This window comes from Eulemur rufifrons, chromosome 19 (genome assembly GCF_041146395.1).
Source record: "Eulemur rufifrons isolate Redbay chromosome 19, OSU_ERuf_1, whole genome shotgun sequence".
Classification (NCBI taxonomy): domain Eukaryota; kingdom Metazoa; phylum Chordata; class Mammalia; order Primates; family Lemuridae; genus Eulemur; species Eulemur rufifrons.
Window position 1 is genome coordinate 59945371 of NC_091001.1, and position 64396 is coordinate 60009766.

General features: G+C 51.5%; 3 protein-coding genes across 3 annotated transcripts; 1 reads left to right on the top strand and 2 right to left on the bottom strand.

The window, feature by feature from the left end:
• The first annotated feature begins 16581 nt into the window (after window positions 1-16581).
• On the top strand, window positions 16582-24906 carry TEX261 (testis expressed 261). Its single transcript, XM_069494339.1, has 6 exons — window positions 16582-16744; window positions 17658-17737; window positions 18882-19035; window positions 21031-21098; window positions 21834-21936; window positions 22130-24906. The coding sequence occupies exons 1-6, from the start codon at window positions 16675-16677 to the stop codon at window positions 22243-22245; spliced, it is 591 nt and encodes a 196-aa protein (XP_069350440.1). The 5' UTR covers window positions 16582-16674; the 3' UTR covers window positions 22246-24906.
• Window positions 24907-25647: 741 nt separating this feature from the next.
• On the bottom strand, window positions 25648-31749 carry ANKRD53 (ankyrin repeat domain 53). The gene is made up of 6 exons (XM_069493872.1): window positions 31585-31749; window positions 31140-31292; window positions 30593-30792; window positions 29205-29369; window positions 28670-28790; window positions 25648-26364 (listed from the first exon to the last, which is right to left on the bottom strand). The coding sequence occupies exons 1-6, from the start codon at window positions 31747-31749 to the stop codon at window positions 25648-25650; spliced, it is 1521 nt and encodes a 506-aa protein (XP_069349973.1).
• A 6585-nt stretch (window positions 31750-38334) lies between these two features.
• Window positions 38335-62182, bottom strand: ATP6V1B1 (ATPase H+ transporting V1 subunit B1). Its single transcript, XM_069494514.1, has 14 exons — window positions 62014-62182; window positions 55243-55298; window positions 45066-45164; window positions 44783-44876; window positions 44110-44187; window positions 43131-43270; window positions 42167-42268; window positions 41972-42069; window positions 40868-40991; window positions 40465-40615; window positions 40149-40231; window positions 38957-39061; window positions 38643-38772; window positions 38335-38554 (listed from the first exon to the last, which is right to left on the bottom strand). Exons 1-14 carry the CDS (start codon window positions 62129-62131, stop codon window positions 38391-38393), a joined length of 1542 nt encoding a protein of 513 aa, XP_069350615.1. The 5' UTR covers window positions 62132-62182; the 3' UTR covers window positions 38335-38390.
• Between the last annotated feature and the right edge of the window lie 2214 nt (window positions 62183-64396).

Sequence of the window (64396 nt, forward strand, 5' to 3'; positions counted from 1 at the left end):
GGCAAGAGCTAAGACAAGGAAGTGATAGAGCACAGGACAGAACAGGAGTCACAGGGAGGGATCCACATGGGGGTCATGCTGACATCTCGTGTTGTTGATCTGGGATGAGAAAGGGGAGAGAGGCTGGAGTTCACCTTCCGGCAATGAAAGAGGGGCTGCCTTACCAAGGGTGGAGGTAGGACGCTGGGGCTGGTAGCTGCAAGGCAAAGGAAAAGCTCTTTCAGACCTGCAGGACTGCCAGGACCAACCCAGAAGGGTTGGGGTGCTGGAGCCTCCAGAGCGCAGAAGCAGCTGTAGACAGCTGGCATAAACATTCTGCCCTTCCAATTTATTCAGCCGTGGGAAGGAAGAGAAGGAAAAGAGGGACCTTATCTGCCTTGTTCTGAAGGGGGTAGGGCCTCAGGCCCAGGCAGCAACCTGATCAAATCTGGTTGGTTTATTCTTTCCTCTTGCCTGAGCATGTGGGTGTCTATGTGTGAGCTTATATGCTTGTCTTGGCCTGTGTCAATCCATATGTAGGTCTGCACATATTTATTTATATATTTGAACTTGTTTTTATATATGTTTCTAAGTGACTGGATGTGTCTACAGATACATATACTTGGTATAATGTTCTTATGTGTTTTTCTGTACTAATGTGTCTATAGAATTAGCATTTCAATTCTCAAACTGCATATCTGGGCACCTTTGGGTGGATGCATAAATGTGCACGTGTAGCTCATGCTGGAGCTCCAATGTTGTGCTGGAGGCGGCTCATACAGCTCTCAAAGACCCAATTTTGTGCATGACTCTCCAGTGAGGAGGGGCATCCACTGGCATCGGCTGAGATGTGCATTTTTCCCATTTGAGACCTTTGGTCATTGGCATCCAGTCTCCTGACATCTCCTGAGATTCCCCAGGTCCCACCAGTTGCCCAGTCTGCACTGACATTTTTGGAACCTGTCCCCTTGTCAGATGGCAGGAGTGTTTAAGTCTCCCTCCTCCTTCTGGGCTCTCCCTCCAGTCTGCCTGCTCCGGGAATCAGTAAAAAGAGAAGCAGCATTGTATCACCTAACTGCAGAACACCCTGTAAGATCAAACATATGCCCATTTTATAGAGGCAGAAATGCTCAGAGTTTAAGAGCCTCACTTAACTCTAAAACCTATACCTCTTCCACTCTACCAGACTACCATAACTCCCTGTGAATTACGGGCACTTAGCACATGCTTTTGGTCATGATGAGTTAGGACATTGGTGCTCGAATAACAATAGAATCCCCAATTCCATCATTGGATTCTGCACCCACCATTACCTCTCCTACTCTGTGGTATAGCAGGAAACCCAAAAATAAGTATTCATGGAAAGAGGGAATAAATATTCATGGAGAGAAGGCTGTGAGGTTGAACCAATATAAATTCTATGCAATGTCAAGTCAGTGGGATAAATTTCACAGACCTCCACTCCCCAGGCCATCCTAGTCCTTTATCAGGATTTCATTCTCTGGCTCCTAGCTGGAGCCCTGGATCCAGAACATTCTGAACTACCATCATTGTGTGTCTCAGGATGGTGGGGCAGAGAACTCAGGGCAGTGGCATAGATTCTTTGGTTCCCCCAATGGTAACATCTTGCACAACTATAGTACAATATCGCAACCCAGATACTGGCATAGATACAATCAATCTTTCCGATTGCTCCAGTTTTACCTGTACACGTTGTTATGAGTGTGTGTGTGTGTGCTTTACACAGTTTTCTTGCGTGTGTGGGTTCGTGTATCCACCACCACATCAAGACACAGAACTTGAATCCATCCCTACCAGCATTCCTCCAGTTGTCCTTTTATACACATACTCCCTCCCCTCCCCAGACCCCTGCCAACCACTACTTTGTTCTCCATTTGCAAAATTTTGTTACTTTATGAATGCTACATAAATGGAATCATTCAGTATGTAACCTTTTTTTTGCCCAGCATAATTCTCTGGAGATTAATCCAAGTTGTCACATGTATCAGCAGTCATTCCTTTTCATTGCTGAGTAGCATTCCATGGAATGGATGTAGTGTATGTCTTCTTAGTGAAATATTCACATACACAAAACTCTGTACACTGTGTGTGAAGGTTATAAAGTTGTGGCTCAGATCTTGGATGGGGAATGGACGGCTGCTGGGCATCCGTCCGGGGGGCTGGGCAGAGACACCCTTCTCAGAGAAGGTCACCACCCCATCAAGCGCTGGCAACAGCTGCTGTCCAGGGATGGAGGCAAGTGCCAGGGGAGTTGCGGAATCAGACAGGCCTCTGCCAAGGGGGTGGGAATGCAGGGCAAAGATACCTCTTGGGCTTTCTCCTCAGCTCCTGGAGCAGAGCCTGGCTGGGAGCCCCTAGCAGACACTGTGCCTTTGGGCATATGCTGAGCAGCCCAAGCTTGAGACTGAGTCAGGGCTTCTGGGAGAGCTCATGCTGAGAGAAAGGACAGTCCTAGCCAGGGTGGAGGACAGGGTTGAGGAATGAGGGAAGCAGAGTTTGGGAGACTTGCTCCAGAGTGGCAGCTGTCCTGACTGGCTTTGCCACTCCTTACCAGGTTCCCAAATGACTCACCTTCCAGCCTGGGCTCCCTCCTCCCAGAACCCCGAGGGTTCTCAGCCTGCCTCTGCAAGAGTTGCATGTGTTTGTGAGAGAGAGAGCCTGCTCCCAACTCACCTGGTTCTCTCAGGACCCTTCTAAGGAGGGGCCTCTTACTGACACTCTGGAGTGGGGGAGTGAGGAAGGGCAGCTGGGAGCACCGGGAAGCTGGAGGGAAAAGGGGTTAGAATGGCCTGGAGCAGCCAGGAAGGCTTCCTGGAGGCAGGGGGTGTTACCTGGGTGTTGAAAGACTGGTAAGAACTGGATGGGCAGAGAGAAGGGGCAGGAAGAGCACTCGGAGTGAAGTAAGGGTGGGGTAGAGGAGGGGATCGTGCAGGAGGAAGGGGGATAGGATGGGCAGGGCTCTCTAGGGTTTCAGGGCCACGACCCAGAGCGTTGTGTGTAGGTGGTGGCTAGGGCTAGGGCCAGGCAGCTTTCCTTCCCTCCTCCACCCGCCAAGGAGACCTAGACAGTGTGACCTGCAGGCAAGAGGCTGGGCAGAAGGAAGAAGAAGGGCTGGCCAGTGACTTAATTAGTGAAAACAGTCCCCCTTCACGGTGCCCTGCAGGTCTCAGAGTTCCATGGGCTACCTGGAGCCAATCTGGACTGTTCCAATACCTGCTGAGGATAATGAGACCAATCCTGAGGTTTGCTCAGGATGCAGGGGGGTGGGGGTCTGGGACATGGGACTTTCAGTTTTAAAAATGGCATGAGTCGGTCACCCTATGAAGAAATCCCTTCTGGAGGGGTCCCAGAGTAAGTCTGAGGGAGTGACCCCAGTGATCCGAGCTAGTGGTGATACGACTTGAGGGTTTTTAGGAGTTTTATAAAATTATCCCCCCATAATTGAGGAGGGCAGGATTTATATGTTACTGCAAGTAATAAAGTGAGGTATTCCTCCATAGATAATTTAGCAGTGTTTCTCTAACAGTGTTCTCTGAAGAGATGTTACTTGGTGCTTCCAGAGCAAAGGGTTCTTGTGATCCTTGGGCACATTGGGTCTTCCATAATCCACCTGCCCCGCCTCACCCTGGAGAGTCACAGCGCCCATCAGTACACTGACGCTCAGAGAAGCCACAAAGGAGAGAACCCCATTTAGTCCCATTTAATGGCTAAATAAGCAAGGTTATTTGCTCAGATGGAGTCCAGCAGTATTAAGTCCCCAATACATTCCTCCCCACACACACTACAAGTTTTCTCTTAATTCCAGTTTAGAAAATTCTGGAAGAGAAGATAGATCTACGGGGTCACCTACTTTATGGCTGTGGAGTCCTTATACCAACTGAATAGTCCCATAGGCAGATTTTAAGCTAGAAGTATAATTTCTATTCTTGTTCAATTGTTTTTATTAATAATCCGCTGGCTTGTAAATGCTGGATCCTCCTCAAAGACCACAAAACTTTTCAACTCCCCAGGTGCCTCGCACGGAGGCCCTAGGCCTGGGCTTTGTTTCCTCTGGGCTGGAACCACGGGCAGCTGGGGTTCCATTCCCTGGAACCGCTCATCCGTGCCGAAGACCCAAGCCCTGAGGCAGGTGGACAAGGCTGAGCCCTGGCTGGGTGGGAGAGTGGGGCTGGCAGCCTCCACTCCTCCTTCCTCTCCCCTTTCCCCTAGCGCAGCCCAGAATCTTCCCCCAGGTTCTGTTTCAGTAAGACCTTGGCCTGCCCCAGCTTTTTCTGGCCCCTAAGGAGAAGGAGTAGGTGGCTTTCAGCTCTCCAGACCCAGAGCAGGGGCCAGACCAGGCCCAGGCCTCTCGTGGGTCCTCCCCCGCACCCTGCCTCTGTCTGTGTGAGGGACTCTATGAAGGGAGGCCATTAATGTTGTTGACCTGATGGGGCTTTTTTGCTGTGGTGAACCTTCAGCTGGGGGACTGGGGGGAGAAAGGCAGGAGAGCTGTGCCACAGCCCAAGTCTACCCTGAGCTCTGCAGTCCCCTGATGGGGGCAGATGGAATAAGAATGTAGCCATAGGTTATAAGAGCAGGGAAGAGCAGCAGTAGGGGAGACTTCCTGGAGGAGGCAGGATTTGAGGGTGGCTTGGAGAGTGAGAGGTATTCTAGTCCCAAACTGGGAGGAGATTTGAGCCCTGGAAAACTTGTGAAGGGGCACGAATTGGGCTCTGGAGTGGAGTGGGCACCCCCCCCAGGAACCCCAGTCTGGAGCTTTCTTGTGGCCTGGGCTGTAGCTTCCTCTCCTTCCTCAAACTCCACTGCGAGGAAAGTCAGACACACTAGCACCCACTGAGGGTCCCAGCCTCAGCTGAGGAAAAGCCACTTTGCCTTCCCCAGAGGGCTATGATGGCAGGTAAGCTGGAGTAGCCGCTTCTACCCCCACAGGAGTCCCCTGAAATCCCCAGCAGCGGGGTCAAGAAGCAGGACAGCATCCAGCTTAGGGACCTGACAGATGGATACTAGGAGGGATGGATTGCGTATTCCAGTTAGCCGAGAGCTTCCTCCCCCTACCCTTCTGGACCCTGCCCCTCCCCCACCCCCAATTAAGGATGTGCACTCTAAGAGAAGCCCTGAAAGACAGCAGGGATTGCCCTAGAGAAGTGTCCTTGTAAGGGTGGCATTTCAGGCACTGTGATAGGTTATCATAGATTCCTGGGCTTGGGCCCTTCCTTACACCCTTGTTATCACACTATGCCCCTGGCCAACCGCCCACCTGGAGGCCAGTCCTGTTGCTGAGCCATCTCTGCCTTCTCCCAGGAATGAGCAGGGAGGGGCCGCCATCAGCAAGGCTCGCTGGCCCGGTTGGTCCCATGTGGCCAGGCATGTGCGGTTCAGTGGCCTGCTGAGGACTAAGCAGAGGGGACAGCAGCGCCTTTGCTGAGACAAGTGGGAAGAAGGTATCAGCCATGGCTGACCGAGCGGTGACCCAAGGCCCAACACAGAGCCAATTAGCGGCCACCACAGTGGTGGTGGGCTTGCTGCGGCTTCCACAGGAGGTCCCATGTGCAATTGGCGTGTCAGGCCGAGTTAGCACCAGGAGGGCTGAGTGGACTCTGACTGAAGGCTGCCTGGATGGGAGAATGTGGGTGATAACACTTTCCCCGGGCTCTGGGGAGCTGAGCCGAGTGAGACATGCCAGTATGCACGCCCCCGCCCACAGCGTGTGTGTGCTGTGTGCATGTTCGTGCACATGTTTGCCACACAGGACTTGTGTGTCAGTGGCATGTGCGTGCCTGCTCAGGTTCATTGGGCATATTTAATGCATGCCTACTTTGTGTGCACTGGGAATTCTGGGACTAAACTAGCCAAAGTCTTTGCCCTCATGGAGCTTACGTTCTAGTGGAACAAAAAAAATAAACAAACATCTACTATGTTGTTGGGTTGTGATAAGTGCTATGAGGAGGCGAAACAGGGAATGGGGTGGGAGTTGCTATTTAGCAAGGATCAGGGAGGGCTTCTCTGAGGAGGTGGCCTTGTCCTGAACAATCAGGGGGCAGCCAGTTGGATAACCGGAAGAGGAGGGCTGTAGACGGAGGGTGGAGAGCAGAGCCAGTGTGAGAGGAGCTGGAATGCTATTCTGCTGCCTGTGTGTGTGGTGTAGACAGGAAGAAAAGGGAGATATTACGGCTAGGGTGGCATCTGAAAGCCCAGACAGGGGACAGCCCCCAGTAAGAACCCACCTGCCCAGCTCAGCTCTAAATCTAATCCCACCACCGAGCACACAGGGGCCTCCCCCACTTGTGTGGACAGCACCTGGGACTGTACACAGTGGGCACCCTGGCTCTGCTGCTCCAGCTGTGTCCACATGGTGCCCAGCTCCTAGGGATGCCCACGAAGAGCAACCAGGGCTCACACAGTCAGGCTTGACCCTGGGACCAGAGCGTGAACCTGGCCTTGAAGCTGTATTTTAGCGGCCAGAGACACAGCTGCAGTGGATGCCCTGACACATAGGACCCACTGGCAGGTAGTGGGATGGGCCTGCCCAGAGGACTGAAGGGACACTAGAGACTCCTGGCCATCCCTCTCAGCCCTGACTTTCCCCTGGGGGTCAGAGGCCTGACGTGGCACTCAATTTCAGGCAAGTGCAGCAACCAGAGCTGGGCCCTGGGAAAGCTGGGAGGCCTTTCCTGCGCTCGCTGCCCCAGCCACCTTCTCTCATGGAAGGGGCAGACTCTAGACCCCAGCAAAGGTGTGGAAAGCCAGCTTCCAACTTTGACTTCCGTCTCCCAAACCCCACAGCCCTGGGACAGAGGAGCCTCTTAAGCCCAGGGGAGGGCAAGGTGAGCAGCCCCACTTTAGGTGACCTCAAGGAAAGGTGGGATGTGTGCAAAAAACTGTTGTCACCACTGCAAATCAGCCAAAGGCTGCCTTTGACTGGGGAAGATTGATTTGGGTGTCTCAGGAGGATGTCAGGTATGAAGCCCATGTTTGTGGGTCTGCCTGGAAATATGTGTATTTGGGGCCTAGGTCTGTGGGGTGCCTTCCTGCTTGCTTACATGTCTGTGAGTGACTCGTGTGCCTCTGTGCCCATATGTCACCCTGTGCACCCCATGGGGCTCCTGCACTGCCAGCTGTGGGTGGGGGCTCTCTGTGTATGTGCCTTTCTGGGTGTGAGTGTGAGGTGTCTCGAGGTTTGTCGCCTGTCAGCCTCTGCAGTCTATAACACCCTGTTCCCTAGCCTCACCCTGAGGCTCTCAGGGGAGAAGCTGCCTGCTCGACTCTTGTCAATGCTGCAGATGGGGGCGGCAAGGAGACTCAAGCCGCTCTTGGGAGATGCAACTCTGCTGCTGTTGGTTGGCAAACGTTTGCACTTAGCTTTTTCTTTCCTGTCATCACACACCCCCCCCCCCCCATATAGCCAGCCAGGCCAGCGGCCCTAAAATTAGTCACACATTGATTCTGGCCTCTTACTGATCTCTGGCTGTGGTTTCAGACTCACACCACTGCTGTTGCTCCCCAAAGTTGCACGGAGGGTGGTGGTGAGCAAAGGCAGGCGGGTTGGCTGGGACAGGCAGCTCATCTGCTGTGTGGGGCTCAGAAAGTTCAGATTTGGGATGAAATTAAGAGGCATTCTACCCCCCACAAACTGATAAGTTCCGTCAGCTACAGCTGCATGACTCTGTGAGAGAGGGCCTGTGCCCCTCTAACCCGATTCTTCTAAGGATGGGCCCCTTACTGACACACTGGAGTCGGGGAGCGAGAGAGGGGGGCTGGGAGCGTCCACCGGTGCGCGGACTTCTGAGCCTCTCCCTCGTGCCTAGCTCGATGTTTGGCCAGGGCTGAGCAGACATGGGGGCTCACAGACTAGCTGGGGAGGCAAGGTGCAAACTCCTGGAAAGTTAAATAAGGAGCAAAAGAAGTCACAAGGAGGCAGTGAGTGGGTCTGATGAGGACCATGGATGCCGGGGCAGACAGAAAGCTAGAGAAGAAAAGGGTTAGAATGGACTGGAGCAGTCAGGAAGGCTTCTTGGAGGCAGGAGTGTTGAAAGACTGGTAAGAACTGGATAGGCGGACAGAAGGAGCAGGAAGGGCACTCGGAGTGAAGCAAGCGAGGGTGGGGTGGAGGAGGGGATTGTGCAGGAGGCAGGGTCAGAGCCATGACCAGAGTGTTGTGCATGTGGGTGGGAGGTAGGGCTGGGAGGAAGAGGAGCCCCTCCACTGGCATCATCTCCGCAGCTCTACGAGAAGGGAAGAGGTGGGTGTTGGCTCAGGACGTTAGTGACCTGGTGCTCTCCTGAGCTCTCTTTCCTAGGGCAGTGGTGCCCAGCCTGGTTGCCCCATGGAAATGGGGGCTTGTCCTGTAGAAACAGAGGGAGTTGAAAAACTGCTGACGCTGGATCCCATCCGAGAGAGTCTGATTCAGTTGGTCTACTATGCGCAGCCAGGGCTGAGAACCACCAGACTTGGAGCTGGACGATGAGGGGCAGTGGATGGAGCTGGCTGTGGGACAGGTAGAGGCCAAACTCTGGGTCAGCATCTGTTGAGCTCTGGGAACCTCCTTCCTGGGGTACTCAGGACTCTTGAGTCACAGGGAACAGAAACTCAATCATAGTGCCTCACAGACCCTAAAGGTGGGGAGGCAGCTGGAATGGGAAGGGCCTGGAAGGCCTAGGCCACAGCTCACTGACCATACCCTACTCACACACATCAGCTCGGGCCCTCTGCCATACACTGGCTTTCTCTGTTGCCATAAGACCTGCCACTGGGCCCACAAGCTGCCACCGAGATGGCTCAGTGCCATACATTGCACATGGGTGATTGGCTTCTCTCAGGCCCCCTTTGCAGGTGGGGGAAAGAACCTGTCTGCCTAGCTTGGGTCAAGCAAGGATCCACCCTCCGAGGGGTGTAGTGTCACCCTGCCAAAATAGGGCTGCAGGCAGGATGGCTCTTGCCCACCTGACACACCTGTTTGTGCCAGGCCCTGTGTGCTGGGCACCAGGGACACAGAGATGAGCACACTCCCATGGCCTTCTCAGGAAACATTGGGGCTGGATTTGGGAAAATGAATAGGAGGTTGCCAGGTGGAGAGGGGGGCAGGGTGTAAATGGGTCGGCTGGGAGTGTGTCTGAGGCAGGCACCCCACAGAAAGGGAAGACACTTCCCTGCCTTCTCCTCACTGTATGCATGGAGAGGGCGCATGCCAAGGCATGGAGGGACCCCAAGGGGGACCATCCTAATGTGCCGTTTGGACTGGATATGCCTCATGCTTCCTTTTCCTCCTGCCACCACCCACTGCCCCTACATTGGATTTTCCTCCTTCAGTGGTTGTGCTGAGGCTAATAGTGGAGAGTTGTTCTGGTTTTGTTTTGTTTTTTTTTTTTCTTTTTTTCACATGGCACACTTCTTTCTGCTCTAAACAAAATGGAGGTTCTGTTAGGAAGGAAAAGAGGAGATTGGGCAGCAAAACTTCAGTCTACACATACATGTTCTCCTTTATGGTAAGTGGCTGACTCTGATCTGGCCCAGGGTACACCTGGCAGGTGCTACACAGAGATGTGATGGATACGCTGACCAGGGCAGTTTGCAAGAGAGGGAGGAGGCTGGCAAAGGGATGTGGGAGTGTGTTGTATAAGGGATGTCTGTGAAAAGGTGAGATGTGGTCTGCAAGCAGAAGACTTCAGGGGAGCACGAGTGTGTGTGTGAGAAACATTTGAAGAGGGGATATTCTCAGGCAGTGTATCTCGGTGGTTAAGCGTGTGGGTGCTAGTGTCAGGAAGACTGGGGCCTGGGGTGACCAACTTGTCCCCGTTTGCTGGTGGCTTTCCTGGTGTTAGCACTGAAAGTCCAGTGTCCTGGGTATACCAGTGTTGTTGGTCACCCTACCTGAGACCTTCTAGCTGTTACCCAACTTCTCTGTGCCTCAGATTCCTCCTCTGTAAAATGGGTATAAAAATAAAAGCTACTTTGTAGAATTGTGAGCTTTAAACAAGAGAGTCTGTATAAAAGACCTAACCCAGTGGCTGGCACAAAGGCAAGTTCAACAAATATTAGCTATTTACCATACTCTTAGATTAGATATATAGACTTTCTCTGAATAGTCCCAACGGGAAAAGCTGGACCAATCTGCTCAGTATAAGGAAAGATTTCCTCATAAATCATGGGGTAGTGAGTTGCCAGGGTGTTCAAATACAGGCTGATGTTGGGTCTGGTTCGTAAAGTGGAAGACAGAACTAGCTTCCTCTTGGTCTGGAAATTTCTTAGTCCTCTCATATATTCAATCTCACCCTCTTTTTTTCCCCCTGAGGAGGAGAGCTGTACCTTTTCTTCTCATCAGGAATTCTTGTCATGAGAGACCACCCAGAGCTGCTTGAATAAAGACAGGGAGGTCTCCAGGCATGGTTCCAGTGAGCTGCATTATGCTAATGACGGAAGTGAACATGAATGACTCTCTGCTGTCCTGGCTAATGGGGCTGCCTTGGGAGAGGAACACCAAGCCCAGGCTGGCTGGACCTCTGTCAGCCAGCTGCTCCACCCCTCCTCCAGGCTGCAGAACTAGAACAACCCTGCTCAGGGGCTCTGCTGTGTGTGCGTGTGTGTGTGTGTGTGTGTGTGTGTGCGTGTGACAGAGAGAGAGAGAGAGAGAGAGAGAAAGAGAGAGAGAGATAGAGGGAGAGAGAGAGATGCAAGGGCCTTAACGTGATGTGTGCATTCAAAGTCCCACACTGCTTCCCTCCCCCCACCCTGCTCCTTCTTGGCATTCCCCAGCCACCCCCTCACCCCGCCCCACTCCCTACACACAGTCCTCTCAGCCCGAGCAGTTTAGTCGAAGACAATGCTGAGGCAATTAATGGAGCCCTTTGAGAACTTGTCACTAGAAAGCTCTTTAACTCAGCCACCTGAGTTGGGGCCCCAGGCATGTGACAGGGAGGGGGAGGGGTGCCAGGCCATGCTGCAGCTGTGGGGTGGGGCACAGGCATAGTATAGAGGAGGGTCGGGAAGCCTAGACCACCTGGACATACAGACTGAGTGGATGTAACAGCATTGTGTTTCATTGTTTCTGGTTTGTCTCTCAACTAGAACTTCAGTCTGGCCATCTGTGGCAGACCTGAGAAGTGGGATGCCAAACAGCAAAACTGCTGACCACATGGACCACCACAGGAAAAATCCCCCAGCATGTGGGGACCTTAGGGAGGGGACATCTGGTGGTGACACAGTGGTGCTAGGGATGTGGGGTGCGGTAACACATCCCAAATCTGACTGCCCCAACACTGCTTCTGTGAGTCGTGCGTGGGGAGCTGGTGGGGAAGGGGCGTCAGGTCGAAGAGAGAACCAGACAGGGGAAGAGCAGGTTACGAGAGAGGACCCTGGGTCTCCACGTCTGTCTCTGCCCGTGTCTGGCTTCATGGTGTGTTTCACACAACAGCCATTGTTTGTAGCCAGGCCAGGCAGTGGCCGCAACGGCCCAGATGCCGAGGTCCGGAACTGTGTGCAGTGTGTGTGTTGTGGGTGTGGTGCGGTGTTTGGCGCGTGTGCTCTCAGGGCCTGCCCACCTGGCGCTCGCTCTGACCCTGCCAGAGGCTCCAGTGGTCTCTCAGGACCCTTGAGGGCGGATGGACGGCTTTGGTCCTCGCCAGCTCCTCTGCTCGCCAGTAGAGGGCAGCAGCCAGCACAGTCAGGCACTGGGAGCTTCTGCAGCCTCCTGGCGCTCCGGCCTCCTCATCCCGCTTGTCCCCGACCTTCCCAGCCCCCAGGGACGTGCAGGACCCCGCAGTGTGGGCCACTGAGACCACAGATCCAACTAAGTGCCTGTCCTCGGCCTTGGGCACAGTGAATGTGCATGTCTGTGAGAGTGAGAAGGTGAGTTAGTGAAGAAGATGGAGGGGACCAGAGGTGACCAGAGGAGGCCACAGCCAGAATCCTGGGGTCATATTCATTAGCTCCTGCAAGGATAAAAGGTCGAGGGGGAAGAGGAAAAGCTGAGGGTCCCAGGCAGCCTGCAGAGAGAGAAGGCAGGACCCAACCCCTGGCCAAATGGCCAGTGATGACTAGGCAGGCAAGTCACCCTGCCTGCAAAGGCAGGTGACTTGAGGAGACCACAGAAAACCACGTGGGTTCCGGAGGCAGACTGCCCAGGTTCAAACTCCAGCTCCTCCATGTATTAGCTGTGTGACTTTGGGGAAGGTATTGAACCTCTCTGTGCCTTGGTTTCTTATCTGGGAGACAGAGACAGTAACACTACTATCTTCTACACTAAACATGAGCAGTAAATAGGTTAATATTAATACATACAAATCACTTAGAACAGTGTCTGGCACACTGATAAGAACACTATAGGCCGGGCGCGGTGGCTCACGCCTGTAATCCTAGCACTCTGGGAGGCCGAGGCAGGCAGATTGTTTGAGCTCAGGAGTTCGAAACCAGCCTGAGCAAGAGCAAGACCCCGCCTCTACTAAAAAATAGAAGGAAATTAGCTGGACAACCACAAATATGTAGAAAAATTAGCTGGGCATGGTGACGCATGCCTGTAGTCCCAGCTACTCGGGAGGCTGAGACAGGAGGATCTCTTGAGCCCAGGAGTTTGAGGTTACTGTGAGCTAGGCTGATGCCATGGCACTCTAGCCAGGGAGACAGAGTGGGACTCTGCCTCAAAATAAATTAATTAATTAATTAATTAAAAAATAAAAAAGAACACTATAAATGCTAGCAGGTATTGTTTTCTGCATTTCATCTTAGCCAAAGGCCAAAAAGCGATTCAGTTATTGTTTTCTGAAGCAGACATTGGTGTGATGTTAAAATAGCTAGTTTCTGCTGGAAGCCCCCCATGCGATATATGGGAATTGGTCACACGCAGGCACTAAATGGAGACATGTGAACGTGTGTATTAGTAAGTTATAAGAGTATGTGTAACACTGGAATGAGTACCTGTAGTCATCAAGGCCTGTCATTATTTAAATCAACAAAATGGTCAGTCACCTTTAAATCTACACACACTTTTACCCTTTAAATGTGTCCCTTGAATTGAGTGTGGGGCCCTCCTGCTCCCCTCCATCCCTCCTTCAAGCAAGGCCTGGGTTTGCACCCACTCTGGGCCGCCCTGCCTAGCATGGTCCTAAGAAGCCTCCTGAGCCCTGCCCTGCCCTGTTGGGCCCATGGCACAGACCTGGGACTGGCTTCTCATGGCTCTCAGGAAATGGTGGCTTCCCTCTTCCTGCTGTTGGAGGAAATTTGGATCCTCAGCCCTCTCTCCCTGGGGCCAGTCTTGGCTCTAAAACTGTGGGGAAGTGAAAGTGCCCAGCCCTGGAAAGACAATGCTGGCTCAGCCAAAGGTGAATGCGCTTAATCTTTTGGGGCCTCAAGTTTCCATTATCCACAGTTCTGGAGAGAGGTGGTGGATACTTTTACATTTTCCTCTCTCCCTGGGAGGATATTTAGGGAAAAGATCAATTGAGTTTACTGTGCCTCTATTCCCTCATGCTCTGTGTCTCAAATACAGACTCCCCAGTAAAACAGATCTGAGCATAAAGCCCCCCTATTGGGCCAATCAGGGATGACCAGGTCACATGACCCAAGGTTAGCCAACTTATCAGTCAGGCCCTGAAGTGGCATTTCTCTCAAAGGGACTGGGTAATGACAGGAAATTCGAGGCATCCTAGCAGATCCAGCATACTATGAACATTTTAATTTTAAATTTTATTTGTGAATAGGTAATGCATTTCCACGTATTTACATAGTTCAATGTTTTAAGGATATAAAAACACATACAGTTGGAACACTCTCTCCTACTTTTGAACCCCATCTATTCTCTTCCTAGGAAGCAAGCAGTGTTAGCATTTTCTAATATATCCCTCCAGAGAGGTTGTATATAAAGAAATACATATATAGGCTCTTTCTCCCCATTCTTTTGCTTTTTCCAAAAGGAGTCCTATATGGGTACATAAAGAGCACCTCGTTTTTTTTTTGTTTTTTTTTTTTTGAGACAAAGTCTCACTTTGTTGCCTGGACTAGAGTGCTGTGGCATCAGCCTAGCTCACAGCAACCTCAAACCTGTGGGCTCAAGCAATCCTTCTGCCTCAGTCTCCCAAGTAGCTGGGACCATAGGCATACACCACCAAGCCCGGCTAATTTTTTCTATATATTTTTAGTTGTTCAGCTAATTTTCTATTTTTAGTAGAGACGGGGTCTCGCTCTTGCTCAGGCTGGTCTTGAACTCCTGAGCTCAAACCATCTGCCCGTCTCAGCCTTCCAGAGTGCTAGGATTACAGGCATGAGCCACCTCACCCAGCCCTCGTTTTTTTTTTTTTTGTTTTTTTTTTTTTATGGCTCTGCTTCATGATGTATCAAAATATACTTAATCAGTTTCCTATTAATGAACATTTAGGTTGTTTTCAGTCTCTTACAGTGCTGCAATGAAAAGCCTTATAGACCCTCGAAAACCCCACTGCCCCTTATACATATCCCTTAGAAATTCTTCACTGGGGGTCCAGGGGCCCTTAGCAGTCAGCAGATATAGAATTCAGGGAGACAAATTCAAGGAGCCTGGAAACTTAGAAGGGAAAAAGTTTCTATCTTTGTTTGTACTAACCTCTAACTAAAATTTAACATTTCCTTCCCTTATGAATATAGGCAACAAACTCACAGTAGTTAGCAGTATCTGTGACTCTCTCGTTTTATATGATTGAAGATATCTTGAAATATCATTTACACTTATGCCTACTTTGTCATTGTGGTAGGGAGTTATTAGATTTTTCATTAGGTCTGGGTATGTTATATATTAATAAAGAAGAACATATATTACTATGGCACACATTTGGTTTTCTAAAAGAAATATTTTAATATCTGCATTTCAGTGTAATTGCTTTGCTTTGTAATCTTATGTTGTTTATTTTGGTAAATTATGCTTAATATAAAACTTACCATTTTAGCCATTTTTGAGTATACAATTCAGTGGCATTAAGCACATTCACATTATTGTGAAGCCATCAACACTATCCATCTCCAGAACTGTTTCATCTTCCCAAACTGAAGCTCTGTACACATTAAACCAGCGGTCCCCAACCTTTTTGGCACCAGGGAAAAATTGTCCACAGACTGGGGTGGAGGACGGAGCTCAATCGGTGATGCAAGCGATGGGGAGCCGCTGTAAATACAGATGAAGCTTCTCTCGCTAGCCCGCTGCTCACCTCCTGCCCTGTGACCCACTTCCTAAGTTTCATGGAAGACAAATTTTCCACGGAAGCGGGAAGAGGGGGAGGTGGAGCGTAGGCTGTGATGCACAGTCCGGTTCCTAACAGACCGTGGCCTCGGGGCTGGGGACCGCATCATTAAACAATGACTCCCTCATTTCCCCACCTTCAGCTCATGGCAAGCACCATTCTACTTTCCATCTCTATAATTTCACTATTCTAGATACCGCATATGGCTGAAATCATACAGTATTTGTCCTTTCATATTTGGCTTATTTCACTTAGCATACTGTCTGTCTTCAAGTTTCATCCATGTTGTAACATGTGTCAGAATTTCATGTCTCTTTAAGACTAAATAATATTCCATTGTATGTATACACCACATTTTGTTTATCTTTTCATCCATCGATGGACATTTGGGTTGTTTTCATCTTTTGACTATTGTGAATAATGCTATTAGGAACATTGGTGTACACATATTTCTGCTTTCTCAATTCTTTCGGATATATACCCAGAAGTGGAATTGCTGAATGAAATGGTAAGTCTATGTTTTATTTTTTGAGGAATATGTATTTATTTTTATGCATGAAAAACATGATTCTGAAATAAGCAGCATACCAGACTCCTGATATGCATACTTTACTTTGCATGCCTGTTACGGCCACTAGATGGGGGACTTCTTGGCAAGGACTGTCCCGTTCCCTGTGCCTTCTTCAGTAACTCTCCCAAAGGTGTATTTATAAACGCATTCAGCTCCTAGGGGGCGCCTTGCGCGCCCAGCACGGGGCGAGATGTAGGCGATACACAGGTGCAGAACGTACCCCCAAAGAACTCAGCCTAGAGGGAGAATTAGGCCTGAGTATGGCCAATTAAAGGCACCCCAACTCCTGACCTTATTGCTTCCTAGGTGTATGACCTGGGGCAAGGTAACTGCCCATGGCCCCAGCTTCCCGATTGACATCATCTGCTCAAATTTCTGTCATGTACACAGCCTGGCCTTTAGCACAGTGCCTGGCACGTGTTAGGAACTCAATGATTTTGTCCCCGTCGCCTGCAACAGCAAGAGAAAGCCCTGTGGGCAACCCGCCAGAGGCTTCTGGAGAGGTTGCCGGGGAGGGGTCAGGCGGCTCTCTCCGGCCCTGGATTCCCTCCAGGCTGGCGCAGGAGGCTCAGGGAGGGGCCAGAGGCTGCACTCGGAGCCTCTGCATGAGCGCCTCGTCCCACCCCAGGGGACTGCGTCCTCCGCGGAGCCGTAGTAGTCTGGCGGTCCGCGAGCGCAGCGCCGCACGGGACAGCCGCCGTTGGTCCTCCGCGCCGGCGGGCGGCGCTACTGCGGGCCTGGCCCCGGGCGGCGCTCGGGCCGGTCTCCTCTCGGCGGTGGCGCACGGCCGTCCGGCCGTCCGTGGGGCGGGGACGCGGTGGCGGCAGCGGTGGCGGCTCCGTGTCGCCGGAGCCGAAGCGCGCAGGCCCGTCCCGGCGGCCGTGGGGCGCGCTGGGTCGGAGCGCCATGTGGTTCATGTACGTGCTGAGCTGGCTGTCGCTCTTCATCCAGGTGGCCTTCATCACGCTGGCCGTCGGTGAGAGTGTGCGACCCCGGCCCGCGCGGGCTCCCGCCCGGGCATCGTATCGCGGGGGTTCTGGAGCCACTGGGAGGCCCCTGCCCGGCTCTCCCGGCCTTCATCGCTCCCCTCCCATCCCGCCTGGTCCTGCCCCTCTTGCTGAGCCCAGCAGCCCCGCCTGACCGCGGGTCCTTCCAGGTGTCACAAAATGCGCCCCAGCAGTCCCCGGGAAAGGCTGACTTAAGTGCCCCTGCCCACGCCTGCGAACCGCCAACCGCTGCCTCTCCCACTCTCGTGGGCTGACCGCGCCGAACTGTTCCCCGACACCTCCCGCCGCCCTTTCACCTCTGGCCTTTCGTACTTGCTGCTCTTGCCGCCTTTGACACTTCCGCCTCCTGACTTTTTCCTACTCGACCTGAGCTGAGATCTCACTTCTTCTGGGAAGCCCTCCTTAGGATTTCGATGGTCCAGCAGTGCCTTCTACTTTCCCTTAAGTAGTATTTCTCACACTGGGATCATCTGACTCCCTCCCCTTCCAAGCTGGGTCAGAAAAGGGATCTTGTCTGTTTTGTTCTGCTGTATTCTCAGCACTCAGCCCAGCACCTGGCTCATACTAAGTGCCCAACGGGTATTTTTAATTGAATCAATGAAATTCCACTTTTCTGGGCCAGAGGTTAGCATTGTGCTGAGGCATCAAATGCAGGCTTCCACTGAATTTTATGGAAATTTTTTCCATATATTTTTATGAAATTTGTCCTAAGTTTTACGTCTCCAGATTTGGAAGGGCAACACATGGGTTTGGTTTGTTCCTGACTTTCTGCAGTCCATGAAGGGTTGATGGGGACTGGGCTGCAGAGAGAGGGGTGACAGGGATGGCGGGGGATGACCCTGGCTGATGATTTCCCTGCTTGCTCCTCTCCCCATCCCCCAGCGGCTGGACTTTATTACCTGGCAGAACTGATAGAAGAATACACAGTGGCCACCAGCAGGATCATAAAATACATGATCTGGGTAAGTGGCAGCTTTCTCCATGATTCCCCCTCACTCCTTTGCCCTGCCTTAAAAGCAGGAAGTGGGGAAAGTTTGGCATGGATGATGAGACCTCTCTCTCTGCCATTTCCTGAGGGTAGCACTCCTACCTCCTCGCCCTGAACCCTGTCTTTTGAGTCTGTTCTTCTGGGTCCAGATCTTCCCTGGCCTCCTTCCCCGAGTAGCATTGCTTCACTGCAGACCTTGTTTTCCGTTCTTTAAAGTGACAGCCAAGTGCACATTTTCTGTTGACAGGACCATGGCTTTGCCTTTGCTTGGCTTTCTCCCCCTTGCTCTGCTCACAGCATTTAGAACTTAGAAGAACCCTAGGACAGTTGAGTATTTGTTCATTGCCCTCTTTCTAATCGGATCAAGTGATTTGTCCTAAGAGGGGAGCACCTTCTGTGGCCCTGGCCCTGCCCCCTGCCTGGTCTCATGGGAGGCTTCTCTTCCTCAGGACACGGTCCTTCCCACTGATGTCAAAGCCAAGGAGTGACTACTGGTTGACAAATTTCCTCCAGCTACAGGAAGGGGTGGGGCACATTTGGACAGGAAGAGCCCCCTTCCCCTCAAGTTACCTGGTGTTAGCAACCACTTCTACTCTGGCCATGGCCTGAGGTTGGGAGTTAGTGGTGGAGACAAGACTGTGGCCCTTAGCTCTGGGATCAGAGGCCCAGCTTGCGGGGGTTGGCACTGGAATTAGACCTTCATTCAGCCAAGTCATTTGTTAAGCACTGAAAACTATTGTCTTTTAGAACAGTGGTTTTCAAACTGTAGGCATGATTTATTATTGGGTTATATAATGAATTCAGTAGGTTGTAATCAGCATTTTAAAAAAATGGAATAGAAAAGACTAGAAACTTGAGCTCTGGTCATATATGTGTGTGTGTGTGTGTGTGTGTGTGTGTGTATTGGGGTCACAGTGTAAAATGTTTTTCTTAATGTGGGTTGCTGTCAAAAAAAGTTTGAGAAATGGCATTAAAAGATGGTGCCTTTTGGGAGCTGAGGGTCCAGTTGGGGAGGCCAGACGTGTGACTGAAGCATGAACCTGTGGAATGGGGATTAGCGAGCCCAGGAAGCTTGCTTGGAAGAGGCTCCTGCAAGTGTGCTTCTCTGGTCGTTTCAGTTCTCCACGGCTGTGCTGATTGGCCTCTACGTCTTTGAGCGCTTCCCCACCAGCATGATTGGTGTGGGCCTCTTCACCAACCTCGTCTATTTTGGCCTCCTCCAGACCTTCCCCTTCATCATGCTGACCTCGCCTAACTTCATCCTGTCATGCGGTGAGAAGGGACAGAGTTGGGGAGGCAGCTCATGTGGTTGGGTGTGCCCATCGCAGTCCCTGACACACAGGGGCATACACAGAAAGGAGGCAAGCCACAGGGGTCCTCCAGGAGGCCAGGCTGATTGGGAAGGTGGGGTTCTCACTTGTGAGTTCCCTAGAGCCCACTTTGGCTCTGGTGACTAGAATTTTTGGGGGGTGGGGACTCAGAGGGCTCTCCCAGAGAGGTAGGTCTGAAGAAGGGTTTGGGAAGGGAGAGAAGGTTGTGGTTTGGCCGAGGCAGGGCCTCCAGCTGAGTCGTTCCACCCTTAAACAAACCACTGGCCAGAAAAAGCCCCAAGCCCGCCCTTGGCTGGCAGGCAGGCAGCTCCCCATGCAGTTGTCTGACCCAAAGTCGTGGTAAGACTGGAGCCTCATGGGGCTGCGAGCCCCCTGCAGATCCCGGCCTGGTGTGAATGCCTTGTGGAGCTGCCTGTGCTAGTCTCGTTCTTCCTCATTGCAGCTGCTGCCTCGGGGGTGAGGCCTGGGTGTGGGGGGCGCTGGCCTTCTTGCCTTTGCCCTGCTACCACTTTCTGACCCTAGGGAATCATTTGCCCTCTCTGGCCTTAGCTTCTCCATCTGTTCAGAGACAATGTTTCTGACACAACTGTTGGGAGACTCAGTCAGCACATAGTAGGTGCTTATAGGTATTTACAGATATTCATGCAAAGGGTTCAGAAAGTATTTGGTTACCAGGATCGCCATTTCTCCTGTTCATCGTTACTGGTCATCCTAGCTTTTGGTCAGGATATCAGATAGAGTTGGGGGTTTTTTAGAGCTACTTTTCTATTATGAGAGAAGTTGGAAAGAAAATATTATCTACAAGGAGGATATATTGTTAAAGCTAAAACTGGCCTCTTCCCTGATTGCCTGCATGTGATTTTACCAAAGAATTTGTTCAGCAGGGGTTTGTTTGGGGAGCCCTTCCCTGGAGACCAGGCCCCTCTGTGTCTTCCCAGGGAGGACCCCCCTCCCCCCACACACCAGCAGTCTCCCTTGGCTTCCTTTTATCACTCCTGTGAGCTTCCCTTTAGATGCCTGAGAGAGTTTTTCCCAAAGATGTTGTGGGCACCAGGCACCATCCTATCTTCCAGCATCCCTTAGCCTAGAGTGTGGCTAGGCATAGCAGAGTTGTGGTCTTTGCCTTAGACCGGGAGAGCAAGAGAGGAGAAAAGAGATGTGGTATAGTTTCTGTGAGGTGTGTGTGAGGGGTGTCCAGTGTCAGGGACACATTCTTTCTGATGCCTGCCCTTCCCTTCACTGTGGGAACAGGCAGGGATGCCAGTCTCAGGGCAGCCTGCCCCTGGGACCTGCTCCCACTTTTCATAAACTCGGTTGTACACCAAGGGGGCGTGTGTGGGTCTAGAACATACGAGTTCAGACCACTGTACCTTACCCTGGGGCAGAATGGGGAAGAACCCCCTCCCCCAGAATTTCGAGGAACCTAAGAGCACCTCAAAGCATCTAGCAAACTGCCCTTTTATTTCTGAGGACTGAGAGCCTTTTTATTTGGGGAGGCCTTCTCCCTGCCGCCCGCTTTGGAGTGGAATCTCTCAGGCTGTCTGATCTGCACGCCCATGGCTTCTCTCCACCTACTGCCCATGGGAGGCTTTCTTTAGGACTCACAGCCACTGAAAACCAGGTTCATTATCACGATGCTTTGGATTATATAACACGGAAGTCTAATTTTTATAGCATGTAAGGAGCTTTATTACCTACCTCTAATTTTACTCATAGTGCCCCCTGCAGGGGGCACACTGGGGCCAATTCTTCCATTTCAGCAGATGGCAAAGTGAGTTCTAGACAGTAGTGTGCTTGGCCCGAAGCCATACTCTGAGTTGGGTGTAAAGTCAGGACTAAAACTCAGGGCTCCCAACTCCCAGGGGCCTTTTAAAGGTTAAAAGTCCAGCTTTATGTTTTTTCCCCCAGACTGACTGACTCTTCATTCCCTCTACAGGACTAGTGGTGGTGAATCATTACCTAGCATTTCAGTTTTTTGCGGAGGAATATTATCCTTTCTCAGAGGTAAGAAGTGTCTAGCATATTCAGCTATTAACAGGGACGGGGCAGTAGAGGGGACCTGCCCGATTTGCTTTGTGAACTTAGCTATGATTTGAAATTGAGTCTATTCAGGGATTACATGTTTGAAAAAAGCAAAACATCATATAGATGATTTTAGAAAGCAGTGTGTATGAGGAACAGAAGAGATCCCTTTGGCTGAGGTGGGGAGGACACTTCTCCCCCAGTGAGTCTTTTAGGTCCCCCGGAGGGGGTCATCCTGAAGTCAGGAAGGGGCACTGGAGTTGTCTGACGCAGCCCTCCCAGGGCAGGGGTGGGCTGTACCCCTGAGCCCCAGCTTTTCCCAGTGGCTTGCCAAGATTTTCTCCTCCCGGGATTTCTCCACACCCTGCTCCTTCAGTTTGAACCCCTGGGAAGAACAAAGTCACCTCGAGGAGTGTGGGTCAGCTATGGCCTAGCCCTCATCTGCCTTCTTCAGTCCAGAGGAGTTGCTTGTCCTAGTGACCAAGGTTTGGGGATAGTGGCCACGTTCAGTCATCTTCAGCCTCCACCTTTCCCCACTGGTGTATCTCCATGTCTGAGGATGTCCTGTCCCTGCTTCCCGGGCCATGGCCCCCTCAGAGATCAGGTGTGGTGCCTTCTGTGCACTGTTGGCCACCTCTCCACAATACACAGTGACCGTGTTCAGCCCGCTCTTGGCACCTCCAGGGGCACCCTCTTCTCAGTCTCTCTTGTTGCCAGGTCCTGGCCTATTTCACTTTCTGCCTGTGGATAATCCCATTTGCATTCTTTGTGTCACTTTCGGCTGGAGAGAACATCCTGCCCTCCACCATGCAGCCAGGAGGTGAGAAGGGGCTCGTGCGGGGCCAGGGTAGGGGGTCGCCAGCAAGTCCTGAGTTGGCTGGGGTTGGCTGGGAGGACCGGAGCCCAGCTCTGTGATGGAGACACTGGAGCTCTGGCGTGGGAGAGCTGTGTTCTCATTCTCACACACACACACTCACACACTCACTACACTCATCTTGCCTGTGTCTCCACAGATGATGTCGTCTCCAATTACTTCACCAAAGGCAAGCGGGGCAAACGCTTAGGGATCCTGGTTGTCTTCTCCTTCATCAAAGAGGCCATTCTACCCAGTCGTCAGAAGATATACTGACCTCCTTGGGGAGGGGCTATAGGGGCAAGGATCAGGAGGGCCTCTGTGCTAGGTGGGGGCTGAGACCTCGGAAGGTACCTTCCACCAGACCTGGCTTTCCTCCCCTCAACTCTGAAGCCCCATCCCCACCCCCTCGGGGGGCTCAGCTTGGCTCAGATCTGATGCTGCTAGAGGCAGTAACCTCAGAAGGCACCAGGAAGGGTGGCAGAGCTGCTTAGCCAGGAAGCCGAGGCCCCCCAGCCCTCCCCTCCCCCTTCCAAGGTGGGTTGGGAGGTTGTGGCCCAGCTAGGGAGGCAGGGCAGGGTCTGTGAAGCTGGAGAACAGAGGGTGACAAGTTATCTGGGCAGGTCGCTGTGGGAAGGGGCCATGGCTTGGCATGTCCAAGAGAGTGAGTTTTTGCTGTTGAACTGTGATTTCTGTCCGAGTGCTGATTCCCATTTGAATAAAGATTCTAGGCGGCACTGTTTGCCTTAATGCCCTGACAGTTCATCTTCCTTTCTTCCTGCTAACCTTCTGCCCTGGACTGGACTAGTTTTTCTGCTCCAGGGACTCCCATTCTAGATTTGGGTCTTTGCCCTTTCAAAGGCACTGTTCTTGTGGCCCTCAGTGGGAAGGGGGCAGAGGTGAGGTGCTGAGTGTGGTCAGGGAGTGGGGAGTGGGCTAGAGGCCACCTTTCTTAGGTCATAAAGCTCCCTGTTCTTCTATCTCTTTTTTCCCTGAGGCTCCCTGACTGTCAAGCTGGGGGTAGGAGAGGGAACAGTTTAGGACCAGGTTAGATTTTCAGAACATCTACAATATCCTATTTATAAATCCTCCTCTGGGGAAAAGGCGTGGTTTCTGGCTGAATACTATCTCAAGCTCAAGGAGAAATGAAATAAAAATTGGCTTCCAGGCAGCCTGGGCTACAGCCTGTTTTTTAAGAAATGGGGCTGGTGGGAGAAGGCATTTGCAAGAGCAAGGTCTAGCCTTCTCTTCTGTGCACTCTTGGCTCCTGGGGAGATGATCTCTGCCTTCCAAGAAGGCAGGCCAGGTCTCGGGCACAGAGCATTTGTTGACCTTGCACTCCAACTACAGTGCCTTGCAAGCGTTCAACAGTACATATTGGAATGAAATCCCCATGAGAGCCTTCACTGTTCTATACCTCATAGTGAAGCTGGCAGGTGCAGAGATGGACTGCACACATGTGGTACCTTTAAGCCACTGGGAAGACCCCTGTGCTTGGAAATCTTTCCTTTCCATCATGCCTGAAGTCCCATCATAGCCCTTTATTTCCTTGGCTTTAGCACTTCTGTTCTCTGAAGAATACCAGCTTTCCCCTTTCCCTGGGATGAGCAGCACGTGTTGGTCTTCTCTTGATGCAAATGAGGTTATAAGGCCCTTTTCTCCTGTGCAGACAGGACAGGCAAGGCAGAGGACACCAGAGGCCAGTGTCATCCTCTGGATAGGCTGACAGCTGGCTGTATTCTCCCTTGCTGTCCACTGCTTTGTTCCTCAGCCTGATGATGTGTCTTCACTGCCTCCATTCATTCTACTGCCTGTGCTCTCCCAGGGGTTGCCAGTGGCCTTCTTGTACTAAATCCAGCAGACCGTTTCCATATCTTACTGAATCTGGGCAGCATTTGACACGGCAATTCACCTCCTGCTTCTTGAATTGCACTTCCCTGGCATTTCTGTGGCTGGTTGTCTTCCTACCTCTCTGGCTGTTCCTTTCAGCCTCCCGTGCAGGCTTCTCCACTCACCCCATGCTCAATGGGGTCTCTCAGGGTTCTGTTGCGGGCTCCCTGGGGAAGCCCATCCATACCAGTGGCTTCAAGGACTCTGCCAAGGAATCGAGAGTTGACCTCCAGCCCCAACATCCCTCCTACTTATCTGAACCACAGTTTGCTGCCTTCTGCATGCACAGACAATTCGAGTTCATGGCCCAGATGGCACTTGTTGCTGTCCTCTGCAAACCTGCCCCTTTTGGGTACCTGCCTTGGCCCTAAGATCACCCAGGAGACAGGACACCTGCTTTCTAGTCCTGCTTTCTCTTTTTGTCCCCCACATTCAGTCTATAAAAACTGTCAAGTCTATCTTCTTAACATCTCTCAATTTGAGCCACTCCCACTGTCACCAGCTTTCACTTGGATTATTGCAACAGCCACCTGCTTCTCTGTCCCACAGCTGGGGTTGTCTTTCTAAAATATGCAGTTGATCAAGTCACTCCCTGGTCTAAAACCTTCCATGGCTCGCTACTTCCCTCAGGATAAAGTCCAGACCCCTTAGCATGGCTTGTGAGACTCATGGTGTCCTGGTTCCTGCTTGCCTCTCTGGTCTCATCATTTGCTTTCTTGCACTCTGGGTCCCCAGCCTTCTGTATACAGAGATGCCATGGCTCTGTCCTGCCACTTGGATTCCACTTCTGCTCACTTTGCAACTTTCTCTGTCAAGTCTCAACTTGGATTTTACTTCTAAGGAGCTTTCAGTGTCACCTCTCCTCCCCCAGCCCCACCCAGCACACCACACAGATCATTCTGGGCTTACTTCCCTGCTCTATGGTCTGTCCCTCCACTAGACTGTAAGCTCCTTGAGGGCAAGGACTGTCCTTGAATTTTTGTATTAACAGTGCCAGGCATGGTGCCTGGCACCTAGAAAGCACTCAATAAATGTTTGTTTAATGAATGAATTGTAGTGATGTGTACAAAGGATGGGGAGAGGGCCAAGCAGGGAAATCATCAGCCAGGGTCACCACCGCCATCCTGGTCACCCCTCTCTCTGCAGCCCAGTCCCCATCAACCCTTCATGGACTGCAGAAGTACAAGTGCTTTCACAGTCTCCAGTTGAAGCCGCAGATCCTCCCTCTCCCCAGATACGCTGCCTGTGCCTCCATAAGCTGTAGAAACCTTAGTGGCAGCTGGGAATAAGGGATGGCAGCCGATAGCAGCAGGGAAGCTCATGCCAGGGTGACACATTAGCTGTCCTCCACCCCATTCTGGATCTGGAGACGAAGAGTGAGGCTCAGAGCGTGCAGCAGGAAGGACTTAATGTGAACAAGGGACTGAATTTCCCAGTGGTCCCTCCATCCTGGAAGCCTTGTCCCTGGTGGGCTGGCTGGGAGGGCAGTGGAGATGCCAAAGTGTCACTTTTACAATGCTAGGGCCCAGAATAGTGACTGACCCCTACTCTGAACCTAACTTGGATTTCCTCGGGGTTGGGGGAAGTGGTCAAGAGATTTCTTTGCAGAGAGAAGGGAGGCCTGGGGTCTGGGCTTTGAATAGGGGGGAGCTAAGCAGGAGACTCCTATCCTTGAGCTTGGCAATGGGAAGCCCATAGGCACTCATTCCCCTTCCTCCTCACCCACAACGTGAATCACACCTCAGCCTTCACTGGGCTGCCTCAGGTGGAGAGGCTACCAAAATAACTTTATGGCTTGGTTTTAGGGGAGGGCAAGGCAGGGAGCCTTTGATGAGCTCGCACGGCTGCCAGGAAGCCTTCGTCAAATGTCTCACGCAGGTTCATGGCCAGAGTGTCTGTCCAGAAGGTGTCATCACCGAAGTACCGCTTCCGGGGCACTTCCCTCATGCTGATGGAGTGAAAACCCTGGGGCACCTTCATCCTGTAAGGCCGCGCACGTGGGTACAGGGTGCGGAGCACCACCTCAAAAGGCAGCTGGAGCACGGGCGCCACCCAGTGGCCGTCCTCTGTGTGCAGCCGCGCACCACCGTGCCCGTCTGGCGTCACCTCCAGGAAGCTGCTGAAGTCATGCTCCAGGCTGGGGTCTGGATGCACCCCCAAGCGGATGCCCTGCGGGAAGCTGATGTGGGTGCTGGGGTGTCTGGCAGGGTTGTTGCTGACATTCCACATCATGGACCGCCTGACCCTGGGCTGCACGTAGGTGGGCTTGGGCGGCTGTGTGTAGGTGGGCTTGAGCGTCTCCGTGGGCAGTGGTATGCATTGCAGGCGTGCCTCCACGGAGGGGTGGAAACTCTTAGAACACCGAGATCCCTGGTTCCCTGAGGTCTTGGAGAGGGTGATGGCCTGGGCTTGCTTGGTGTTGGGGACCAGAGAGTGACCTTGGTGCTGCAGCTTGCAATGGAGCCACTTCTTGAAATCAACTTCTCTCAGAATTTTGTGCTTTTTCTGCAACAACAGAGGGCACAATACAGTGGAGGGCTGCTCCCCCCCCCCCCCCCCCGCCTCTGTGGAAGGAGACTCTGGTTATAACCCTTGGAAACCTCGGGTCTGACTGGGGAGAGACTGTCCTTGCCCCAGGAAAACCTTGAGTCTGATGAGAGAAACACCTGCTTATGGGAACCTTGTGATTGGAGGAGAGAACTTTTGCCATAAGGGAGCCCCTGGTTGATGGAGGAGACAATGCCTCTCCCATGGAGAGACCTCCAATCTGATGGGGGAGATGCAGCCTCTGCCCTAGGTGAATCTCCAGCTTGAGAAGTGAGACAGTCCTCACCCCAGGGAAAACCTCAAGTCTTAAAGGGAGACAAGCTCCCTCCCTCCAAAAGAATCCCCAATCTGATAGTGAAGATATGTCCTGCCGTAAAAGAGTCTCTGGTTTAATAGGGAAAAGGCAAATGAGGGCCAGGCATGGTGGTTCCTGCCTGTGATCCCAGCACTTTAGGAGGCTGAGGCAGGAGGATCACTTGAGGCCAGGAATTTGAGACCAGCCTGGGCAACATAGCAAGACCTCTGTTTCTACCAAAAAAAAAAAAAAAAAATGAAAAAAAATTAGCCAGGCATGGTGGTGTGTGCCTGTAGTCCTGGCTACTCAGACGTTGTGGCAGGAGGATAGTTTGAGGCTACAGTGAGCTATGATGACGCCAGTGCACTCCAGCCTGGGTAACAGAGCGAGACCCCGTCTCAAAAGGAAAAATGGCAAATGAGAAATGCAAATTGTATCCTTGACTCTGAAAGGAGAGAGCAGAAAGGTCTGTAAGGCCTGGAATTGGGAGAAGCTAATCTGAGCAGACTTCTTAGAAGTGGTAGGCCTTGAGAAATCATGTAGGGGAGGATATGGTTGGCTGGCTCTCCAGGCTGGGTGGCAACAACTGGACCTAGCTCTGTCCTTGCCTCCACTGGAGTTGAATCTTCCGTATGTTGTCACAGAATCTTTCCCTGCCCCCATTGTTTCAGTGTTTCACTCTCAGACTTGCTAAGCAATCAGGTGCTTTGGAGATTGACCCAGCTCCAGGGGTAGTCTCTGATTAGGCTAAGCCAATCATAATAATTCCATTGGCCTTGCCCCAGACCTGAGTCAATCAGCATATGGCTGATTGAGGCCATAAGAGATGAGGGGAGATCTGCAAGGTGCTTCTGGAAACGGTTACAGCTACAGGAAACAGATGGGTTTTGCCTCTTCTGGACAGGTGTGCAACTGTGAGGGCTGGTGCAACTGTGACACCAACAACAGAGGAGGGTAGGGCTGAGAAAGCCAGAGAAAAATGCAGCTGAAGGAGCTGGTGTGATGGATTTGCCAGCACAGAAACCCTCCCCACTTCAGGATCCACTTAAGGTTCCCAGCATCTTCTTTCTGGGTTTTCTGATTTTTGCATCCTGTGTAATTACACCTGCTTAAAATCCCCTTTCTTCCCCAAACATCGATCTGGTCTCCTGACAAATCTCTAGCTTGTCAACCTCCAACTCACATGTGATCCCTGGCTATGCTGAATTTGCAGTTCTCTGCATACACCATGTGCCCATGTGCCTCTGTGCCTTTCCACACAGCTATTCCCTATGGCTGGTCAGCCCTTTCCTACTTCTTCATTTAGCCAACTGCTGCCCATCTTTTTTATTTTTTGTAGAGATGGGGTCTTGCCATATTGCTCAGGCTAGTCTTGAACTCCTGGCCCCAAGCGATCCTCCCACCTCAGCCTTCCAAAGTGCTGGGATTATAGGCATGAGCCACCATGCCCAGCCCCTTGCTGCCCATCTTTAAGGATTCCTCTTAAGCATCATCACTTCTGGCACCCTCCTGGGTCCTCTCCTCCTCGATGGGAATACAACCTGCCTCCTCTAATAGACTAAGCCCCTTGAGTGTGGGAAGCACATATTCTGAGCCTTGGGGCCTAGCAGGTGCCTAGCACAGAGTGAGTGCTCACTGTCTATTGGAAGGAAGGAGTTTGAATCCCAATTATAAGGCAGGGCCTTGGTCTCATTAGAGATTCTCACCCTGAAGGAGGCAGTGCACTAGGAGGGGCTTATAAATACTTCCAAATTGAAGCTGTCTTTGCTTTCTAACACAGGACAAGATTTTGACCTAAACAAGTGGCTTATAAGGGTGGAATTTCAGCCAGAGTCGTGAGGAGAGGGAGGCTCTTTCCGGGTGGGAGTGCTTCTAGCCACTCCTCTCTACAGCACGTGGGTCACTGCCTCCAGCTCACATGCCTGGGTGGCAGCTGCCGCCTAGTGCCCCTGCCCGGCTCGCCCTTACTTGATACTCAATCAGGTAGTTCTGCTCCATGATGGCCAGCTGGTCCTTGAGCCTCTTCAGTTTCCCCATCTCACGAGCAAAGTCACTCTTGTCCCGTTTCCACATGGCATCCTTCAAGAACCTGTTGCCAGGGTGGAACATGTCATCCCACAGTGACTGAGCTTCCACCTGGGCTGGAAAGACTGGCTTCTGCTGAGGGCCTGGAGGGGGTGAGAGGAGCTGCCAGAGATGGTATGAGCAAGATGACCTGTTCCGACTGCCCAGGGGCCCTCTGGCTAACTACTTCCTTTGGGATGCAAGAAAAAAGTGTCTGGTGGCCTGGTCACCACTTGCTGAGGAGTCAGGGGGCCCAGGGCAAGGAAGGAGGGTAATGCTCAACCCAGAGCCTGGGCAGGGGCCTCATTGGAAGACTCATCTCCCTGCCATCTGGCTCCCCACACCCTCCCCTTAAAGGCTCAGCCTTGGGAGAGGGCCCTCAGGAACAGCCTGGGTGAGAGGGAGGGGGTGGCAGGCTGTGGGTGGTTCTCACACTCACCGGGCACAAGCACGGTAGTTCCTTATTTTGCAGAAATCGATGGGTTTCCAGCCCATGGCATCTTGGGCATGGACATCGGCGCCACTCTGCACCAGGACCTTCACACAGCCCAGCAGACCATCACGGGCTGCCAGGTGCAGCGGCGTGGAGCCGTTGCATGTTTGACTGTGGAGGGCCCACCAGGGGTGAGGAGGGCAGAAATGAAGGACAAAGGGCATCTGTCCATCAGACAGGTGGCATACCAGTTTCCAGGTCCTGCTTTGCCACCAGCCCACTGGGTGGCCCTGGACATGTCCCTTCACCTCCCCCCCGCCCCCGCCCCCCGTTCCTCAGTCTCCTCTACTGTAGAAGGAGAGATTGGACTAAATGAACAACAAAAATCAGATTATGGAAGGTATGTGACAGTTAAGAACTGCTGGAAGGAGAGTGGGATTGGCTCAGAGACCACTGACTTCATCCACTCTTATACCAACCAGCCGTTTGTCCCCTCTTCATGGCCCGCAAGGTCTGCATGACCCTGGCCCTGCCTCCTCCTCACCCTCATCCTCAGGCCTTGCCCCACGCTTTCCCAACACATGGCCTTTGCATGTGATGTTCCCTCTGCCTACAACCCTTTTCCCTGGCTCTTTGCATGGCTGGCTCTCAGTTTTCAGGTTGCAATTTAAATGTCACCTCCTTAGAGGTGATTGCCTCTTCTGAAATGGATCCTCCCCCTACCTATCACCTGTTTATCTCCTTCATGATCACTTCCCATGCTGTCAGGATTTTGTTCATTTATTCATTTGCTAATTTACTGTCTAAGCATATCAGCTTCATGAGGGCAGGGGCTATTTCTGTGTGTTTACTGCTGCGTTTCCCAGCTCTGACATAGTGCTTAGCACATAGTGCATGCTCGGTAAATATTTTAAATGAATGTAGTCTCCTATATGCCATGCACTTTCTCATGCACTGTTATCCTACCAAGTTTCAGTTGAAAGCATTGAGGCAGTGGTTCCCAAACTTAACTGCAAATTAGAAACACCTGGGAATTTGTTATGCTATCCGAAGCCCAGGCTACACCACGGACCCATTAAATCACAACCTTTGGATTGGAACACAGGCAGTCGTATTTTTGAAGCTCCCCAGGTGATTCCAACATATATGTAGGTTTGGGAACCAGAGCACTGACTTGCTAAGGTCCTACTACTTGCTAGCAAGTGTCAAAGCTAGGCTGTGAGCTGGGTCTGTCCTCTCCCAAAGCCCAATCTCCTAACCACTATACCACATGGGCTCAACGACTGCTTTCTGGGGGACCTAATCCTTGTCACCCCCAATAGTCCCTCTGCCTGGGAGTGGGGTTCCTGCCTGTCCAGGCTCCAAGCCACCCTTCTGAAGCAGGCTGGACTCACGCGTTGAGGGCTGCCCCTTTCTCAAGCAGGTAAGAAATGCAGGGGAGTGCCATGGTCTTGTTTTCCTTGTGGATGACGAGATGCAGAGGGGTCTGGCTATTGTTGGTGGGCAGGTCCACGGGAAAGTTGTACTCTTCTATCAAAATCTGCAGGCATGCAAGCTTGCCCCGTTGGGCTGCAAAATGGATGGCAGTGAAGCCCTGTGGGGTCCAGAGCCAGGGAGGAGGCTGAATGGGATGGGGTCCCTGGGTTCACAGTTTAACCTAGATAGCAATTTCTTGGAGTTACCCTTCCTCTATTCCCTGTCCCCTCTGCAAACCCCGGGGAATCACTCACACCCTTTTCCGGGTCCCAGTGTGTGCTCATCGGCTCACGCTACCTCCGTGCCCTCAAATGGTCCTCCCACTGCAGGAAGATGAATTTGGACTATCTACACAGAAAAGGACATCTCTGGATGCTCCAGAGGCAGATCTTCGCCAGGTGAGGCGATGAGGAGCTTTTTGCAGGGTGGGACCTCAGTCCTCGCCCCCGCACTCCAGGTTCTTACCTTGTAGTCGGTCGGGACTTTTTTGCGGTACCGATTCAAACAGAACCGCAACCATTCGACGTTGCCCACTGCGGCCGCGAACAGTTCGTAATAGCTCCAGATCGCCCTCTGGTTCAGGTCCTCGGTGAGGCTAGAGTCAGCGTGGGGGCCGGGGCGGGGTCAGCGAGGCGCGGTGGCGGCGCTGGGTGCCCTGCGCAGGGGCGCCGCGTGGCGAGGGCAGTGGCTCGCGCGCCGCGGCGTTGGGGAGGCCAGGCCGGGGCTGGCTGGTCGGCGAGGCAATGAGCGACCGTCGTCCACCGCCCCGGGGACCTCTCAGGAGGCAAGCCCTGGCCCTTCGGGCCTCAGCATCAGCCCAGGCCGGCTCCAGACCCTGCCCGCCAGGGAGGCGCTGGGCCGGGTTCTCGCGTCCCGCAGCCAGGCCACTTTCCCTCCCGGCCTACCTGGACTGCTTGGACTCCACGTCACTCCAGGTGACCTTCGAGTAGACTCTCCCCGCCCGCTGCACGAAGCCACGTGAAGCTGACTGGGCACGAGCTCCCCTCCAGGCGCCCGCTCCCAAGTCCCGGCCGCCGGCTTTTGCCCACAGAGAGGTCCTGCCCGCCGAGGCCATCGTGAGGCTGGAACTCCTCGGACCCGGGGCCGGGCGGGCAGCGCTCCCGACCGGCCTTAGCGTTCCCTGGCCAGGCCCCCTCCCAGGCCGCTAGGGCCCCGTCGCCTCCCTCGCTCGCAGAGCCCGGGGACCCCTGCCCACCTCCCGCTCCCAACCCGCTGGGCGCCCGGGCAACGCCCCCACCCACGCCTGGGCCCACTGCCCTGGAAACTCAGCATCAAACGACAAAGACACTTAGCTTTTGTTTCCGATTATAAATATAATAAATAGAAAACAAGAAAGGCACAATATGGAAATTAAACATCACCATCCCACCACCCACACAAATCATGGCCTATTGCGAAACGTATACATTTTTAATCTATTTAGCGCCATATTATGAGCTAGCTCCCATTGTCATTCCACATACTAAATGTGCATTGTGACGCACGTAGCACGTAGCCCAACATCGTGATGGATGAGCAGTCATTTCACATGTGCTGTGCAAACAAAATGGGTCAACTCGGGTTGTTTTCTTAGGATGGATTCCTGGAAGTAGAATTGCTAGACGAAAGAGAATGATATTTTTCAGCTGTCAATATGATTCCAAACTGCCCTCCAGAAAGGTATTTTATATCTACTTACACTTCCACCTGCAGCGAAGCAAGCACATTACACGTTAGTAGTGTGGCTTTGGGCAAGTCACTTGACCTCCGTCTTAGTTTCTGCATCAGCATAATGAGGAATAGTAATACTTGCTTCACAAGAAGGGAAGGGATGCAAGCTGTGAGAACTGCACTAGCAGAGAAGCACTAACTACAAATTTGCCATTACTAAAAGAGGAACTATACAAACCATTGATAGTATTGAATATTGTGACTTTAAATAAATGTTTGCTAATAGTACGGAAAATAGTGCTCTGATGTGACTCTTTGATTACTAGCAGGAGGATAGAGAAACTGAGGCAGGAGGATATAAGAACTGAGCAAGTCCTTGGCAAGGGAAGATGCATTGCTCAGAAGTCCCCTTGGCCAGTGCCAGGCAGCAGGGCAGACAGTGCCTGGCGGAACAACAGAAGTTAGACCATGAGAAGGGCAGACAGCAGAAAATATCTAAAGACTTGATTTCTTCTTCAGAAGGGAATGGTAGAGGTATTGCCCAGAGCAACTCGTTCTATGGTCCCAGGCGAGGGAGATGCAAGGCTGAGGGGAGGAGGCATGTCAGGGAGAAGTGGGGGCAGGAGCTTGAGAGACACTATCTCCACATTCAGGGCCCATGCCCAAGGCCAGCTCCTCGCCCTGTTCTCTAAACCACCTCTGGGTCCTTCTGAAGCTTAGGCTAGTTTGGATTGAGTTTCTGTCACATTCAACTGAAGCCTGACTAGTAAAAAGCTCCTGAAGTTAAATTCTCTATTGGATAAAATAATCAGGACCAGTGGGAGAGGCCCTGAAAAGAGCTGTGTGGGCTAGCGCACTGTGAAGCCCTAGGGGACATTGGAACCTGTACCTGCCCTGTCCTCCAGGAGGAGAGGAGGTATGCCCCAGGGAATGGCCAGGTAAGTGAAAATGAAGAACTATGCTTAGAGTGCTAAGACAGGTTTGGGCAAGGGCACACCCTCAGAGGGGCCTAGGGCTGGGGAAGCTGAAGTGCTCAACCAACCATGGTGGCAGGATGGGGAACTTGGCTGTGAGCAGTTAGGAGTCCTCTAGTGTGGGTGTGGGTTCTGGCTGTAGTGGTCCTAGGGCAGGAAACAGGACTTTCAGGTCAGCACCCCGAGTATCCAGTTGTAGTGGGGGTGGGGTGGATAATGCCGTCTTGTTGGGGTAGACCCACAGGGAGGACAAAGGAAGCTTGAAAGGCAGGTCCTAACAGGTGGGAGAGGCAATGTCTGACTTTTGGGACCAGATTTGGAGGAAGGCAGGTATCTGGGTGCTCACCACATTGTGGGGGTGGGAAGATCTGCTCAGGACAGGAACTCTAAAGAACACGTCATATCCCTCAAATCAGATTTCCAACTTGTGAGCCCGTTTCCCTCTATTCTGCCCAGGCTCCCAGTGAATACGCCAAATCTGAATGCATCGTTTTCTTCAGCCTCAGGGAAAATACCAGAGGATCAGCAGAGCCCTCCCTGGGCTTGTGTCTTCTCCCCTCCCTGACTGTCTCCCAGATTGGCAGTTACCACAAGGCTCTCAGGTCCAGGAGGTTATTTACTCAGACTAGCATTTACGAATCATGCTTAATCCAAATGATCTCAGAGGGGACCCAAAATATAATTCCAATGTCTCCTGGACTTCTACACCTATGCCTGACTTTCTCTTTTGGAATGGTAGAATGAGGAGCTCTGTGGATCCACTCCCCAGGAAACAACCATAACTAGTGAAAATTATTTTAAAAACCAACTATGTAAATTCCCTGGGAATTGTCCTAAGGGAATACATCAACTGAAGAATCATCTATTCAGGAAAATTTATTAAATCTCAATAATAACTGTGAGAATTTGTGGCACTTGAACCATAAATTCCTCCCTCCCTTCTCTCCCCATGTCAGAGCAATGACTGAAGCTCCAAGCTGGGTGGATGTGGCCAAGGAAATGGGGCTCTCTCTTCCCTCAGCTCCCACTCAAGCATTTCTCACTATCATCCACACCTCCCCCCACCCCAAGCTGCAGAAGCTAAATTCCTGGTGAGTGAAGCTGAGAGACTAAGGGCTCCCTCATTCCACCCAGTCTCCACTCATAGGGCAGAGGCTTGACCCCAGGTATGGCAAGCTGAGAATAGTAGGGTCCTGATTGCTTGCCCCAGCTTACTTTCATGGGGCTGAGGCAAACTGAGAGGACCAGAGGCTACAGCCCTTGCTCAGAACCCTGCTCATGAAGCAGGTTGTTGTTGAGAGAAGTGGGCTCCTGTTCCTGCCCTCGGTTCCACAGCAAGGACTCAGAAATTATGTCCAGAGCCAGGCACAGTGGCTCACACCTGTAATCTTAGCACTCTGGGAGGCCAAGGTGGGAGGATCATTTGAGGTCAGGAGTTCGAGACCAGCCTGAGCAAAAGCGAGACACCATCTCCACTAAAAATAGAAAAAAAAAATTAGCCAGTCAACTAAAAATAGAAACAAAAAATTAGCCGGGCGTGGTGGCTCGCTCCTGTAGTCCCAGCTACTTGGGAGGCTGAGGCAGGAGAATCACTTGAGCCCAGGAGTTTGAGGTTGCTGTGAGCTAGGCTGATGCCACGGCACTCACTCTAGCCTGGGCACTCATTCTAGCCCAGGCAACAAAGTGAGACTCCGTCTCAAAAAAAAAAAAAAAGAGAGATGAGGTCTCACTATATTGCCCAGCCTGGTCTTAAACTTCTCAAGGGATCCTCCTGCCTCAGCCTCCCAAGTAGCTGGGACTGCAGGTGTAAGCCACAATGCCTGGCTATACCTCTCGTGATAAAAAACATTCAACAAACTTGGAATAGAATGAACTTCAATTTGATAAAGGGAATCTATGAAAAACTCACAGCTAACATAATGCATAATGGTGAACAACTGAATTATTTCTCTTTAAGATTAGGAAAAAGACAATTATGTCCACTCCTAGCAGCTCTATTCAACACTGTGCTGAAGGTTCTAGCCAGGGAAAATTTTTTTTGAAGGTAACTTTTTAAAATTATATATATATATATATATATTTATTTATCTCAGAATATTACAGGGGTACAAATGTTTAGGTTACATATATTGCCTTTGCTCTACCCAAGTCAGTGCTACAAGCATGTCCATCCCCCAGACAGTGTGCACTGCACTCATTAGGTGTGAATATACCTATCCCCTTTTCCCCCTCCCACCTGCCTGACCCCGATGAATTTATACTATAAGTGCACGTTTTCAGTGTTAATCAGTTAATACCAATTTGATGGTGTCATGTTCATGGATCAGAAGACTTAATATTATTGGCAATACTCCCCAAACCAATCTTGAGACCAGCCTGGGCAACCTAGTAAAAACTTGACTCAATAAAAAGCAAATGAGTGGAAAGATTTAATGTAATTCTATTACATTAAATAAAGCTGATTTCCTTGCAGAAATCAAGTTGAGCCTAAAATTCATATGGAAATTCAAGGGACCCAGAATAGTAAAAACCACCCTGACAAAGTGGGAGCCCTTCCACTTATTGATCAAAACTTATCATAGAGCCACAGTAACTAAGAAACTGTGGTACTGGCCTAAGGATAGCAAATAGATCAATGGAATAGATCTGCAGTCCAGAAATAACCTCTCCCATTAATGGTCAACTGATTTTTGCGAAGACAATTCAATGAAGAAAGAATAGTCTTTTTAACAAATGGGTCAATGGAATATCCACATGCAAAAGAATGAAGTTGGACCCCTAGCTCACATCATACATTAAAATTAACTCACAGTGGATGAAAGATTTAAATATAATAGCTAAAACTGTAAAACTCTTAGAAGAAAACATAAGCATAAATCATTGTGACCTTGTATTAGACAATGGGTTCTTAAATGTGATACCAAAAGAAACAAAAGAAAAAATAAATAGGACATCATCAAGATTTTAAAATGTTATGCTTTATGTGCCTTAATCCCAGCTACTCAGGAAGCTGAGGTGGGAGGACACTTCAGCCGAGGAATTCGAGACCAGCGTGGGCAACAAACATAGTCAGAGCTTGTCTAAACAAAAACAAAACAAAATAAAAAAACACCCCAAAACATTTGTGATTGAAAGGGCCATCAAGAAAGTGAAAAATCAACCCAGAGAATGGGTGAAAATATTTGCAAATCATTGGTAAAGGACTATAATAGCATTGGTGTCTAGCATATATAAACAACTCTTCCAATTCAATAATATAATGACAACCCAATTTAAAAAATAGGCAAAGGATCTGAATAGATGTTTCTCCAAAGAAGATATATAAATGCTCAATAAGCACAGAAAAGGATGATTAACATCATTAGTCATTAGTAAAATGAAAATCAAAACCACAGTGAGATACCGCTTCATACCCACTAATATGGTTATCATCAAAAAGACTGATACTATTAATAACAAGCGTTGCCGAAGATATAAAGAAATTAAGCCCTTGTACACTGCTGAGGGGAATGTAAAATGGTGCAGCCACTTTGGAAAGCAGTCTGGCAGTTCTTCAAAAAGTTAAATGTAGTGTTACCATTTGACCCCCAGCAATTTCACTCCTAGGCACATACCTGGGAAATGAAAACATATGTACACATAAAAACTTGAACATGAATGTTCATAGCAGCATTATTCATGATAGCAAAAAAGTGGGGATAACTCACATGTCCATAAACTGATGTATAAACAGAAACTGGTATAACCACATTGTGGAATATTATTCGGCAATAAAAAGAAATGAAGTACTGATACATGCTACCACATGGATGATCCTCAAAAATATTTTGCTAAGTGAAAGAAGCCAGTCACAAAAGACCACATATTGTACAATTACATTGATACTAAATATCCAGAATAGGCTAATCCACAGAGATAGAAATTAGATTATTAGTTGCCTAGGGCTGGGGAGGGAATGGATCGGGTAGGTGTTAAGAGGTGATAGCTAGGGATGCAGGATTTCTTTTTAAGGTAATGAAAATATCCTAAGATTGTGATCATGGATATACAACTCTGTGAATATACTAAAAATTTTTAAATTATATAATTATAATTACGCAATTATAAACAGGTGAATTGTATGGTATGTGAATCATATCTCAATAAAGATGATGATTATATCTTATTAAATAAAAACAACTCCATGCTCTTGTGGGTACTCAAAGCTTTCCCCAAGATGGTTGTATATTGTCTTGGGGATGGGAATTTTATTCTTGGGGCCTCCCTTGGTGCTAGCTCTTGACCTAAGAATTCTAACCTGGTTCTGCAACACATTGACCTAGAAATGAAACTAAGCTCTTGACTGAAGTTCCATCCTCCCAAGTCACCCTTCTTCCCCCTGCTAGGAAGTACTCACGACTTCACTGGAGACCTGGCAAGGGAGGCAGAGGAGGGAGGGACATTACAGAAGAGTTGGCAGCTGTCGAAGCAGCATCAGGACTCCTAATTTTTAGGATGCTCTTCACTCATTTCTTAACTGGGGCGTTTTTTCAGCCTTCTGCACCCACACCGTGTCCCTCAGGGCATCTCTCTAGCTGCTCTCCTCCCTTCCTGCGCGCAGCAAACCAAATTCCTCCCCAGCTCCTCAGGCGGACCTGCTTGGAGTCAGACACAGAGATAAATGTCTCCCTAGGAGGAATTCTGTTGTCAGCTGTTAAGACACTAATGTAGCTTTTTTTTTTTTTTTTTTTTGGTGAAGTGGGGAAACTAGTTTAATGAACTCCATGCGCCCATCAGCCCCAGCTTCAACGATTGTCAATTTTTTGCCAATCTTGTTTTCACCTAAGATAAATTCATCTCAGTTACTTCTTATTTTGTGGGCTTTAAAAACAAAACTACAGATGCTCCTGTCCACAAGGCATAGAAGGAGGGCTTAACAGCCTTCTGTTCTTTCCGAGTGCCGGGAGGGAGCGCGGGAGTCCCGCACAGCCAGCGCGGGGCGGAGGGCGGGTGTGCGGGGCGAGGGCAGACGCGAGGGGAGGGCAGACCGGGGCGGGGGACGGGGGACCCAGCGCGGCGCAGGCGCGCGCGGCTAGAGCACGGTGTCGGGCACGGGGTCCTGCGGCGCCCCCTCGCGGGAGTAAAACTCGTCGATCACGCCCTGCGGAATGCGCTTCAGCATCTCCTTGGGGAAGATGCGCAGCAGCTTCCAGGCCAGGTCCAGCGACTCGAACACCGAGCGGTTCTCGTAGGGGCCTGGGGACAGGGCAGGGGTGTTAGGAATGTGTGTGGGGCGGGAGGAGGGTGAAGAGGTTACCGCCTCAACGCCTGCGACGCGCCTTACCCTGGTTGATGAAGTTCTTCTCGAACTTCTGCAGGAATTCCAGGTAGAGCAGGTCCTCGGAGGTGAGCGCCTCCTCCCCCACCACCGCCTTCATGGCCTGCACGTCCTTCCCGATGGCGTAGCAGGCGTACTGGAGGAGGGGCAGAGGAGGCAGGTGGCCGCTGTGGGCTAACTACTGGAGCCCCGCGGTCCCCAGTCTGGCTATGCTGGGAGGCCCCTTTTGCCAGGAGAAAAGCTCGTCGTCCAGATGGGGCTCAAACCTCCAGCTTCTGAAGCTAGATGACCCACCTACTCCTGGGCCCTCTCCTCCTTACCAGCTGGTTGGAGACATCCCCATGGTCCTTTCTCGTCATGCCCTCCCCAATGGCTGACTTCATCAGCCTCGACAGGGAAGGGAGCACGTTGATCGGGGGGTAGACCTGGGGGGAGCAGGAGAAGGGAGTGGCAGACGGCAGGGCCCAAGCTTTCCTTTCCTTCCCACCGTGCTTGTCTCTCCTCCTCCTATGGTTCTCAGGAGACCCCTCATTCATCCTACAGGGAGGTCAGCGGCCACACCCGCCCTCCCTATCTCCCACCAATTCCAGGGCTTGGGTTTGCAGTTCTACATGAGTGTGGCCCGAGACAGGGCAGTGGAGGGGGACGATGACATGAAAATAGTTAATGAAAAGCTCACTATTTCAAAACTTCTGATTATTTGGACAAAAAAAAAAAAAGTTGAAGCGTAATAGTTAATAGTTGCAAAGAAAGAACCTGCTGAACAAAGATAAAAAAAGTCACAGGGGTAGTCTTTAACCTACAAATGGGACAGACTCATTGTTTTCTGCCCACCAAAGCAAATAACTGGAAAGGGAAGAAAAATGGTATTTATTTAGTATTTACTACCTTCCAGATGCTTTCTATATGCCAACTTTTTTTTTTTTTTTTTTTTTTTTTGAGACAGTCTTGCCATTGACCCCCATAGAATGCAGTGGCATCAGCCTAGCTTACAGCAACCTCAAACTCCTGGGCTCAAGCGATCCTCCTGCCTCAGCCTCCTGAGTAGCTGGGACTATAGGCAAGCACCATGAAACCCAGCTAATTCTTCTATTTTTAGTAGAGATGGGGTCTCACTCTTGCTTGGGTTGGTCTCAAACTCCTGACTTCAAGCCATCCTCCCACCTCAGCCTCCCAGAGGGCTAGGATTACACACATGAGCCACCGTGCCAGGCCTGCCAACTTATTTTTATCCTCCCCAACCTATCTGTGTGATAAATTTTATTATTCTCATTTTATAGATGAGGAAACCTAGGATCATAGAGATGAAATTATTTTCTTGAGGTCCCAGAGCCAGGTAAGCTGGATCCTACCCAGGCCTGTCTTCCGCCTGTGAACCACACAGTCTTCCCAGTGACTATCTCCTGTTCGGGGTTAGCCTTGGCTGGCCCCACCTAATTCAGAGGGTGGTGGGACATCTGTTTCTCAGTGCCATTGGGGGAGAGAGCAGAGTAGGTAGGAAAGGAGCAGTACCTGTCTGTTATGAAGCTGTCTGTCCACGTAGATCTGTCCCTCTGTGATGAAGCCTGTCAGGTCTGGGATGGGGTGGGTGATATCTACGAGAAAACACACTGGCCTCCATGTGGATGGGGTCCAGGTCTCTGCCCACTTGGGGCCACCTGGGTTCTGTTCCCCTCCTGGGAATGATAGGGTGCGGGGCACTGGGAGGGAAGGGCAGCGTCTGCCCTGATGGAGGACAACCGTGCAAGGCAGCATGTGCCGCCTAAGTGTCTGGGTGGGAAAGGGAGGGCGGGGGGCTCTGCAGGGCAGCGGGCTGTGGGGAGGCTACCGTCGTTGGGCATGGTGAGGATGGGGATCTGCGTGATGGACCCGCCCCGGCCCTCCACACGGCCTGCCCGCTCGTAGATGGTGGCCAGGTCTGTGTACATGTATCCAGGGAAGCCTCGGCGCCCGGGCACTTCCTCTCTGGCAGCTGAGACCTGTGATATCCACGGCATTGGGGTAAGGAAGTGGGTGAGAGGCTGAAGCAAGGAGGGGTGGGTGGGAGGCTCAGGGGCCCTGGTGGGGGCAGGAGAGGAATGGACAGGCTGTGTGTGACTGAGCCCTGGAGCTCGTGTGGTGGGGGCAGGCCTGGGCAGGTGAGCTTCCCTCTATTTGTAGGGTGACCCGCCCTGGGGTCCCGGGCCTAGGGAGGGGCAGGGAAGATCTGACATCCTGGCCAGCCAGCTCACCTCCCGCAAGGCCTCTGCGTAGGAACTCATGTCAGTCAGTATGACCAGCACGTGCTTCTCGCACTGGTAGGCGAGGAATTCAGCAGTGGTCAGCGCCAGGCGAGGGGTGATGATCCGCTCGATCCTGGAGGTGTGGCCAGGTGTTTAGAGAGCATGGAGGCGCGGACCTATGCTCCACTAGCCCTGGGGCTGAGTGCAAGGTGAACTGGGAAGCTGGTGTTGTGCGAAGTGGCAGAAAATTGGATGAGATGAGCCTCTGCCACCACCCCCCAGACCAGGGCAGGGCACGGCTCCTAGGAGTGGGCACTCTCCAGCCACCCCTCTAGCCTTTGTCCAGGGTAGGAAAGGGGACAGAGGCTGAGGCCAGGAGGGGAGTTGGTGGGACAGGGCCAGGTAGGGCCAGGATATCAAGAGCAGCCTGTCCCCTTGGGCTGAGGCTTGTGTCAGCTGGAGCACTCACTTTGTGTCCTTCATGTGCTTTTGTCACTCACCGTCCCTCTCACTGCTCCCAGCACACTTGGTGTGTGTGCTTCCTACGCTTGCCCGCCCTTGGGCCCCTCGGGCTTGGAGCTCCAGAACACCCTCACTCTGGCTTCAGGCAATCTTGGCCCCAAGCTCTGGGCCCGGGGCTCTTCCCTTTGGTGATGTCATGGTAGCCTCCAGAATTCTGTCACCTAGTTTTTAGAGTGCCCTCAATACTCGGGATAGTTTATTAGAATTGTTTCATCCACCTGACACCCAGATTTAAACTCTCATTTTCTAAATTTTTAAAATAGCAGTTTTTCTAAACTAATGTTTAGGGAAATGATCTCTTCAGGGGTGGCTTTGTGGAAGTGGCACAGAGAGGAGGAGCCCTGAGTTGAGGTGGTGGCTGGACCAGGTTGTAGGATGAGCAGAGGACTGCAGGTCATGGCTTGGTTCCCTCCTTCTGTCTGTGGGCCCTTCCCAGGCCACCGTTTCCCCACCTGCACACTGCTGGGCTTTTCTCCCGGCTCTGGCCCGTGCTGTAGTTCTGGGATGCCCCTGAGCCTTGGTACTTTGGGTCTTGGAAGGGGACAGGGTCTGCCTGCCTGAGGGCAATCTGGGCATCAGGGGAGAGCTCACGTGGGGTCATTGGCCAAGTTCAGGAAGAGGCAGACGTTCCCCATGGTTCCATTCTGCTCAAAGTCAGACTTGAAGAACCTGGCTGTCTCCATGTTCACCTGGACACACAGCAGGGAGGGCTGGAGCCGGGGCCGAGGGAGACAGGGTGCCTGCTCACAGCTTCTGGAACTTGCCAATCTGCCCAGCCTCCCTTACCCCCATGGCTGCAAAGACAATGGCGAAGTTGTCATCGTGATAATCCAGCACAGCCTTGGACTTTTTCACCAGCCCCGCCTGGCGGCAGATCTGAGCAGCAATCTGGAGCGGAGCAGGTTGGGAGGAAGGACATCAGCGTGGAGCCCAGAGCCTGCCCCACCTCGCGGCACCGAGGGGGATGGGCCAGCCCTCCCCAGTGCATCCTCCCACCAAGGCCCTTGTCGGGGGAGGGGATCCAAGCCCAGAGATGTGAAGGCGCTGCCCCAGGTCCTACAATCCCAGTCTTTCTTGGGGCAGGGATGGAGGGGGCCGTTCTATGGCTACTAATGGGCTGTGGGTGCCTGACATGAGAAGCAGGGCGGAGTGACAGTCCCAAAGGCCAACCACCTCAGCACGGGTTTGGGCGACTTGGCTTAGGTTGGCCAGGCCTTTGGGACCCCACCCCTCATAGCATGCTGGAGGGTTATTTGAGCACAGAGTTGCCCCGGGCCTGCAGATACCATGTCCAGAACCAGGAGTGGGGGCAGGGCAGTGTGGGAGCACTTATCCCCTCTGATCACTCAGACCATTTTGAGTGGTCAGGGAGCTGGGTGGTTGGGGAGAAGCATCTGGAAGCCTTGTCACACCAGCTTCTCTGGGAGGACCCAGGCTGTTCCCTCTTGGTGGCGAGCGTGGAGTAGGTGCGTGTGAGGAAGGGCCAGTACCAGGACCAGTGGGTGCAGGCTGTGAGCTCAGCTGGGCAGGACTTGCAATGCTGTCAGCCACCCATGGGCTCCCACTTGGGACAGCGTGAAGACCTGCTGGGGCAGCTGATGGACATGGGGGAGGTCTTGTGCAGCCCCGAGTCCCTGAGTGACCCCAGCTTGGCTGGCCCCTGTCTCCTTGGCTTAGGAACGCTCCTCACTGGCCTGGCCTGTGCTCTATCCCTTCCCCTGGGTCGTGCCTGTGGCCCTGCAGGCCTCACCTCATTGTGGGGCAGTCCAGCCGCTGAGAAGATGGGGATCTTCTGACCACGGGCAATGCTGTTCATCACATCAATGGGAGAAATGCCCGTCTGAATCATCTCCTCGGGGTAGATGCGGGCGTGGGGGTTGATGGGCTGGCCTGAGGGGGCAACCATGAAGCCATGCTCAGGGGTTCAAGCCCTTCCCTGCCCCAGACTCCAGAGCAGCACTGTTTAATAGAACTTTCTGCGACAATGGAAATGTGCTCTAACTGCGCTGCCCAATGTAACCCTAGACACGTGGCTGTTGAGCATATGAAATGTGGCTTTGAAATGAAATTTTCTTTCATTTGAATTAGTTTAAATTTAAATAGCCACAGATTCAGTGCTACCTTGAACAGCACTGCCCAGTGCTTTGGAAGTGGCAGGCAGTCAGGGACTCAGGCTGAGGCCCCGTGGGTGGAGGCACAGCCCTCCTCACCACCTCCAGGTACTTGTGTGGGGTTCAGGGAACCTGAGGGTGACTTGGAGACCTCCTGTCTGAGCAGATGTATGTTCTGTGCTCTGCCACTGACTTGCTGTGTGGCCTCGTGCAAGCCACAGGCCTCCATCGTATCTGCCAGTAAACTGACAAGGTAGGGTTGGGCACTCAGGAAGGCTGCCCACTGGAATGCATGCGAGCCTGCAGACCACCCCAGCCCCGCTCAGGACTGGGAACCCAAAGCAGGAGAGTGATGGCCTTGGGCAGTGTGTGGAACACTGTCTAACGATGATGGCAGTGTTTGGGTTCAGTGGCATATGTGGGGACAGAGGCCCTTGCTGCTCTCACATCACACCTGATCTGCCTGTGTGTCTGACCTGCCCTGGAGTGAACCCTGGGCAATTGCCTCGGCTTGTCTCTGGGCAGAGCTTCCAAGGGCAGGGTGGCAGAGGTGATGGCTGGGGTGGGGAAGGTGTTGGGGCTGGGTCTTGAAGCCATCCAGAGCCTCCGGTCACTCACCGTTGATATCCAGAAAGTCCTCTGCCATGACTGCTGGCCCCTTGTCAATGGGTTTGCCGGAGCCATTGAAAACCCGACCTGAGGGTGGGTGAGGAGTGTTGGAGGATGCTCAGAGCCAGCCCTGGGTCCCTTTCTGCTGCCTACTCTCCACACCCGCCAGCCTCCACCTACCCCCACATCCCCACTGCCCTGTGTCCCCTCCCCCTCAGGCCTCGGGTACCCCAGAGAGCTGGCCACAGTGACTGTCCCCTTGGGGGGTCTTCCTTCCTCTCCTGGAAACCTTTACAGGCAAGACCTTGGCCCAGGACAATGACTCTAGTGGGCAATTCCAGGACTGGAAAGAGGGGAGGCCCAGGCCAGGTATGGCAGGTCTTGGGAGAGAATTGGGGGACATTCAGGGCTTAGCAGTCCCTTTAAGCCTGACCCCAAATAGGTGGCTACCTACTGTACCTCTGGTTTATTGAACCTGCCTTCCTCATTTATTGAATACCTGTATGTCAGTCCCTGAGCTGGGGTCAGGGACCAAAGAAAGAAGGCACACCCCTGACCTCAAAGAGCTCACTGGGGAGACAGGTATGTGAATAGGCAATGCAGTGTGCTTAGGGCCTGGTCAGAGAAGCTGGACTTGGGGGACTGATGGAGCAATCCTACCCCATCCCATCCCATCCCTCACCCAGCATGTCCTCTGACACTGGAGTCCGTAGGATGTCTCCTGTGAATTCACAAGTGGTCTTCTGGGCATCGATCCCAGACGTCCCTTCAAACACCTGTGGAGACAAGAGGTAGTTACTCTAACAAGGGGCTTGCTGGAGCAAATGGGGCTACGCATTCTGGACATGCGTTGTGCTCTCAGGGATACAGAACATTTCATGGCTTCAGAGCTTGTAAGGTAGTGTGGGAACTTCATGAGTTCCTTCATTTATTCAACCAGCCAACATCTCATTGACATCACTCACCTGAACAATTGCCTTGGTGCCGGCCACCTCAAGCACTTGTCCACTCCTCTGAGTCCCATCAGGGAGGGTGAAGTTGACGATCTCAGCATACTGGGCAAACTGGCAGGAGAGGAGAGCAACCCAGAGTGACTGTGAAACCAGAGGCAAAGTCCCTTCTACTCCCCATCCCTCTTTGATCCAGTCAAGCTGCTGTCTCCCTTCTTTTGTCCAGACATTTGTGGAAATGAACTTGAGGGGCTGGGAAGTGGAAGTTTGAATTCTCCTTGGGAGGCAGTGTACCTGGATGTTTTGGAGCATGGACTTTAGAGTTGGAAGACCAGGTTGGAATTGAAGATCTGAAGCTTAGTAGCTGTGTGACCCTGCAGAGGTTACTTAATGACGTAAGTAACTCATTAAGTACTTAAGTCACTGAGTAATAAACTTTAATTTTCTCATCTTTAAAGTAGGGCTGCTGCAGAGAGGAAATGAGATAATATATGAACATCCATGAGGATGGTGCCTGGCACCTTGTAAAAGGTGAATAAAATATAGTAACTATTGGGCTGTCCAGGGCTCCTGGAAGGCACAGACTCCCTGCTCCCAGGTGTCCTCATGTACCAGCGACAGTCTTTTCCTAGCCATGAGAATGGGATTGATTCACATATAGTCCTCCCAGGGTTCAGGAATAAAAAATATCAGGCTGATCCCTAGAATATATAAAAACTCTTACAACTGGACAATCAAAAGGATTTGATCAAAGGATCTGAATAGACATTTCTCCAAAGAAGATATACGAACAGCTAATCAGCACGTGATAATATGACCAACATTGTTAGTCATTAGAGAAATGAAAATCAGAACCACAATGAGACACCACCGCACACCCACTAATGTGGCTATAATCAAAAAGTCAGATACTAACAAGGGTTGCCAAGGAAGTGGAGAGATTAGAACCCTCATACACTGCTGGGGGGATGCAAAATGGTGCAGCCACTTTGGAAAGTAGTCCGGCAGCTCCTCAAAAAGTTAAAGGTACAGTTACCATCTGACCCCCAGCAATTTCACTCCTGGGAACACACCTGAGAAATGAAAACGTATGTCCACACAAAAACTTGCACATGACTGTTCACAGCAGGGTTATTCATGATAGCAAAAAAGTGAAAATAACTCACATGTCCATAAAGTGATGAATGGATAAACAAAATATGGTATGGTCATACAATGGAATATTTTTCAGCCTTAAAAAGGAATGAAGAACTGACACATGCCACAACATGGGTGGACCTTGAAAACATTATGCTTAGAATAGCAAACAAGATGACAGGAAAGCAATAACAAAAAGCCCCCCAAAACTCCTCATCATGTTAAGTGAAAGAAGCTAGACAAAACAGGTCACATATTATATGATTCTATTGATAGAAAATGTCTAAAATAGGCAAATGCATAGAGACAGAAAGTAGATTAGTGGTTGCCAGGGGCTGGGGGAGAGAGGATTGGGGTGATGACGACTAATGGGTATGCGGTTGCTTTTTGAGATGAAAATGTTTTGGAATTAGATAGTGATGATGGCTGCACAAGTCTGTGGGTAGACTAAAAAACGCTGAATGCATTTCAAAAGAGTGAAGTTTATGGTATGTGAATTATAATTAAAAAAAAACCAAAAAAAAAACCATCGGGCTGCCCTCCAGGACCACAGAGAGCAGGTGGGCAGGAGAGCTCTGCCTCTGCGCATGCTCCTGGCACCGCCCAGTCCCAGGCTTTGCCCCATCTAGACAAGGCTACAGGCCTGGCCAGGAAAGCCGAGCTTGAAGAGCACACCCTCCCCGCTGCCATCGGTCCTCGGCTTTCATCAGCCCCAAGAGAGCTAAGTCCTGTACCTGCACCCTTGTTCCAGAGGAGGTCCTGGAACAAACACGTTGCACCCTCCCTCACCTCGCTTCCCAGGTGACTGATGCACTTCAGGGAGGAAGTCATATCTTAACCCAGCAAAAATCAGTGGTAAAAAGACAACCCTCTCCTCCCAAATTCTTAATATTCCGGGAAATTAAAGTACTCCTCTAAATTACTCCTTGGACATTGGAGGCAATCAAAACTGAAATGACAGATTGTCTAGAAAAGAACGAAGAGGACATCACTTCATGCCATGACACAGACATAAGGCGGCACCATGTTCTGTGACCATAATAGAAATCAAAACAAATAGAAACAAAAAAATGGTTAGAAAAACCTCAATAAGTATAGAAGAATTTATAGTCAGAATTAGAAACATTTAGCTCTAAACAATAATGAAAATCTATAATCAACATATGTGTGATACATTTAAAGCTTTAAATACTCAATATTAGAAAAGAAAAAAAAGTTAAAGAAGCCAAAAAGTATGCAATTTGATAAGTCAGAAAAAGAACAGCATTAAAATCCCAAAGAAAGTAGAAGAAATAAGAGGGCAGAAATTATTAAAATAGAAAACAAATGTATAATAGAGACAATCAACAAAGCCAAGGTGCTTCTTTGTGTTTTTCTTTTTCTTCCCCCCCCCCCATGGTGTTACAGACAGCTGATAAGGTGCTTCTTTGAAAAGCCTAATAAAATAGACAAATCACTGGCAACATTGATTAAGAAAAAAGAAAAGGCATGAATATATAAGTATTATAATTAAAAAGGCTCAACTAGATAGACTTATAATATTAAAAAGGTAAATTTAGATGAAATGAATAAAGTCTTAGAAGAATACAACTCAAACCAAAACCAATTAAAAATGAAATTGACAGCCAGAATAGCCAGGTGTAGTGGCAGGAGCCTGTAGTCTTAGCTGGCTGGGAGGCTGATTGCTTAGCCCAGGAGTTCAAGCCTGGACACCAGAGTGAGTTCCTGTCTCTTAAAACACACATACACATGCATACGCACAAGAAAGAAAGCCAGAATAATTCTGCAATCTTTAAGATACTGAATAGCTTAAAGTCTTCCCATGAAGAAAATACCAGTGAGTTCTAACAGTCAAAGAACAAATAATTTGAAACTAATCAAGCTCTTCAAAAATATGCAAGGGAAAGTATTGCATTGAACTCATTTTATGAAGCAAGCATAACCATGATATCAAAATAAAATAATTATGGGAAAATTGTAGGCAATCTTACTCATGAACATGGATGTACAAATCCTAACAAAATATTAACAGATCCAATACAACACATACAAACAAAAATTATAAAAGAAAACATGAAGATAAATAAATACACACACACAAATAGAAAATTTAAAAAACAAAGTTGGGAGTATTTAAAAAATGTAAAGTTAGTCCAGTATTAGAAAATCTATTAAGGTAATTCACTTTATTAATGGATTAAAAGATAAAAAACTATGAACGTCTCAAAAATTTTTGGAGAAAGTTAAAAAACTATCCATAGTTAAAAACAAAAAACAAAGAGCAAAACTACTCTTTGAAAACATGGAATAAAAAGGAAATTTCTTAACCCCAAAAAGAGTATCCTCAAAAAAACCTATAGAAAATATCATATTCACTGATATGATGCATAAAGCATTCTTTTTAAAATTAGGAAAAAACAAGAAAGCCTGCTGTCATCACTCCATTCAGCATTGTATTAGGGGAACTAGACAAACTCCATTTTGACTCTGGAAAACAAAACAAAAAACAAAAACAAAAAGAAAGAAAAAAGAAAAAGAAAATGAATAAAAATTAGAAGGAAACAAGACTATCAAATGGAAAGCCACAAATTCAAGTCCAATAAAGATGGTATCCAAGTGAAAACTATAGACCAATTTCTCTTATTAATATAGATGCAGAAATTCTAAATCAGTTATTAGTCAGTCTAATCAAGCAGTGTATTAAATAAATAAATATGACCAAATAGGATTTATTCCAAGAATGCCAGGCTAGAGCAATTGACATTAGGGAATTGGTCAACATCTGACAACAAAATTCACAATAATAGGAAATTTGTCAACATAAATTAAAAGAAGAATCCCATAGAATTATGTAAAAAAGACTTTTGATAAAATCCAGCAGCTGTTTCTAAAGCAATACTATGTAAAACAGGAGTGGAAGGCAACTACTTGAACATTAAACTATTTACCAAAACCAACATCAACATCTTTGCAAATGGTGAAATGCTAAAGCCATTTTTATGTCCAATAAAAATCAGTAACAGACAGAGATCCTGTTACACCATTGTTACATAATATTGTTTTGAAGTTTTTGTTTATATGATAAGACAAACAATTTTAAAAACATACTAATACACATAAGCAAAGACTGTTCTACGTTTTTTTTTAAAAAAAAAAGGTGGCAGTGGGAGGCGACTGGAAACCTGGAAACATGCTATCTATCAATAATGAGACTATCGAATAAGTCAGGGTACATCCGTACTATAACCTTCTTTGCCACTATCCAAAAGAATGGGTACAAGGTATATCTACTGAATGGAGAGAATCCTTGGTATCAAGAGACTAACACCAATGTCAACCTGTAACGTGTATTTGCTGGTGTTTGAGCATATACAGCAGGGTCTTTACACTGGTTATCTCAGGGCGCTGGGAATAAAGTGGTTAGGGGCAATAGTTAACGTAATGTATCTTGTCTTTGTTTCACCAAGTTACAAGAAGCATGTGTAATTTTTGTAATTAAAATGTAATGCAGGCCGGGCGCGGTGGCTCACGCCTGTAATCGTAGCACTCTGGGAGGCCGACGCGGGTGGATCGCTCAAGGTCAGGAGTTCGAGACCAGCAAGAGCGAGACCCCGTCTCTACTAAAAATAGAAAGAAATTATCTGGCCAACTAAAATATATATAGAAAAAAAATAGCCAGGCATGGTGGCGCATGCCTGTAGTCCCAGCTACTCGGGAGGCTGAGGCAGGAGGATTGCTTAAGCCCAGGAGTTTGAGGTTGCTGTGAGCTAGGCTGACGCCACGGCACTCACTCTAGCCTGGGCAACAGAGCGAGACTCTGTCTCAAAAATAAAAAAAGAAAAAGAAAAGAAAAGAAAATATAATGCAATTTGGGAACATTTTCAAGTAACTAGTGACTTCAGGGGCCTGCGGGAGGGGCAGATGGCCCAATTCCTCAGCAAGGTGTGACCAGGGTAGGGGCCACTCCGCAGGGCACCCCTGCTGGGGTTGAACTTGAGACTAGAAGGTTTGCGGCTCTAACAGTCTCTGAAGGAAGCTCCGGCTTGGGCCCCTCCTTGTCCTGTGAAGAAGATGGTGGGAAGGTGACCCTGTTCTTCCCCAAACCACCCTTCAGGCTTGCGGGGGTGAGGCGGGGCAGTGAGGGGGTCGCAACAGAAGGCCTGCCCCAGAAGAATGCTCTGCGGTGGAAGGGGCTGCGAATGCCCAGGCGTCTTGGGCTCTCAACCACAAGAGGGAGCCCAAGAGCCAGGACAGCGAGCGCCGGGGAAACGCGCTAAATCGAACACCTGGCTCCTTTTCCTCGCCCACTCCAAGCCCGCCTGTGTCTCTCTTTGAAATACTCATTGCCTCGTTGTTTGTCACCTCACTGGGGGGTGATAGTGGCCTGTTTTAACCTCAGCGGAAAAATTTCTGGACAGAGCATAGGCCAGAGTGGGCCCAAAGGAAATCAGGCAGTGGGGTGATAAAACAGTGACCATTTTTATGTGGGTTTATGTGGAGGGAGGGTGGGGAAAGGCCAGTGGAGATGAGGGTGGTGCATTAAGTGTCCCCCAAAGATGAAATCAGAGAAAATGAACTTTAAACAGCAGCGATTACGGTCAGACACAGGGAAGAACTGTCAGACCCTCACACTCAGGCAGAGTGTGTAGAGTCTTGGGGCCCGTTAGGAAGAAAATGCCAGGCTCTATGTGTGTGTGTATTGACTGAGTGTCCATGGGGCAGGGTCTCATAACCAGTCAGGGCAGCGGGTGCCAGGGGAAAATTCCAGTGTGCTCCAAGGGGCCCTGTTTCGCAGCCACATCAGCAAGCCTGATCCTATCAACTCACTGCTGCTTACTAGGAGGATTGCGGGAAGTAAGGATCAATCAGCGCAACCAATCCGCTGTGCTGGAGAGTCAAGTGAGCTTTCGGCTAGCAAGGGGCCAGGCACAGGGAGCTGCTGCCTGGGAAGTTTTTAGCAAGCCTGCCAGGACTTGTGCAAGGGGGTGCTGGCCTCTAAGGTGTCTCCTGCTGACAATGGCCAGCGCAGTGTGGGAACTCCTCTTTGGAAATCATCTTCAGAGCTGATGCATACTCTTTCTAAAGCAGCCACAGATGTTTGGGATCAAGTCTGGTGGATAAGATGAGTGCTTACTCCAACTCCCAAATAAGGACCAGTTTGCATCAAAGAGTACAGAAGTTGGAAGATCCCCTAGAGCAGAGGTTCTAAAGTGTGGTTCCCAGACCAGCAGCAGCAGCAGCATCACTTGGGAATTTGCACTAGAAGTGAAAATTCTTGGTCCCCACCCCAGATCTGCAGAATCAGAATGTTGGGGTGGGGCCCAGCAATCTACATGTTAACAAGCTCTTCAGAGGATTCTGATACATGTTCAAGTTCTGCAAATTAGAGATTAAGCCTTTTCTGGGTCATGAACTCTGGAAAATCAGATGAACCCACTTCCCCCAGAAAAATGCACAGGCACATTCATTTATATCTTCAATCGAGGTTTGCATACAATTTCAAGGTCTTATTCCCTGGGCTAAGAACCTCTGGTCTACACAAAATTCTTCTCCCAAATGTTTTTCCATTTGAGAAGGATGGAACCAGGGAGCAATTGCCTGTGTGGTTCAATGTGGACAGAAGGTGGCGCTGTAGAAACAGAATTGTGGTATTTTGCCCAAGCAACTCTAGAAGAAGGAAGGCGGTGTGGGGCCGTGGAGAGGAATGCATAGAGGCGCTTCTCCTCCTGAACTTCTAAGACTAAAAATCACCAATTCCTTTCCTTCCTCTGCAAGCCAGGGATTCTCTGGGTGCCTCTACCACACAATTATTTTGCTCTGCACAGTTACAGATGCAAGCAGCAATCACAGGACCATAGGTCCGGGGACCTAGCTCTGGTTTCCTAGCTCAGCTCCATTTTACAGTTGAGAAAATACCTGCATAGGTACCATCTCTCCCTGCCACACTGGGGCCCACATAGAATGACAGGTCTGGTAGGGAGTGTGGTGGCACAGGAGATGGCACCAACTGTTTAATCAGGCTTACTGGCATTCAGGAAGAGCCACTGCTGGCTGTTCTTGGGAGGAATAATAATACATTTGTCTGATTTGACCCTCACAACAACCTTATTGTCATTCAATAGATGAGGAAACTGAGATTTATGATCCTAGATAGGTGGTTCTGGAACTTCAGGGAGCATCAGATCACCCAGAGGGCTTGTAAGAACAGACTTCTGTGCCCCACTGCTAGAGCTGCCAATTCGATCAGTCTGAGGTGGAGCCCAAGAATTTGTATGTCTAACAAGTCCCCAGCTGGCGCTAGGCTGTTGATCTAGGATTGACGGGTAGCTAGTAGAAAGAGTGGGATGGAGCTGGGGTTAAAACTCACTAAGTCTGACTCATCAGACTCTCTGGCCCCAGGGTACCACACTTAATTACTCAGCCACACTTTCGCTGGGGGCATCCCTCACACTGGCAGATCAAGCAACATTGGCCATAGGAACATGGCGTCTGTTTCTAGCTGCGAGTGGGTCTGCCTTCAATACGGTTGGCTCGAGTTTTGACAGGTCCGTATCTAGGCATGCTAACATTCATTCATTCATTCGTCTCATTAATTTACTCACCCTTCCTTTGCACAAACATACCAAGCACCTACTACCGTCTGGGTGTTCAGGAAAAGTGCTATGTTGGGCTCCTGGAACTAAGAATTAATAAACACAGTCCATGGCCAATAGGAGGGCGGTGTGTGGGTGGGGGTGGTTCGTAGAGGAGCGGGCAAGAAGGAGACTGGCCAGATCCAGACCAAATGCCCAGATGGATGCTGCCAATAAGAATACAAAAAGTAGAAAAGATGGAGAGCCTCAATGCCTGGGAAGCTGGGAGAGGCACCCAGGAAAAGGTGGCCTCTCAGCCCAGGGGATGAGTCAGAGGAAGGGACGAGGGGAGGGTCACCCAGGAGGCAGAGGGGAAAGTACGTGCACAGAATTACAGCCAGATAGGAAGAGTAAGTTCTAGTTATTCCTACACCACTGTAGGATGACTATAGTTAACAGCAATATATTATATGGTTTCAAATAGCTGGAAGGAGGATATTGAATGTTCCCAACATGAAGAAATGGTAAATGTTTGAGGAGATGGATATGCTACTAATAATTACCCTGACCTGATCACTATGCATATATGTATGGAAACATCGCTATGTACCCCATAAATATGTACAATTATTATATGTCAATTTAGAACATTATTGGCTGGGTGAGGTGGCTCACGCCTGTAATCCTAGCACTCTGGGAGATGGGAGGATAGCTTGAGGTCAGGAGTTCAAGACCAGCCTGAGCAAGAGTGAGACCCCCATCTCTACTGAAAAAATAGAAAGAAATTAGCTGGACAACTAAAAATAAATAGAAAAAGTTAGCTGGGCATGGTGGCACACGACTGTAGTCCCAGCTACTCAGAAGGCTGAGACAGAAGGATTGCTTGAGCCCAGGAGTTTGAGGTTGCTGTGAGCTAGGCTGACACCACGGCACCCTAGCCCGGGCAACAGAGCGAGACTCTGTCTCAAAAAAAAAAAAAAAAAGAAAGAAATTATCACAGACATAAGTCCACACCTTTGTCATTCCTTCCCATATACTCCATACTCTCATCCAACTAATTGTGAGAAGGGTTCTTAAACCTGGAGCCATGTGAGTCCAAGGAGAGAACTCAGGGTCTCTGTGATCTTGGATGGGCAAGTTACATTTTCTATTCATGAACCTTTACAGAAATTTAGTATTTCCTCCAATTCTGAGTACAGGTAACAAGCCACAGTAGAATTAGCAGGACTGCACTACCTGTGACTTTGTCACTGGCAGAAATCACAGATGTTTTCATATGACATTTCAGTTGTAGCAGGCATCTCAAAATATTGTGTGTTCATCACTACTTTAAAATTATGGCAGTTATTAAACTGGCAATGAGACCCAGTTATTTAATTTGTTAATAAACATATATTACTCATCACATTTTTTTAAGTAGTGAATGCAAAGGCCCAGAGATATCAAATAGCAGCTCCATGCAGAGACAGTTTGGGTTTCTAACTGGAGAGAGGAGGGTGGTGAGAGTGAGTGGAAAGGTACACAGGGACCCTTAGAGAGAAGGCCAGTGAGGTGCAGGTGCTGGGCACCCTAAGTGAATTTGAAGCCAGGGACAGCTGCAAGGTGGAGAGTATGGGAGGGTGACGGCCTGGGAGCCCAGAGGCCATGGCCATAACACGGTAGCGGTGGGGTGGGAGAGAGCCACAGAACATGGGCATGGGCAGATGTGGGGTCCAGGACGAGGGGTCAAGGGCGGCACCCAGGTTTCCAGTTCGCACAGTGGTGGGGGTAGGTGGAAGGCTGTGGGGTTGGAACTGGGTGGAGGGAGGACAACAGAGCCATCTCTACCCTGGCAGGGCGCTTTATCACTCAAGAATCCCCAACCCCAGGACTCAAAATACTGTCTGTCGCTGTCTGCCACGTTCTTACAGTTCCTTAAGGGATGCAAAACAGCCCACCTGCCATGTACCTTTGGTGGGTCCCACCCCCTCCCCACTTCCCTTCCCACCCATGTTGCTGGTTCTGGAATTGAGACATTCCAAAGGCTTTGGAAACCGTCATGATCCCTAGAAATGTTAGCTGGCATGAACCTGCTGCCTCCTCCTCTTCCCCTCTAGAAGAAGACCCAGTGGGAGACGCAGGTGGGGCGAGTCCAGCCTTTGAGGAAGTCAGACACCATTCTACCGACAGGCAGAGGAGGGGGACAGCTCGTTAGTGGTAGAAGCAGGTTTCCCAAGGCCAGAGCCGGGGTCTCTGTGGGGTTTTTATGGATTTTTGGCCCCCACTGAAAAGGCAGGAAGGAGAAACCGTGGGTAGCTGGGGAGACAGCTAGGGAAGGAGGACGTGGGAGTGGATGACAGGTGTTAGAAAGAACAGAGCAGGGCTCTGGGGCAATTTAGAAGAAATCCTGTGAGTGGGAGGGTGGAAGGGTGGGGGGCAGTGGGAGAGGGACCCGAGCCCTGGGATTTGGCCTTAGCGCCAGGGAAGCAGCAGGAGAGTCTCACCTTGACCTGGTCCAGCACCACCAGGGGCCCGTTGACGCTGCACACGGTCCTGTAGGCTGGGGGAAGGGCAGGGAGAGAGTGAGGGTCTCACCCCAGCCAGACCCCCCCACAGAGGCATCCTCCCCTTCCCTCCCTCTGCACACCCCCACCTCCTTCCCTGCCCGGCCTGGGCCATCAGGGCCATTAGCTGTGACAGGGCCAGCCACCATTGCTGTGAGGGTCATGCCCCTGCCCGCGGGCCCCCTGCCGCTCGGACACCTGCAGGAGGCTGGGGGAGGGCCGGCAGAGGGCAGAGGCCTTTCTCATCCTTGATGGGCTTCCCCTCTGGCCTCAACCCCCACCTCACCCACTCCCTCCTCTCTGACTCACAGCATTTTCCAAAAGCTTCTGGCCCCCAGCTGTGGCCAGAAAGTGCCCTCTTCTGCCCCTCACCAGGACCACGTTTCCCTCCGTGCACCCCACACTGACTGAGCACTGTGTGTGTGTGTGTGTGCGTGTGTCACCTGTGAGAAAAGGCAAACAGGGCCTCTGCTCTCACCACAAGGCCCTGGTGAGGCCCTGCGGGGGGGCGGGGGGAGGGTGGCTGAACCCCCTGGCTCAGTGGGTGCTCAGTGAGGGAGGGGAGGGAGCTAAACTAAAGGGTGGGAGGAAGAAGCAGGATGTCCAAAGACCTAGCGGCAGGAGACCCACACACGGGGAAATGAGCTCAGCTTGCAGGGAGGGATTAGGTTAGATATGAAGAAGTACTTCCTAACCCCAGTGCCAGGGGCTCCGATACAAGAAGCCATGGACTGGCAGCCAGGAAGCCTCATTCTCGTTCTGCTCAGGACTCGCGCTGAGGGACCCTGGGACAGTCCCTTGCCCACAGTCCCCGGATGCCATACCCTTCCCTGTGAGGCACCAGAGACACCGAGATGCAGGCGCTGGGTGAGGCAAGGTGGGTGGGCTATCTCGGAGGGTGCTAGTTGCTCCCAGGCTGGCAGGACCTCAGAGCGGAGAGTAGTCCAGCCCCTCTTTTCACAGGCCAGGAAAACAGGCCCAGAGGGTGAAAAGCCTCGCCCAGGGCCACACAGCACATTCGAGGCTCAGCTCACTCACCCTCACACTTCCAGGCAAGCCTGGCCCGAGCCACCCCATGCCAAAGGGCAATCGAAGCCCTTCCCCTCTCTAGCCCGGGTGTCTGTGGTCAAACCCCTTATTTTTGTCTGATCTAAGCCCCTTTCATGAGGACTCAGACCAGGAAGACGGACTGGGCAAGGAGATTCTTGCACAGATCTCTGCAAGGGTCCTCCAAGGACTGTGTGGAAGACTCAGGGGCTCAAGAAGACAAGTCCCACTTGGGCTCTGGCCCAGAGCGGGACTCTCAACTCCCTGCCCTTGAGCCTGCCCACGTCACCTGAGCCACCCTCTTCTCCTTCCCTGTACCCATGAAGGACGCGTCCCACCTTCCCCTGCACCAGGAAGCAGGCCCTAGAGATGACTTCTCAATGGGGCGGGGGCAGAGCCTTTCTCTTGCTCTCTGTAGCCTTCCTATCAAGGTGTCTCCATCTCAACAAAAACTCCCTCAGTCTCACCTTCCTCCAGCTCCCCCCTCCCAGCCCGCCCTCTCACAAGCGTGGTCTCCAATTGCTCACTTCCCTTCTCCACCTTCCACCGGCTCCTCTGCCCTCACTGCTGTGGCTCTGGTGGCCACCGCTGGCCCCCAAGCTGCTAATTCCAGAGGCCTGGGAGCCTCGGCCTGTCCTTCATGCCCTGCCTCTGGGCTGTGGCTCAGCCTCCTTAGAAGTCTCTGTGGTCAGGCCTTGAGATGTCGAGGTCCTGGAAGCTTGGCCTGGCTCTCTCTTTTCCTATATCGTCTGCTTCCTCCTTCCCTCCTCCCTGCCTTTCTTCCAGCGCATCTACTTGATGCCTTCTGTGTACTAGGCTAGGCAAATGAAGGTGACAGATAAAACATGGAGCCTATAATCCAAAAGCGGGGATAAAGAGAAAATAGTATAATTACAAACTGCAGTGGTTGCTATGAAGGGAAAGATCAGGATGGGTGAGTGAGAATGGGCGGGAGGACCAGCCTGGGTGCTCTCAGCGACAGAAAGGGCAGTGGGCTGGTGTGCACAGGCTCACTTCCCGTGCACGAAGACCTGTCAACTCCACTAGGGCAGGATGCCCTCTGTGGTGCTCACTGCTCTATCCCACCTCTTAGAATAGTGCTGGCTCCATGGGAGACACCCAATACATATTTGCAGGATGAATTATGAAAGGCGTTAATGGTTCCATCAGCTCATTCCAGCATTGCTGGCATCAGAACAGAGGTGTGCCCGCTACCTTCCCAGCCCCCACACCAAAAGAGCGTCCTGTTGCCCCAGCCTGAGGCCTTGCGCCCCTGGCTCCAGCCACACTCCCTGTGAAGACAGAGGGTGGAAGAGAGGAGAAAGGGGGTGCCCAGGGCTAAGGGCGGGGTAGGCATAGGAAGATCCCCTGCAGAGGACAGAGACTAGGGCCTCACCCTCCCCAAGGAAAAAAAAAAATCTCCAAACAGCACCACACATACACACACACACACACACACACACACGCACACGCACACACCCGCCCACATGGTGCTTTGATCAAATTGTCTGAATTGTTAGAACTGTGTTCGGCAGAGTGGAGCAGGTAGCCCAGCAGAGGACGGAGGGAGAAGCAGGGAGGAGGAAATGCATTGTGCAAGCAGGGGAATGAGGGGCGGGAGGGGAGAGACCCTCATTTTATAAGCCCCAGGAAGAGCTGGCATCTTGCTGACCCCACAGAGAAAAGAACACACCTGCCAAAGGGCAGGGATGGGGGAAGAAAGCAGTGAACCGTGATGCAAAGACGCGTGGTGGGTGGGCCTGGTAGGGAGATGGGGGCTGGGAGGCAAGGGGCCTGAGGGCCAGAAAGCCCCAGGGAATCGTTTCCAATTGGGAGACAATTCCAATTTCAGAGACAAGTCTTTCAACTTCCTCCCTTCTTCACAGCCGGCTCCCCCTCTCCACAGCCCCTGCCCACGAAATCCGCATTAACCCTGACGTCCAGCTACTCTGGGGGGAGGGGGAGCGGGGCTGCAGGATGGGTGGAGGGTTAGAGCACCCTTCCCTAAGCGGGAGGCCTGGTCAGGAAGGAGTCCCGGGGCTGCTGCAGGCCCTCTGGGAGTCGGGGTGGGAGGGAGCCGCCTCCCCCAGGCCACCCGGTGACCAGCATGAGGTCTCTAAGTCCCCCATCTTAGCGCACCAGCCTCATCTGTAAACCACCTTCCCAGGCTTCTGGCAGCCTCGGTGCCTGGCTCCAGATGGGCTTCAGAAAGAGTTGTTGGGTGAGTACATCACTCCACAGCCTGGTGGCTGCACTGCAGACTGTCCACTCACGTAGCTGTTTCTGTTCCACGTTGGGCTACTCATATCCTTCAAGGCTTTGCCCTGGACTGACTACTGCAGCCCAGCTGGTCCCCACTGCAGGCCCATGGCACCACAGACTCGCACCCTAGACGGATTGTCTCTCCCCTCAGACAGGGCTCTGTCTCCCCTGTCAGACCAGACCAGACCTTTTCTTAGCGGCTGTCTGGTTTGGACACAGCCAACATGGTGCCTAAGCCACGAGGGCGTCCTTGACTGGAAGTCAGGCCTTTTGTTTGTATACCCCCAACTCTGAATGTGTCTGTTGTATGGCCCAGAAAGTGAGTTGATTTCTCCTAGGACACACCACAAACCAGGACAGTACCCTGTGGCACTCAGGGATTGTGGCCACTGCTCAACCCTGGGAGGCACCCCTTGACCCTGGAGAGGGAAGGCAGAGGGCTGGATCAGACGACCTTAGGGGCCCTCCTCCAACGGGCCTTCCAGAGACTTGGCAGACACTCCCTCTGGCTGCTCTGCCCACCCCCTCCATTGTCCTAGCTGACACTTTGGGTTGCACTTTGGACTGCTGGCTGGTGCAGCGCCTCCCTGCCCCCACCTCTCCACCGCCTACCCTGTCAAAGGCTCAGCGGGGATCCCGCGCGGCCCACTAATTAGCGCCAGCCCAGCCACACCTGCAGCGTCCTGGGAGAGGGCTGAGACAGGCGTCCATGCGTGAGGCCAGGGTGGGGGCAAGCCCGGGGCAGCAGGTCCTGCACCTCCTCCCTGATCCCGCTGGAGGGATTAGGGGAGGGAGGGCAGGGGCTGGAAGCTGAGGGCTCCTAGAATCAGCCCAAGACCCTGCTGGTTGGGACTCTCCCAGCGTACCTCCCTTCCCTTTCAGTTGAAGAAACTGAGGCCAGTGGCAAAGTCAGTGGTTTGGTGCTCAAGCCCCTGGGTGATCTGACCTGGCTCTATTTCTCCAACCAGGCTGCCAGCTTGTCCTTCCTACCTTTGCTCATGCTGGGCACCCCCACCCCAGCCTAGCCCCACAAGAACAGATGCATGGCCAGGCCACCTCCTCCCCAAGGAAGCCCAGGCCTTGGGAAATGCTCTACTCTGTGGGAGGCGAAGGGGACCCTTCTTTCCCAGGGTGGATACGGTGGAGTTCACTCGCCATCCTGATTCTACCCTGCCTCCTCCTTTGTGGCCAATCCTTTCTCAGCAGTGAGATCGCACCCTCAAAGGCTCAGGCCTGTTCAGTCCACCTCCTCCAGGAAGGGCAGTTTTCTCAAGCTGCCCTGGGCTCACCTCCATCCATGGCCACACAAGCCCTGGGGCCTCCTGGCCCTCTGGTACCCCCAGCTCTCCTCCTAGGCCCTGTCTCTGCAGAGTCCTCCTGCCTGGGAGGCCCAGCTTAGGTGGCCAGGCTCACTTTCTGAGCACACACTCACACACACACACACAGATCACCCAAGCATACACACAAACTCACCCTTGCCCTAAGGGTACAAGCATGCACAACACACACTGTCACACATTTCCTCACCCCAAGGTAGCCTAGGCTGGGGACCTCCATCCCTACTCCTGCAGAGATGGCCCCTTATCCAGGTGGTCCCACTGCATTACTCCACTGGACAGAGAGCCCCCTACATCTCCCCAGGTCTTGGGTCCCCCGCTTTGTCTGAGGACCCAGCAGCCACCCCAGATCCCCACCCTGAGAGGGACACACCAGTCCTGCCTCCAGCCTACTGAGGGTGCAGCCCTGAGCCTCCAAATCTTCGCTGGTTCTGTGCCTGTCCCCATCCCCCCAGGGAGAACCCCCGCCCACCGGCCCCAGCACCTGAGGAGGAAGGAGGGGATGGGGAGACGCTGCAGGTGAAGAAGTGACCCTGTGGGTGGGAGGGTGTTTGCGCTGGGCTGGGGTATCTTGGTGCATAGCAAAAGCAAAGGTATTGGCAGAGCAAGGCCTGGAAGGGCTCCCTGCACTGCTGGACCACCTCTGCTCTGGGTCAGCCACCAAGCCATCCCCACAGAAGGCATGCAGACATGGTGGGCACCACTTCCCCACCCCCAGCCTAGTATTTTCCTGGTGCCAAGGGCATGTTGACTGTAAATAAGGGGCTGGAAGGGAGGGAAATGGCTGGAGGCAGCTCCAGGCCTGGGTAGTCCTGGCCAGGGAGAGAGAAAGAGGAGGAGGCAGTGTGTGGGGTGAGATTGCACCTACGGGGTCCCTGGGAGGGCACATTCCAGGGAGAAGGAAAGCAGAGCATGATGGTCGGATCCTTCACTCGACTCAGCACCTGGCAGATCTCCTGTGCCTGGGGGAAGAGGCACACGGGGACTGAGCGATAGTCACACACCCCAGCTCAGGGCTCCAGGCCTGACCTCTGGACCCAAGGGGCCCCCAGTCACTGCATATTTCTGGGCTTGGCAACCCTAGCTTTGGCCCAAGGAGAATCTGGACCTCCAGTTCTACCCCCACCGCATGGGGCAGGGCCTGCAGGGCCTCATTGAGAAACCTGACCCCGCCCCATTCTCACCATTTCTCCTAAGCTGGAATGTGCTACACCCTCAGCACCTGCCCCAGGCCTCAGGAGGTGCCCCAAACCCCAGGGCTCACTCCCCTGCTGCCTGGCTCCATCTCAGCCCCCAGCTGCCCTCAGTGCATTCCATCTCCTCTGCTGGCCTGGATAGCGCCAGAAGCAGGGAGGGAGGAGGAGTGGCTGGGTCAGGCTTGCTTCCCCTCACCCCACACGCCCTGTTAGGAGCCTCTGGCTCTGCCTAGCTGTGGCTGGTCTGGCTGTGGCTTGGCTGGTTTACTCCAGCGAGCTGGGCTGTCTGAGAATTCACCAACCCAGGGAGAGTGACCTTGGGCAAGGAGATGAGGGGGTCCCTTTAGTCCTCTGGACCTTGCCCCAGATCTGGATTTGGCCAACCCCTGCAGGACAGGCACATGAGCCACACACAGGGCCTCCCCACTCTAAAACTGCCAAGGAGACACCCCACCCCCATGAGCATGTCCATGCCCCTGTGCCTGGACACTAGCCCTCACCCCAACTGCACACACACATTACCACACTCAGACATGTGATATCGCCCAAACACATGTGCTCTCCCGTGAGCACACACACATAGATCACCCAAGCAGACACACAAACTCACCCTTGCCCCGAGGGTACAAGCATGCACAACACACACTGTCACACATTTCCTCACCCCAAGGTAGCCTAGGCTGGGGACCTCCCTCCTTTCTCCTGCAGAGATAGCCCCTTATCCAGGTGGCCCCGCTGCATTACTCCACTGGACAGAGAGCCCCCTACATCTCCCCAGGTCTTGGGTCCCCCGCTTTGTCTGAGGACCCAGCAGCCACCCCGATCCCCACCCTGACCTTACCCGTGGTGGTGGGGGAGGTCATACTCACTAACACGGGGGTGAGTGATATAGTTTCGGGTGACCGCCTGCATGTGCTCTCGGGCTGGGCCCAGGTCACAGCCACTGCCGGGAAGCCCCCCAGGCCTGCTGTCTACCTTCGTGGCCATGGTGCAGGGTAGGCTAGGAGACAAGTGCCTGAACCTACTGGTGGCAGCTCTAAGACTTCAGGTCCAGCTGGAGTTGGAGAGAGCTGCCCAGCCACCCGCCCCTCCCCTCTCCTCCCACTTCCTTCTCTCCTCCCTGGGTTGACTGTAAACAGGGAAGCCCAGTGCTCTAGCTGGGAAGCTTTTCCCCACACCCAGGCTGTGCAGGTCTGGGAGGGGCTGAGCCAGCTGGGGGCTGGAGGGTGTGAGGGAGAAAGGCAGAGGGGAAGGCTGGCTTTCTCCAGCCTCTGTGCTTGGCTGCTGCTCTGCCCCAAGCCAGTATGAATCCAGTTCCTTCCTGCAGAACTTTAGGTGCTCTCACCTGTCCCCTCCCCCCCGCCCCTCACCCCCCTGTTCCTGGTCTCCTCCCCACACCCAATTTCTGGTAGGCTGTGCTCTCCTCACTGTCCCCCCAACCTACCCTCACCCTGCACCCTCTGCCCTGACTATACCTGGGTATTCTTTCCCCGCACAATTCCATCATCATCTTTTTGAACATCCATAGAGAACTATTTCCTGGCCAGCTTCAGTGCCATCTCCTACAGGAAGCCTTTCCTGGATTCTCCAACTCCTTGGATTCACCACATGTGGTCTCTTTCCTATATCATGCCCTTTAGGGGAGGCCTCTCTTGTCCCTGCCACTGGGTTGAGAGCCCCTAAAAGCTGAGCCCATGTCTCCTCCATCAGACCTGGTCTCCTTAAGCCTTTCTGTGTCATACTACTGAAAGCGGCATCCTGAGGACCAGGGCTGGTCTCTCTCCACCTGATCTTAGGACCCTGTCTCACCTTCTTACATTCACCTCCAGGAGCCCATAGAGCAGGCCTGCCCCGACCTTTTCAGCCCATGGGAGAAAGTACAAATGAAGGTCTGGGTATTGTATATCTAAATATTTGGAGTTATAAATCAAGCTATGTCCACAGCCTGGCCTGGGCTCCACCCAGGACCTCACCACTGCTTCCCAGGAACCCTCTTCATGTCAGGTAGCTAAAGGAGTTGTGCTTTCTTCTGGCCAGCGGACGTGGCCTGGGTCTGCTGGGCAAGGCAGGGTGGATGCTGGGTGGCGTCTGGACCTGCCCAACCTGAGGTCTGCCCTGGTCGCTCCCAGGCCTCATTCCAGACTCGAGATTTCCCACATTGCTAAGCTCCTCCCAAATTATGCTGCCCGAGCAGAGGGAAGGGCTGCTGCGCAGTTGTCTAGGAATCCCTGTCCCCCAGCCCCCACTCCGGGTGACTCAGGGCAGCCAATTTGAAACCAAAGCAGCAGCTATTGTGTTTCCCAGAGCAGACTGGAGCAGACTGTGCTTGTCTTCTCTGCCCACAAAAGTCACAATCTCACCCTGAATCCTCTGGCCTGAGGACCCATTTCATGTCTCTGGTCCCTCGCTCACAATTCCCATTCTTTCAGAGAACTTTCCTGTGGGGAGCTGGGGGTGGGTGTGCCATAAAGGGGCAGCACGCGGGAGATCTTTGTGGTGATGGGACAGTTCTGCATCTTGATTGTGGCAGTGGTTCCACGAATCTACATAGATGATGAAATGGCATGGAACTATGCACACACAGTACCAATGTCAATTTTCTGGTGTGATATCGTACTATAGTTATGGAAGATGCAACCATGGGGGAAACTGGGTTATGGATATATGGAAGTCTGGGCGTGGTGGCTCACATCTGTGATTCCAGCACCTTGGAAGGCCAAGGCAGGAGGATCACTTGAGGCCAGGAGTTCAAGACCAGCCTGAGCAACATAGTGAGGCCCTGTCACTACAAAAAGAAAAAACAAAATCGGCCAGGTGTCCTGGTGCGAGCCTGTAGTCCCAGCTACTCTGGAGGCTGAGGCAAGAGGATCACTTGAGCCCAGGAGTTTTAGGTTGCTTTGAGCTATGACGATGCCACCATACTCCAGCCTGGGCAACAAGAGGAAGACACTGTCTTTAAAAAAAAAAAAAAAAAAGGATGCACAAGGCTTTTCTGTCCTATCTTTGCAACTTCCTAGCAATCTACAATTATTGCAAAATAAAAAGTTAAATAAAAGTGTCTTGAGAAAAAAAAAAATTTTTTTTAAAGGGCTTTATGTTGCAATGTTTATGATGGTAGGCCCTCTCTAAACATGTGGGTCTTGGCTGGGTTTACCTTTGATGCTGTCTCTCCCTCTCTCTGGATCTTGGTCTCACCTTTCATTGTTCATCCTCTTCAAGGTGACAATGTTTCCCCTCTCAACCATTTTTATG

Excerpts from the sequence above, each read along its gene's own strand:
- TEX261 (XM_069494339.1), top strand. The coding sequence starts at position 16,675 with ATGTGGTTCATGTACGTGCTGAGCTGGCTGTCGCTCTTCATCCAGGTG. Across the intron at positions 19,036-21,030 it reads TAACTTCATCCTGTCATGCG|GACTAGTGGTGGTGAATCAT; the intron begins GTGAGAAGGGAC and ends TTCCCTCTACAG. Across the intron at positions 21,937-22,129 it reads CTCCACCATGCAGCCAGGAG|ATGATGTCGTCTCCAATTAC; the intron begins GTGAGAAGGGGC and ends GTGTCTCCACAG.
- ANKRD53 (XM_069493872.1), bottom strand. The coding sequence starts at position 31,749 with ATGGCCTCGGCGGGCAGGACCTCTCTGTGGGCAAAAGCCGGCGGCCGG. Across the intron at positions 28,791-29,204 it reads AACTACCGTGCTTGTGCCCG|GTTCTTGAAGGATGCCATGT; the intron begins GTGAGTGTGAGA and ends CCCTGGCAACAG. Across the intron at positions 26,365-28,669 it reads ACTACCTGATTGAGTATCAA|AAAAAGCACAAAATTCTGAG; the intron begins GTAAGGGCGAGC and ends CTGTTGTTGCAG.
- ATP6V1B1 (XM_069494514.1), bottom strand. The coding sequence starts at position 62,131 with ATGGCCACGAAGGTAGACAGCAGGCCTGGGGGGCTTCCCGGCAGTGGC. Across the intron at positions 44,188-44,782 it reads AGTGTCAGAGGACATGCTGG|GTCGGGTTTTCAATGGCTCC; the intron begins GTGAGGGATGGG and ends ACCCACCCTCAG. Across the intron at positions 42,070-42,166 it reads TTGTCTTTGCAGCCATGGGG|GTGAACATGGAGACAGCCAG; the intron begins GTAAGGGAGGCT and ends CTGTGTGTCCAG.